At 34.4% G+C, this 72089-nt stretch overlaps 1 protein-coding gene across 1 annotated transcript; it reads left to right on the top strand.

The window, feature by feature from the left end:
• Positions 1 to 36796: 36796 nt before the first annotated feature.
• LOC131076970 (probable pectate lyase 4) lies at positions 36797 to 62918 on the top strand. The gene is made up of 8 exons (XM_058014326.2): positions 36797 to 36861; positions 37701 to 38131; positions 38171 to 38325; positions 38473 to 38576; positions 61581 to 61719; positions 61864 to 62041; positions 62239 to 62311; positions 62846 to 62918. The coding sequence occupies exons 1-8, from the start codon at positions 36797 to 36799 to the stop codon at positions 62916 to 62918; spliced, it is 1218 nt and encodes a 405-aa protein (XP_057870309.2).
• The last annotated feature ends 9171 nt before the right edge of the window (positions 62919 to 72089 follow it).

Here is a 72089-nt window from a genome sequence, read left to right as displayed (position 1 = left end):
AAAATCCCTCCAAACCTTGCAATAACATATATCCATCCTTGGCCAATCATCCCATCCCAACAACCAACCTCAGCAAGATTACACTCCACTTGAACCTATTGAGGTGGTTTTCTAGAATCTTGTCAAGGCTGGTGTCATGGTCTTTCCTATGACCCATCCATATGAACCAAACCAACCCAAACCTCAATGGTATAATGAAAATGAATATTGCGAATACCATCATGTGTAAAGTCATGATACAAGGAAATACATGAAACTTAAGAATTATATTCAAGACCTTATTGACACCATCCTATTGTCAATTATTTTAAACTTCATTGACATTCAAAAGAAGCCTATTGTAAAATATAAGAAACCAATATTCCAGCAACGAGGCCCACTTGATGATGAAAGCCTTGAAACTGATGTGACCTCTTGGCTCTACAGAGAAGAGAATGAAGCACTTGCAGACATCCCCAAAGAGATGTATCCAAAAGAATCCATTATGGTGGAGAAGGTGGGTTATAAAGGACACGGTCTAGGACCTAAAGATCAAAGAAGAAAAGTGCCCATTTCACTAGCTTCATACAAGCACAACAACGGCCCAGGGGTTACTCCCTAGTACCTAAGGTTACCATGGCTGGTGTTCTGAGAAATCCTTCTTCTAATGTTGACGACTCCAATGAAGAGGAATTCTATGAAGTTCCTTTTGAATACGTTGATGACCTTTTCAATGATGCCTACGTATACACTATCGCTCCCTCTACTCTATCTGATGTCCCACTTGTATACCTTGAAATTATTGATTGGGACCAACAAGGGCCACATACTCTTGACATCTATGCTGCTGATAATGCCCATTTGGCACTTTTAAACATGCACAACCTTGAAGATCACATGATAGTTAATGGTATTCAACTTAATGGGGAGGCATACTTTGTTAGTCAAGTCAACTCCCTTAGTCACAAAAGTGAAAATAAAAATAAAAATTCCCCTGGTGAAAACCTCAATGTGGCACCATCGGACATGGAAAATGTAAAAAGGAAGGATGTATCCACTAGTGAAAACATGGATCGGCCATTAGAGGATGAGGGAATTGACTTGCCTACTATGGTTCCCCCATTACATGAGAGATCCTCCCTACTGATAGAAGAAACTAAAATAGTCAACATGGGAACAAAAGAGAATCCAACGAATGTATTTGTTGTTAAGTCTCGCACTGACCAGGAAATGAAAAATCAACTTCTCTTGGTTATATGCTAACATGCCAGGCTAGGATCTTGATTTAGTGGTGCATCACCTTGTAGTACATCCTAATGCAAAACCTGTCAAGAAAAAACTCTGAAAGATGCATCCTCAGATTGCTTTGTTGGTCAAAGTAGAGCTACAAAATATGTTAGGCATTTGATTCATCCAACCCATTGACTATCTAGAGTGGGTCTAAAACTTAGTACCTATTGGAAAAACTTCTAGGGGCATACACATCTGCATGGTATTCAAAGATATTAACAAGGCATTCCCTAAAGATGACCTCCCCCTGCCTAATAATGACATCATAGTGGACCTGATTGTTGAAAATGAGATGCTCTCCTTAATGGATGGTTTCTCAAGATATAATCAGATCAAAAATCAATACTGAAGATCAATATAAGATGGCTTTCACTACTCCATAGGGAAATTTTTTCTATCAAGTCATGCCCTTTGGATTAAAGAATGTCGGAGCCACTTATCAATGAGATACAACCACAATCTCTCATGATTTTCTTCATGACATTATGGAAGACTATGTGGATGACCTCCTAGGGAAATCAAAGACATGAGAAGGCCACATTGACATCCTAACAATAATATTTGAACATAAGTTGAAACTTAGTCCTAAGAAATGTGTCTTCGGGGTGCCTTCCAACAAACTCCTGGGTTTCATTGTGTCATTAAGAGGAATTGAAGTGGATCCAGCTAACGTGAAATCTATCATGGACATGCCATCACCAAGGACTCTCAAGAAGCTTCGTAGCCTCCAAGGAAAGTTGTAGTACATCCGCAGATTCATTTCTCAGCTTACAGATAAGTGTCCTCCATTTGCTCATCTTCTGCAAAACAATACTATGTTTTAGTGGGACTGTTTGTGTCAAAAGACATTTGATAAAATCAACTTGAATACTTAGCTTATCCATCGATATTGAGGCCTTCTATTCCTAGACAACCCCTCCTCATGTATATTTTAGCTACATCAGTGACCCTAGGGGCATTACTGGAACAAGTTGATGAGCAAGGGAAAGAGCATACAATATACTACATCAATTGCACACTAGTAGGATATGAGCTTAACTATACACCTATTGAATGAGCATGCCTTGCAGTGGTTTTCAACACTTAGAAACTCTACCATTACATGCTTAATCACAAAAATAAGCTCATTGCAAAGATCAACCCTCTCAAGTACCTACTTTCAAAAGCCGCTCTTACAGGAAGCACTGCTAAATGGGTCATGTTGCTCAATGAATTTCACATTGAGTATGTAGATCAAAAGGATATTAAAAGACAAGTCATCACTGATCAACTAGTTGATGCCCCTCTACAAGGAGAACACCCCTTGATTGCCGAGCTCCCAGATGATGCCATTATGACAATCACACAATCCTAAGTTATAAAAGATAGCCTTCTCATGTACAGACAACATTGAAAAGTATGAAGCTCTCATCATCAGTCTCTACCTAGCTATTAAATGGAAAATCACTAATCTGCATGTGTATGATAATTCACAACTAATCATTAAGTAGGTAAATGATGAATATCAAACAAAAGATGACAAGTTGCTCCCCTACCATCACAAGGTGGAAGGCTTCAAACAACACTTCTCCTTTATTTAGTTTGAACAGATTCCCCGAGCAAACAACAGAGTTGTTGATGCCATGGCTACTATTGGTTCCCTCTTATAGATGCCTGATAATAGTCCTTGTTGTGAATTCTTAGTTGAGCATCATCTAGTTCCAGCATATGATGTCCCTGAATTTGGAATGGTATGTGCCCTTCTTGGTCCTGATTCCCCGCGGTATCAAGACACCTACGCCTACCTTAACAACAACATCATCCTGCCCCACCTTACCAAAAACCAACAACAAACTTTCATTCACCGATCTACTCAATACACTATTCTTAGAGATACCCTATTTCAAAGGCACTTCAATGGAACCCTCTTGCGGTGTTTAGACAAAGAAGAGGCTAAACGAGCACTACATGAGGTACATGAAGGTATCTGTGCGACACACTCAAGTGATCTCACTCTGGTTAATAATTTGCTCCGCGTAGGCTATTATTGGCCTACAATAGAACATGATGCATATCACTATATAAAGAAATGTCTACCTTGTCAAAAACATGGTGATAAGATTCACATGCCATCACAAGAGTTGCAGCCACTTGTTACACCTTGGCCCTTCTCATAGTGGGGGCTCGATCCCATCAGTAAAATCCATCCCACCTCTTCCAATGGTCATAAGTTCTTCATTAGCGCCATTGAATACTTCACCAAGTGGGTGGAAGCCATACCACTCATCTTTACCATTGGCAAACAGATTGAAAAGTTTATCTTGAATTATCTGATCCATCATTATGGAATCCAAAAAGTCATCATCACAGACAACGAAAGACCTTTCAAAAATCAGGATGTAAAAGGATTATGCCAAAAAAATTCCATCCAACACTGCTTTTCCACCCCGTATTACCCATAAGGTAATTGTCAAGTTGAGGCTTCAAATAAAACCCTTATCAAAATCCTAGAAAAAACAGCCAATGAAGTTGGCCATGATTGACACTTGCAACTCCATCTTGGCCTTTGGGCCTACGGCACAAGAATTCACACACCTACATGAGCCACACCGTATTCCCTCATCTTCGATTTCGAAGCAGCCCTCCTCCTCAAGATTGAGCTCAATTCACTACAAATGTCCCTATAGAACATTCTGCATGATGAAGAATACAAAGTGGCTAGATTGCAAGAGCTTAAACTATTGGATGAATGATGCCTCAAGACCTTGAATCATCTCTGATTTTATTAGAATCGTCTTTGCCTTATCTACAACAAGAAGGTTTGAACCTAGGAAATTGATATTGGTGATCTTGTCCTTATGGAAAATTAGAATAATCTTCAAGAGTGAAAAGAAGGGAAAATTTGATCCTAATTGGTTGGGAGCCTATGTCATCACTGCAAAATATGGCTTTGGAGTCTATCTGTTGGCTACCCCTAAAGGAAAACCATTGGATGAGCTCATGAACATCATCCATCTGAAGAAATTTTATGCCTAGACGTTAAAGAATCCCACCTTTGAAAAAGGAAAAAAACCAAAAATAAATAAATCAAAAAAGCAAAAAATAAAAAATAAAAAAAAAATGAGAAAAGTAAAGAATTTTTTTTCTTCATCCATTAGTGAAAACCACTCTATGGCACTATGGGCATGTACCTTGGTGAAAACCTATTCTCAGGTGCCAAGGTAAATAAGTTGGATGGACCATCTATTTGGATGCTTATAGCCCCTACCCACCATCCTCTTCCGCATCCATATTTTTTTAGTGACATAAGCCATTAATTCTCCATCCAGCCTCATTACCTATATCACCCCCCTCTGCATTCATATTTCTTTAGCGATGTATGCATTTGATTTTCTCCTCCATCTCCCATCTATGCAGGCACTCTTTGCATTGGTCATGCCCTCTTATCTCCCATCACTTTCTTATCATTATCTTCCCATCCTGACTGAAATGATGAGCTATGTCCAATTGTCATGAATAAGGATTATCCCATCACACTAAGCTTTATCCCCTAAGATTGAGCTTCATCCCATTACATTGAGCTTTTCCCAACCATATGTTCTTATCTTGACTTGTGCATAGACTGAACAGTCATCCACAACATGCTAATTAAATCTGAGCGAAACTCCTCTCATTTGAAGACCCCACATAACCAATTCATCTTTGGCCACCCATAGGTCTATCCATCATCCATGACCATTGGGATCCATCCTTTCCATGCCTAGCAGTCCATTCAAATCTACATCCTACTCTTGGCAAGAGATGTTCACTAGCCATGCAAGTCATTTGCATGTTTGATCTTTTCACTTTGATTTTCATTTTGTATCCCATGCCTATACCTCCTTAGAGATGCCTTGATCATCTTATATCTTGGTATGTCATGGTTGGTGTATGTTGGGGCATCATTTTTGTGGTATGACTTGTTTGATGGTTTCTCTTGCATGATCCAACAAGTCTCGCATATATTCCATCACAGTAATCTACGAACTTGTGTGCCTGGAGATAACCTATTATTTGAGAGTCTAGTCCATGCATCAGATATTTATAACATCCTGACTTTTATAGTCAGTGGTGTAGATAATCTGTTGCAATATCAAAACCTCAGAATTCTCTCCACATATTACACAACAATCAAATCCATTCCCCCCATTCATCCTTTCATACTGTTGAGACCCCAATTTATTCATCCTTCCCCTCTTCTTCTTCCTCTATTCGCCTATTTCATTGTACTATGGTTGGCACATCCCAAACACACACATTTTTGTTTGCATCTTCACCTCATCCTACATACTTACATTGCATTCAATAGGTTGTATTCTATTAGATTTCCTTCATTTGAATAGATTGTATTTGTTTAGCTTGCATTTATTTAGGGTGCATCTGTTCATTTGCATTATATACATGTTAGTTTGCATTCATTAAAGTTCCCTTGGTATTCCTTAATTAGTGCATTCTTTTTCATCTATAGGATTCATTTCATCTTAGGGTTCATTTCATTTTTAGTTTAGCATTCATCTTATGGCATTACATATCATTTTAATTTTTCATCATTCATTTCATATTATTCTCATTTTAGATCATATCAGCGCATTTTAGGGTTTATTTGCTTTTATTTTCATTTACGTTTCATATTATTTTAGGATCCATTTCATTTTGTTTATCATTTCACATATCTTATTTCCATTTCATATAATTTTAGGATTTCTTTCATAGCATACTTCATTGCCCTTTTTGAATTCACTTCACTATTATTTTCATCATTTCATACACATACACCATACATTGCATTATTCATATACCAATTATAAATGTGCATCACCATAACATTACATCCATATGCATCATCCTATATCATAATTATCCAACATCACAATCACACTACATAGACATCATGCAATCAACTCATCCTACATCCATCACAATTGTCAAGATATCATATAAGCATCACCACATACAACATATAATCTATCTTGCATCCAACATGTGTTAGGTACATTCTGCATATGCATACATTTGTCATGATCATAATAAAAGTATAATGCCATCACACACGTGCATATCATATCATCATAACACACATCATATAGGCACTTATATACATCCATTCATCTTGTACCTCACACACATGAGCATCATAATCATCATCATAAATCCATTGTACGGTCCATCATAATCCATAATAAATGTCCATCATAGTCTAAGACCAATAAATGAATTGCTGCCAAAATAATAGTCATCTGATATATATAAAAAATAAGGATGTGTCTGATCCTAGTGTAATAAAATAACCCCAAAGGGTCATAAAAAACGGCTGAGTCCGTGAGCTACCTAGTGCTTTTCTTGTCTACAATAGATGGATCGGCTTATTCTCCCGAGGGAAGTGGTGGTGGGGGCCGCGATGCTGTCGTCCCTACTGATCCTCCTGATGTATGGGACCCGGTGTCCCTAGATCGTGTGCTCTCAATAGAAGAGGGTTCTCTTTGATCCGTTGACACTATTTGCTCATACAATGAGCAGTAATATTGGGCCTCTCGAGCCACCCACTTTGCATGTGTCCACGCTGCCATAGCATCTATAAACATGTGTCATCCCTACAGGTCCACGCATATGCCTTGTCATGCCCTGCTCTCCCCTCAGTTGGGTAACATCTACCTGGCTCTGTGTCAGCTGAGCCCTCAACCCCTCTAGCTTTGTCTCGAGCTCCTCTATCCTGGTGACAATCTCGCCACTCTGAGTTATCTGTAGGGCCTAATCTATCACCTCCGCCTCCATCCGATAGGCCTCCCTCTTTGTAGTCACCGTATCTAGAGACACCCATAGTGTGTCCTGCTCGGCCTATAGGCTCTCGGCTCGAACCTGGGCAATGTTTGCCCTGCCTCTCTCCCTCATCACCTCATTCTCTAAGCTTGTTGCTCGAGCTCTCTTCATGTCTCTCTTAGCCATCACCTGATCCAGGATGCCCTGGGTGATCTATGGTTGTGGCTGCAGTGGTGGTGGTACTACTGGTGCCTGTACCTATGGCACTACTACAAATACCCTTGTGCCTGCTATCCCTATCCCTATACTGGGGCCGCCTGTCCCTGTATCCGAGGAGCCTGTCCTCTCCTCCCCCATCCTCTCCTGGGCACTCTGCGTGCCCCTTGCCCTCTATCTCCTCCTGCTCCCGCCTCCTCCATGGGAACGTCTTGGTCCCCTCCCTCATCCCCCTTTCCTCCCACAACCTAGACACTGGGGATGGTGAGTCGCACTGGCCGATGATACTTCCACCATGCTGCATATACGCCTATGGTTCCTACATCTATAATGTTGGCCCTAGGATCCCAATCCATTGGAATCATCCTAGTAAAATTGTTCTATGCTACAAAAGGCCCTATGACATCTCCCCATGTCCTTGTCTCACGGGTCACCTGCGGATGTATGTGCTCCTCTCCAACTATGTCCTACTGGAGTCCAAACCGTCTCATAATGAGATGTGGGAGATACTAGTCAATCACGTGTACTGTGTCCCAAAGCTAGCATTGAGTCTGCACGTATGCCAAGTAATAATGGTCCTCAACCTATCTCTCGCACGTCATGTAGGTCCTCCACATAAAATCCTATTTCGCATTAATGCAGCGATACCCATAACCCATGCAACCCATGTGGACGTAGTGTAGTAGTCCACTATACTTGTAGACTACATATATGGAAAATCAGGCTGACAGTCCCGCACTCCTAGGGAATGACAGATAGCTATGTGCTCAAACGTCTAGATTTGTAGATGTGTCACTCCTATCCCCAAGCTCTTGTACCCAGGATACGCACACATGTGAAAATCGAGGTAGATTTGGCCTAACATCATGTACTCCCAGACATACTGAACACCATCCTCCAATATATGGTAAATGCATCTGGCCCATACGTAGGAAAACCATGCCCACTAAGGTCGAGCATCGTCCGTCCACTGATCAAGCTACAAAGATATAACACTAGCCTCAGAATCTGTTGATGTCACTCCATGGCTGGCTCTAGTTTCATCCGGGTTTGATCCATGGGTAGGTCATATGTTTGACATATATGTCTTAGATAGTGGTCCCCATGCTCTAACCTGTACTCCAGGATCACTCCTCGAATGGGTAATGTAAGGATCCGCCACATGTCCTCCAGAGTAATAGAAGCCTCTCCAAGGTAGATGGAAAGAGAAGGTGTTGTTGTGCCATCTCTCTATGAGTTTTGTCATCATGGCGTTGTGTACACGCACACCCGACCACTCATGCACCCACTATAGTTCGAGTTGTAGTAGCACCATCCACTCAACGCTCCGCAACCTTTGGCGATAGTGCATTGTCGGTGGCCAACACTCGCGCGACTCTATCAGGCCCAATGTTTCTTGCACTCTAACACCATTGCGTGTCAGTCACTTTCCTCTAAGCCTAGCCTAGCACTTTTCCCTCGGAATAGCGTGGGGCATTTCCATTGTGTGCTTTGTCTAGCTTGCCAGTCCCTTTTCTGCCCACTGTCCCCCCCGGTGGAGACGATGTTTACTTATTGGAGATGCCAAAACCGTAGTGTATGCGTCGTTTTACAGGCACATACACCATTTTCCTTTTTCCCTTCCCTTTCCCTCTCGTGCAGATGTCGATTGCCTGATCGAAGCCTGCACATGTGAGCTATCGCCCACGCTGGCAAGTTAGTGCCTGTGCTTGCAATGTTTCCGGGTGGAGACACCGCTCTATGGGTGCAAATGTCGAAACAACAACCAGCATCTGCGCCCGGCAAAATTTCCCCCTATTAATGAGCATTAAATACCCCTACCTACTAAAAACAAAGTTCGTTTCGGGTACCTACCAGAGGCTCGTACTCGGGCGGCCGCTGGTGTAGCCGGCCTCGCTCGTCACGCTGCTCATGACGGGGAATTCACACCATCGTTGCTCACTCAGCTGTTGTGGTCTCCATCTCGTTTCTAGAACTGGGTGTGTGACAATGACCCTTCCATGGGCTTTGTGTGACCTATAGGTCCTTCCTTCACAATTCTAAGGCCCGTTCCTCTCTCCATATTTCTTCTTCTCCGTCCCCTTCTTCCATATTTCCTTCCTCTCCTCTTTTTCCTCTCTTTTCTTTTCTCTTTTTTTTTTTTTCGAATTTTGCGGGAAAATTCAATTTTTTTGATTAAATTTCTGAGGGGGCGTCCCTTAGACACATCCAATCTATGGTGCTTCATTTTATGTGTTGGGGCATCTTTTTCTTCTTTTACCTATCACCAATTTATTGTCGGTATGTAAATGAGGGGCAAAATGTAAACATCTAAAATTAATTAAATTAATATTTAATTAATTTATCCTTTCTCACTAATTAATTGTATTAATTGTGCTAGTCTTTCTTCTTCTTCAGATTAATTAAACTATATTTAATTAATTTTACCCCCTTATCCATATAATCAATTAATTATATAAATCCCCATTCTTCTGAAAATCCACTAACCTTAGCCAACCCCTTCAATAATTCTTCTAATCCCAATTAGTTAATTTATAATCAATTAATTAACTAATATCCCGATTCTACAAATTCCCCTCTTAATCCTTGTCATTAAGCATAATTAATCTAGGCCTATTCATTATCATTTTCTGCAATTTAAAATCCCCCACTCATTCTCTCTCCTCATGTCACATCCTCCTAACTTGCCCACTTTCTCTCTTAACCCCTCACTATCTAACCTAATCACCCTCACTAATCATTTGCACATTCCTAATCTAATGATTCAACCACATGCCATAAATGGCTTTCTCATCTCACCTCCCAACCTTAAATGCCACCCACTTTTGTCTATCCAAGGAATTTTGGATTCCCCGAATCTCCCCATGCCCCCTCTTCCCAAGGAATTTTTAATTCTTTTTCTCTTTTATTCTTCCCGTGTTCCTCCTTCCAGGGAATTTTAAATTTCTTGTCCCTCTTCCCAATGTACTTGGGATCTCTACGCCATGTCCTTGAGGGGTGGGGAGAAAAGAATATCTTTATGGAAAAATCTCTTGGATGTCTCACTTGTCCTCTCCCAATCCACATCACTTTCCTTCAATCTTGGCCCTCCATTCTCCTACAATCTCAATTGTCCATTTTGAGCCCCTTAAGTCTATAAATTGGAGTCTTCTCCCTTAACAAATCATCCACTTCACTTGTATTGACATGTTATCAATTTGAGTCTACAATTCATCCATAGCATCCATATTATGCTTAATTTTAGTATCATCTCATAATTCATCACCCACATTGTTATGTACTTGGAGAGCATTCCACATTCACTCAACAAAGGAGCGAATCAAGCGGAGCATTGGGCACATTCCACTTCTAATCTCAATGTGAGGGTCTTCGAAAAGGTATAAGTTAGTTGTTTAGATGTTTTTCATTGTTTGAGACCAACACTGAACCCCAACCATCAAAACCATGTCACCATAAAGAGGTAAGGAGAGCTCAATATCCACCAGAAAATGAGAAGAATGAATACCCCATGTAGGAAGTGGAATCATTGATGAGCTTTCGAAAACTAGTTGATAGAGTTTCTAATAGTTTCAAAAAAAGAATTCTCCTAAAACTGAAGGGGGAGATTAGGGGGTTGCACGCACATTGGATGTACATTAAATGGTTTAATAAGAAGGTTGAAACAACAAGTCCAAGGCTCAAAGGAGAGAGAGATCTCCCCCACAAGCATAACTTTCCTAAGATCTAATCCCTATCCTCCATAGAAGAAATAGATGCAATAAAGAAACCTTTAAAAATAGGAGAAAATTTCTCTCTTAGGATTTGAAAGGGAAGGCCAAAAACCTAAAAAATCTACAAACTAAAGTCGTTTGACTTTAAAAATATTCTTTCTCCTTAACATCAACATCATAAACCACCATAGGGGATTAGAACAACCGATGGGATGAGAAGCCCTATAGGGAGGAGGAAGAATAGCAAGCCCAGCCCTAGTAACCTAGACAAAACTCTAAGTAGCCCCTGCCATAAAGGAGGCTCAATAGATTGAGGAAGACATGAGCCTAGAATAGTGGATGTAATAGGGACAAAAAAAACCTTGACAAAGCACATCAAAAGAGCCCAACTGCTAGGCAGAGGGTGAGGTCCTCAAGCACCAAAGGCCGACACCTTCCCAACACCTCCAAGAAGAACCCCGAGGCACGAGGCAGTCATAGAGCCCACAACCCATGAATGGGACACAATATCAATAGTAGGCACAAGCAAATGGACCCCAGGCGGTAGTGAGACAACATCACACACCATCAAATGGACATCCCCTTCTAGCAACAACACAAAAAGAGAAGAATTTGAACACACCATATTTATTAAACAATGCAAGAGTAATTTTTAAGCTAACATTTCTTGCAAAAGTGGCAATAACATATGTGGTGGGCATTGGTGATAGTAATGACGTGATAACATTCATTAATGATGTCTAGAAGGCATCGTATACATTATTTTTCATATGAAATATGACAAGCACATTGGTAATTAAAAAGATAGTTTTGTTTCAAGGAATTGTTATATGTTGTGGTTGATGATGGTCTTTTAGTGTAATTTTTTAGTGAGAGGATAATATAATTTGATATTGTATGCATGTTTTCGAAGTGAAAAATAATCATTTATAGATGAGATCAATTATTAAATAAAAAGATATACATGATTAACTTATTAGAAAATGTGTACGACATTAAAGATTAAAATAAATAAATTATTTATTATTGCACCTAGTAAATTAAAGGATAACTAGATAATCTATGATATATTTTATGTTTAAGAGAATTTGGCATTTATTACTTTTTAAAATGATATTATTTTCTAACATACTAGAATTGGAAACATTGACTTTGAGAGTATTACTTTTTTTAAGAGCTTTAATATGGTGCATGATGTTGCATTTGTCCTTAATCCAAGAATGGTTATAAAGAGTCCATATAAGGAAAGCATAGTAGTGAACCCTTTGATAAGAACATCTTAAGATCATTAGAGTAACTCTGGTACATAGTTATTTAAAGGGTTCACAACAAGTATATGCATATTGCATAATATATTTTAGTTTTAGTTGATAGATATATTAAAAAGGTAAAAAAATTAAGGATGAGGTGCTTTTTAGAATTACTCTCAAGTGAAAGACAATTTTGTACATAAGAAAATCAAGAAGTTGTAGATAGATCAATTGGCCAATATTGTTGTTGGTCTCCAACAGGGGGATCGGGTCTTCTCATTTGTTGACTTTATCATACATCCACAAGTCTCTAATCATCTAAGTAGTTCATCAAAACCCTAGCTTGCAGAGGAATTGGTAATGGCTAAATTAGCTAACTTAATAGAGGCTAAGTAGCTTTTTAATATATAACATTTTATGTTTTACAGGTATTCATTTGTCAAAAGTTCCTTTATTCACTTTTGGTGATCCTACATTCAATTGAAAAGGCTTGCCATGTCTACCTAGGTCATATAATTCCTCAATGATAGAGGATCTGTAGCTCTTATGTGTGTGTGGTGGTTGACATCATCCCACTTTAAATTGGGGTGATATATTTCATGAGAACAAGCATAGGCATTATGGAGTTCGCAAGAATTTTGCATGCTTTATGATGAGATTGTTAATTATATTGTAGCATGTTTGCGGAGATTTTGAAATATTGAAAAATATTTTCATATTTTTTTCTAGTTTTTTCTACATGTTAGCAATTGGGAATTTTTAAGGCCTTCGGGGCATTTTCAGCCCTTAAAACTTTGCTCAGTCATTTAGAGCGTTGTAGGACTTTGCCTTCAACTCTTGGAGACCTTTCCAACGAGTTAGACGACTCGCAATTTCGAGCCCTCAATAGAAAGTTAGGTCTAGTCAAAGTTAGGACAAAATTTGATATAGTTTTTTGAAAATTTCGTAGTTTTTGATTTTATTATGTAATAAACAAATATGACTGTTGAGTTTCGATTCTCAAGGGTTTTGGTGACCCTTGGAATCTAATGAATTGTTATATGTTGGATTTTCAAATAGAATGAACCATTTTTTGGCTTGCTTCAATTTTGTGTTCACCTTGTTTGTGTAAGCAAATCCACAATACTGCAGGTTCTCACTTAGATGTTGTCATCCGAATCCATAATTCGAATCATAGCTAATGACATAGCTTATAAAAAAAAAATTGAGTCTGTAAAAAGTGGGAAGGATATGGCATACAGGCCCATGAATTTTCATATCCATATGCCCATTTAGGAATGGGAGAAACCAGTTTCAGTACCGTTCACAGTGAGTCACATGAAGCAAATCTTCATGTGGGACTGCTGGAAGTTTGATAACACATAACTGAAACAATAGAATTCTAATATTAGATCATGATTAAAAAAAATCTAAGAAAAATATTATAAAAGAACAATAGTTATAAACAACAATTATATATAATCATATAAAATAAAGTATATTATCATTATTTAACTATTACATGTGTACTATGAAACCCCATTTATTAATCACACCATTGACCATCTATTAACCATCCTATCTTATTTTTTGGTTCACTTCCTCTTCTATCTTTTAGGCAAAAATGTCTCTCTTTTATCTTTCGTACAATCTCCTTTAGAATCAACCATTACTATAAATTTCGAACTAATAATAAATAAAATGTAGCAATACAACACCAAAAAGTACAAGGAAAATAGTTTTATTTTCTATATTTTTTTCTTTGATTAATTTTAATATTTATTTTTGGAAAAAAAATTATTCAAACATAAAAAAAAATTGTGGTTTAAATTGAAGGGCTTTTGAATAAATGCAAATATTTTTAAAATATAAAACAAATCAATAATTTTTATCTAATCTTTTTTTGTTGGGAATATAAAATTTATTTTACCCATGACCATAAAATTGTTCAAAATTTCAATCGATTCAATATTTTTCTTTTTTTTGCATAACAAAATTAATATTACATTACCTAGCTAATCATCTATTAACCATCTCTTATGAATATAATGGTAAATTATGTATTTGATTAGTTAATTACAAGGTTTTCAACTGAAATTTCATATTTCTCTATTTCTTTTTCTTTTATATGTACATACTCAATGTGGTCAAAAGTACCCACCTTTAATATTTTTTCTTTTTGATAGTCAACATAATCAAAATAAGAATATGACCATTCCTATGGAAAAACAAGAATTTCATATAGGAATTTTAGTAGCATCTACAGACAAAAGCCAATTTAGATGTACTCCTAAATTTAGTCCAACAATTACTCATTTGTAGATTTAGTTGTGCTCTGGAGTAATATTAGACAACACAATTATAGTCTATCAAACTCATTCTTTGTATTTTATTTTATTTTCATTGAAATCGCTACTGCAAATATGGGACTATATCTAATGAATAAGTAATTCTCATGCTTTATTTGACTTTGAATACCATATAAACTCAAAATTTATGTAACAAAAATACAATAATTTACCAATAGAGTACACATAAATGAACAAGAAGCAATTTCCTTCAACCCATAGGAGATATTCCTAGTAAAGCAAGAACGTTATAATTCAAGAGATATTGAGAGAATAAGAGAAAGAATAAGGTATAGAAGCATACCAAAAGTTATTAAAACCTCCTAAACAAGTTTGACAAGGAAATATTTTAATTCTCTTTAAATATTTCTCAAGAGAAGAAAATATATAAATACTACAAGCAAGAATTGGACCAAATGAACACATGAGGATGTTCTTATAATTTTAATAGACTCTTAATTATTTTTTTCATATTTTTATCATACTTTATTGTGATTAGGATGTGGTACTTAAACATATTTGAGATAATTAGATTGAATTTATGACTTGATTTCTTTTTTGTTCCATCAATTGGCAATTAATGTTGCAAGTGTGTCTCATATTTTGGATCTTAAGAATATTTTTCTAAGAAATTAAATATTCATTTTACAATTTAGAAAAGTATATTTAGACAGTAAGTTTGACATGTTAGCATTTTTGTTCCTCACTTGCCATTTCATTTATAATTAATCATTTGTATTTGATTAATTATATTATTATTTGATCCTATTTATAGGATTTAATCCAACTAATCGTTCTTTTTCTATAGTCCACCTTAGGTAAATAAATCTAAATGCTTATTTACATAAGTCCATCTCAACCCATCTAAAAATTGAATAACTCGTAATGTTAATTTAATTTTCCTATATTATGCACTTCTTATTAACCATATAAGATAAATTAATCAAGTTACCTAGTCATTTATACATGCATAACAATCATTCTTCAAATATTTATGTGCTCAATTCCTCAAGTGGGTACATATGTCAAAAGGAATGGGAGATATTTTCATAGCCCTCCAAAAATTTGCTTCTTAGATCCTCACCATCTACTCTATGCAAGACACATGTTGCTCACCCTTGATTCCCCTTCAATATTGGATATTCCCATAGTTTCTCCATTCCAAGCATGAAACTTGTTCTCTTCTTATGCTGCTTATCTTCTCTAGCCATGATAGCCCTTGATCTCTCCACTCATTTCACACCTTTATTTTCTCATCCAAAAATCAATGCTTGATTCAAACTAAGACATTTGAATATAACTCTTGGTTGTATTATTTTGTTGTCATTGTGAGCACTAAATATTGAGGTGTATCTAATTTAAGTTATTTGACATGGCTATCAAAGGTTGGTGTATAAGAAGACAAGTGAAAATGTTTTGTATGCTTTCATTATATTACTTTCTTTTTGTTGTAATGAAGTTTTGTATATCCATGTGAGTTAATTTTGTTAATTATAGGAACTTTTAAATATCATCATATTTCAAAATTTAAATTGAGATATTTAATAAGTAAGTTTTTCAAGGATGCATATGTCCATGGTATTCTATTATTCATAATGCCATAATAGTTTTGGAACTAAGAGCCTATGCATGTTTAAATTTATGAAATTCCAACATTTGTGGCAAGTACTATTGGATTTTCTAACTATTGATGCTCCAATTGAATCTATATCCATTGATGTGCCAAAGTGAATCTCCACATACATGTGTTCCCGTATCAATGAGGGTTGGAAGCTGATTTTTATCAAGTTTAAACTCAAGTACATACATTAGTGAAAGTCAGTAGGCATCTTAGGTATGTGGAACTCTAAAGATAAATCCTTTAAATTCTAAATCCAATCTTTCAAATAAGTTAGGATTGATAATGTGTTTGTAACTAGGATGAAGAAACCTACCAATTAGTGTAGGCCAATTTTTTGTATTAAACTTAACCCTAAGAAAACATATGTCAAATATTAAAATTAAAAATTGTGTATGTCAGATTTTCTTGAGATTTCATGAATGTGAGAATGTACCAATGATATTTGGCCATGTATCCCATACCAAATTTGATGGCTTAACCCATATTAAATATTTTTTTAAGGCCCAAATCTCGAATGTCACCCTATGTTAAGATAAAATAAGGATTTTTTTAGACCTAGGCCAATGCATGCCTCAAGTTAATGATATTTACAAACATAAGAATCAATGTACGTGGACCCAAAATAATTTTTGGATGACTTTAAATAGGGATTTATTGATCTTGTAAGAATATATTTCTTTATATAGTGTGGGCAAAAACTGAAGAAGTTAAACTAAGTAAACACTACATTTTTCTAACTACATTGGGCTATCTTGTATGGTATCAAAATATGGTTGAAAACTAAGGACCGAATGTTCCATTAAAGATAAAAATCTTCATTTAATTTTGAGACTGATTAGGGATTTCTCATGTAATTACTATAATGATGCAATTATTATAAAATCTAATGTTTGAAAGTTAGTAGATTTTGTAGTGTATCAAAATAGGCAATACTTGTTTATCATTGTGGTTTAATTGGTTTAACTTAAAATACAAGGAAGAAGAAGAGAAAAGAAGCTAGAAGAAGGATAAAAGTGGTTCATAGATGAGTTACTAAGCTCTAAGATGGATGGAAAATAGAAAGGGTGTTGGGAGTAGAGAGAACCCAACAAAATTGAAAAAGTGTTAATCTTGTGGATCATAATTAAAATTTATCTTGTTCTATGTATTATCTATCACTAAATTGTTGTATAAATCTAATTGTCTTCTTTTATGTTGCAAGAGAGGAGGAGCATTTTTATTTCAATGTCCATTCTCACACATTTCATTTGGTATATGTAGTGGGCTGGGTACGGTCAAGCGATGCCTTGACCGGCCATGTCTTTTGGACATGGCCGATCAAGACATCACTTGATCGTGCCCCCTCACGATAATAAATGTTTGAATGAGAGACTTCATTTATCTCTCATTCAATCATTTATCTTACCGAGGCTATCATGCATTAACACTCCCTCTTAGCTAGGTAAGATAAATGTAAAAGGTATTGGGAGAAATATTCATAAATCATATGATGCTTTTCTTGGGACCATAGTTTCAAGATGTGAATTGTCCCTGTCGGCGATTCTATTCACAAACTCTTGAGTGGATTGCCTCTGTCGGCGATTCTATCCATAAGCTCTCATGTGGATTGCCTCAGTTGGCGATTCTATCCACAAGCTCTTGTGTGGATTGCCTCAGTCGACGATTCTATCCACAAGCTCTTATGTGGATTGCCTCAGTCAGCAATTCTATCCATGAGCTCTTACGTGGATTGCCTCAGTCGACGATTCTATCCATGAGCTCTTGTGTGGATTGCCTCAGTCAGCGATTCTATCCACAAGCTCCTACGTGGATTGCCTCAGTCGACGATTCTATCCACAAGCTCTTACGTGGATTGCCTCAGTCAGCAATTCTATCCATGAGCTCTTGTGTGGATTGCCTCTGTCGGCAATTCTATCCACAAGCTTTTACGTGGATTGCCTCAGTCGATGATTCTATCCACAACCTTGAGTTATTGTAAGATCATCACCTTCCAATAACCTCAAAAATACAAGTGGAAATCATTTGAAAGTCATCACTTCCTTATGATTTACACAGGGCCCATATAATAATAATAATCAATATTTACTAATTTTACCTCAGAAGTCCTCAATCTTGATTAGTAAGCTCCTTCTCAATCACAAGGTATCTTGAGTTTCTTCTAGAGAACATATTTTTCTGAACATACGTCTGAATTTCTGCCTTCAGCAAGGGACGCTTGTAGTTTAAGTTTGAGAGGACAAGTTCTTGGAATGTAGCCATATTCGAGACTTTCAAGGAGATAGCAATATGATCTTAATCGGATCTTCCTTCAAGCGGTTAGGCTTTATAGAAGGAAACCTGGCTTTGATACCATGTTAATTTTGTGGATCAGAATTAAAATTTATCTTGTTCTATGTATTATCTATCACTGAATTGTTGTATAAATCTGATTGTCTTCTTTTATGTTGTAGGAGAGGAGGAGCATTTTTATTTCAATGTCCATTCTCACACATTTCATTTGGTATATGTAGTGGGCTGGGTACGATCAAGTGATGCCTTGACTGGCCATGTCTTTTGGACATGGTCGATCAAGACATCACTTGATCATGCCCCCTCATGATAATAAATGTTTGAATGAGAGACTTCATTTATCTCTCATTCAATCATTTATCTTACCGAGGCTATCAAACCCATCAATCGGTATGAAATAAGAGATTGAGTATTTCCAAGGAAAGTAACAAATTTTATAGTTGGATAGCTTGGGAATGAGAAAAAATGGAACCTAAAAGTGTGATGAGATCTAACAAATTTTAAGGAAGCAATAATCTAAATAAATTGTCAAGAACAAATCCATATCTTAAAGATCATTATTCTAGATTCTTTCCAAAAATCTATTTCCTTATCTACATTGAATAGAAAGACATATGCTTATGAGGACATTCCAAATTAGAAAGATGTATGCTTATGATAATAGGCCTTGGACCCAACCGTTGGACTTTGAGAGCCCCCCCTTTCATTGTCCGAGATGCTTCGCTACGAATCATCTTGTTTCCAACTATTTGTTGCCTCGACACAAAGGTGTTGCTACCCGATGGAAAGTGTTATTGTTGAATAGCTGACAGTCAATGCTTTAAACTCTAACTCTATGGGCTCCTCTCAAGAGGTTGATGCCCCCTCTCAGGATGATTTTTCTTCTGACGCGTTAGACCCTCTCACTTATTCGACAATTGCATCCTTCATCCTTGTGACTTCTCTAGATTTGCAGTGTTGTTCTCCTCTAGTTGTTTCTAATCATGATGTTCTGCAACATCATGATGTTGTTTCATCCCCTACTATTGTTGTTGATCAACTTTCTACGAGTCCCTCCCTACCCAACTCTCCTTTTGTTGAGATTAATGTTACCCACAACACATAAGTCTTTGGACATGATAAAATGAATCTCCCATATAAAAGGTAGACATAAATCAAGTACAAGAATACAAATTCTTAAATTAGACATGATTAAAGATTGTAAAGGAACATTAAATTTGGCATATGTAATTTATTCTTCACTACCATTCACTAAGCATGCATATAATGCAAAAGTACCCAATTCTTATTTTACCCCTTTCTCCTATAGACAAAGACATATTGGGTAAACAAAGATCCTAAAGTTCATTACAATAATAAAATATTATTGTAGCTAGGTTCATGAATTAAGAGATCTAATATTCATTATCTTTATTACAACTAGAGTGATTTAATTAATTTAAAGAATGTAAGAACATGTGTTACATATTTATTATTAAAGTACAAACTACTTTTATTGGAGACTAGCCCAAGGCCAAAACACATATAATTCCTACTTCTCATAGCCACCATTAAAATGAGGTATTCAACTTCATAAGGGTATTTTTAAGGTGTGTGACCATTCAAAAGTTTTCTACCCATTTTATTATTGCATGGCTTTTACCATCTAAGAAATTTTGTTGCTGATTACAAGAACCAATCTAATAAACCAAAGAATCGACCAATTAGCTAATCTCTAGGGAAACTATGGTATCTACCACTCAACCAATCTAGAATTCAGTATCACTAGATAAACCAATTGAAACATGCACAAACATGCATACATATAGACACACACAAGTCTCTAAGCATTTGAATCACAAATGCATTCAATATAATTTGGGGGGCTACAACCACTTCAATGGACCCTACCACATGATGACAAGAAAGTGCATTGATCACAATGTAACACCTTTCTATACCAAAGCAACTGTATCCAACTTTAAACTAAGATAGAATCATCTTAAGAATGCCTTGATAAACAATGCAACACTAGATTGCGGCAAGAAAATATGATATTGTAGCAATCATCCTAAGAATATGCTTTGATAATCATCTTAAAAAGATATTGTTGATGGGATAAGTATTTGATAATGATGCAACTTAACAATAACCCTTTGACACAATGTTAAAATAAATAGAAAAAAATAATTTTAAACTTAAAAAGAGGTTCTTAAGTTTTTTATGAAGAAGGAAACCATTGTAAGTCAATCATAACGTTTGCAAACACTTTCAAGAATAAGGCTAAAATTCCACTCTTTTAAATAGATTTCCTTGGGCCCTCCAAGAAAAAATTGACTGTTTCAAACTTTAAGGGTCTTAGAAAGGAAATATTAAAATTAGTAAGTAGACACATTTTTTCCTGTTACTAATGCTTTGTCTTTTATAGCATAAATATATTTTTTTTAAACATGGTTTATCCCGATGCTTCTTATGAGGATGGGTTTCAGTTGAAGGAGGTATGGTGTATGTGACGGTAACAAAGTTGAAATATAGCTTCCAACTAAAAGAGATTTTACTATCTAAGATTTTGATTATTAGCTAAATATTTGTATTGGGTTGACTATAAAAGTGGTGAATGGGAGGCGGTAATATTGTTTTAAGGGCTTGTAGTATTCTTAAAATATTTAAGGGCTTGCAGTATCGCTCATCTTGTACCGGATGTCCATACCCCATCCCAAGTTCTCCTCCAGTTGCAGGGCATATTGATAATTGTCACAAATTTGAGAGAGAGTTGGTGGTTTTTGCCCACATGCTTACTCCTCCAGTTTTCAGGGCATATTACCCTGGTTTTCTTTGTCGTGCATTGCCTGCTACTTCATCAGCCTAACATTAAACCAACGCTCCCTGTGCCATCCAAGAATGATCTCCCAGAGGGACCGAATGTGACAGAAGAATTGGCTATGGGTTCTTCCATACTTCAAGAAGAGAAAATGAAAGCGGTGCTTGTAGGGAAAATGGTGGCTGGGGGCTCCTCTCATCTTCAGGGTGGCAAGATGAAAGCGATGCTAATAGAATAAACAGCGGACTCCTCCCGTATCTCTTAATGGGATTCCCTCTTGCTAATATATGGTCTCTTTGTCTGTAAATGCAGTAATTTCTGGTTTCAAATCTGGATGATAGGATGGGTGTTTGATAGATTTCAAGCTAGTTAACTGGCCTTTTGCTCATTGCCAGTTCTATATTGTCTTTTTCTGTTTGTGAGCCGGATGTTTTCTGCGTAGCCAGGTACTTTTAGGTTTTTCTCTGCAATTGGGGACTTGATAAAATCAGATGTACATATTTATATTTCCTAATATATTCAAGCTTTCACCTTTTACCTTTAAAAATATAAAAAATGGTAGATAGATAGTGATATTGAATATATAAACAACACATGTTTTTAATCTTTAGAACAACTACTTAAAATGCTTCATTTCATAGTTGTTTTTTAAATTTATTTTTTTCCTTGTCATAAATATTTATAGTTTATTTGAAAAACCTTTTCTAATGCAATTAAATTTATATTTTTTAATTCAATGATAATACTCTCAAAAAGTTATTTACCATAGATATATTGGACAAAGGTTGAGATTTATTCACTATTATCTAGACTACTTAGTGCATTTAATTCATAACCACGATCTAATACTCAATGAAATAAGTACATCTATTCACCATTCATATTTTCTTTTTGTATGTAAAACCCAAGGAAGTACATATTAGTGTTTTAGGCACATGTCTAAAATAATTTTGATCTTTCAACATTTAATATAATTGATAAGGTCTATTATGCTAGTTTTAAATCTAATGTTTGATAAAGATTAGCATGGTATTGTTGAAAATTTAATATTATGTTTTTAACTGGTTTTAGAATTATGAAAATGCATTTAGAAATTTATTTGATATTTATATCATTTTGAATATTCATTTGATTGTGTTTAACCTTTATTTACATGAATATCCATGTTGCACCTAAAATGTAAAGTCAACAACATAGTTATCTAAGCAATTATATAATTAAAACTTGAAATAATCTAAAATGAAAATTGAAAAAGTTTTTAAATATCACAACATTACTAATCTATAGTTTATCAAATGAATAAAATTAATTGATTATTGTAATGTCTATCATATTCTAGTGCAAAATATGAGTTTATCTTTATAAGATCTATTAATATATATATTTTTTATAAAACCAATATTCGAAAAGGGTTACCAAATTTCTAATGCAAGATTACCTTATTCATTCAAATGAATAGAAGAAAATTGGCCGAGTTAATGGAAAACATTGTCATTCAAATAGAAAGATATTTGGGAATAGCATAAATAGTGATTGGGCTTCTGACACTATGAATTTCATCTCTCCATGTTAAGGCACTTGAAAGTAACTTGTTGGTAAGGATGGGTCCACCTTCAATTGTGACACTGAATGATAACTTTTGGTTTAAAGATGAAAATGATAATGTGTCTGGTTCAACTATCACACTTATTCCAAAGGGTGTAGATACAATAGCCTTGTATGTACTTTTTGCAACTCCTACATTGGTAACTATTTTAGGAAATTTGACTTGAATAGGTTCTCCTACGATAGAAACAACCATTATTGAAGGAGTTTAGTTCTATTGCTCCATTTTTAGATGACTTTTTAAAATTACAACTATCAAAGTCTCCTATAATCAAACACAAAGTGGTATCATTGTAGCCTTCCTTACAAAGAAAATTAACATAATCTTCTACACCTATGTCATACACAAGCCCTGGATCAATGGCCTTCATAGGATTTATTTGCCTTGCCCCATATCCAAATTTAGCATCTCCATTTCCAACTAGTGTTGGATCCATTACCAACGCTACATAACAAGTTAAATTATTAAATACAGTATAATGCTTTTCCTTTTAGTTTAAAGTATAGTTATAATTTACCCCTTCTTTTTTTTTTTGATCGGTAATGTTGTGATTTTTATTTATTAAGAACACTTTTAACTGGAGCTAGGAACCAGTGGGGGTCACAATGGGAGACCCCCTCCCCGAGGGATTACATGATGAGTTATTGACACCTCCTCAATGATATGAATGCCACACTTACATATATTTGGTATATCTATCTCTCCTTATCACTCCATACGCCTTATCTCTCTAAACATCTCCTTATCTCTCTAACATGGGATTTGTCGCTCCTTAAACTGGCAGGAGGGCATCATTAATCATCGATAATTTTTGGCATGAGAGGGACCATAGCACAACGATTTTTGTGTTGCGTGGACGGTGAAAGAAGAGGCATCAACATCGACGAAGCCATGAGAGGACCACAACACGAGGATTTGTGTTGTGTGGATAGCGAAAGAAGAGGTATCAACACCAACCACAACGTGGGTACCAATCGCCAAGGGGGACCATTGAAAGTACCGAAACAAGCGGGCATCATTCAGTGTGCACAGTACCTGCAAGGGTTCAAACATGAAACCTCCCTATCAATAGGGATCACAACATACCGTTGCGCTACGGGGACATCCCCATATAATTTACCCTTTCTTGTTAACATTTTCTAGTGATAAAAAAGTTGATAAAGATAGATTCACCTTATAAAATTACAAAGGATTAAATTTTCTTTATGTACTTGAAGAAGGCATTTAAATTTAAGATTTTATAAAATAATTAATCCAATAGCAATATTTAGAAATATATGGACAAGAATAATAAGTTTATAAAGAGAAGTGAATAATAGAGTACCTGTAGTCATTAGAGCTGATTTGATAGGACCAGGAGACCAATTGTTATGGTAGGACATGGAGGTTCCTGATACTATATTGATGTTAGAGAACCTTGTGTCCCCTATATTCTCAGAAAGTGAGGTATTTCGAGCCCAAGATGCAAGAATGTCGATGCCTGGTAAAATTCATAAATTATATTTCAAGCCAACACTATAAAAAGGCTTACCTTGAGAATGCCAAATGTGATTGGATTGTAACCTTGAGGTGAGAAAGAAGCTACAATGGGTACCGGTTCTTTGGGAGTGGTTGTTTTTAGAATTCGTGCAATTTGAGAGCTAGTAGAAAGCAATCAATAATAATAAATGACAACTTACCATAATTAAATATACTAAGTTAATTATTAGAAATAATTTATTACAAATTATCCTTGCTTAGTTGATAGCATTGTTGTAGGAATTTGCCATACAAGAGCCATGTCATTAAATTGATCCGTCATTATAATAAGACCAGTACCATGACCAAGATAAATTGTATAATCCAAGGAAACATTAAAATTATCGCAAAGAACTATCTTTCCTTCCATTTGAATATGATTCGAAGGATTTAAGTCACAACTGTTGAAAAATTAATATATAAAATAATATGTTTTAGATTTCTTATACATTTGTAAATCATTTAAAAGATAAATATTTTAAGACATTCATTTGGTCTACACTATCTTTTTAATTTAATACATTATTCAAAATTTACACTCTTTATTCAGATCTTAATAATAACATTGAACAAGTCCAAGGGGTTGAGCTTAACTGGCTAAAACACTGGGTTCTCATTGTGGAGACCCAAGTTCAATTCCCAATAGGGACATCTAAAGTGGAATTCTAAGTTGTGACTCTTAGACTTCCATAGGATGTGGAAGGTCTTGGGGTCAATCTAATCAAACATAATAATAATAATAATAATAATTCAAAGATATGTAATGGGGATGGGGCCCCCTACTATGTCCCCACTGGTTCATAGCTCCAGTCAAAAGCTATTCAGGCAATTCCCTATAAAGATCAGAAGAGTGAGGAAGCTATATTTTGTTATGGGAAAGAAAAACCTTAAAATATGGTGGATATCAGATAATTACCTCTATAGATTTGTTGTTTCCTAGAAGAAGTTTTGATTCCATTTTACGATCAATGGTGCTTGCAGCCACAGTTAAAGACTGTTGCCATGGTAGGTCCAATATTTCCAGCTCCATTTGATACAAATAAATATTCCCCTCTTCATGGCATGAAATGAACCAATGGCAATGCCATCTTCAAAATAGTTGAAAGATCCTTTAAATCCAAGCGATCCTGAAATAACATCCACACCATCATAATATCTGCTTCTGTGCAAACATCAATCCAACAAACTTTGTACATTGCAAGCCTTGCACCAAGGCCCCCACCTCGTGCGCTTCCTTGAGCAATACTATAAACACTAGCATTGTCTATATGATTTCCATATGATTTCCAGCAGCAGTAGAGGAAGTATGTGTTCCATGGCCCCGTGCATCTCTTGGAGATAGAAACCCCCTTAATGGTAATGTATCATTTGTAGAACTACGATAATGTTTGCCCCTACAAGTTTCCTGCCAACGTAGCCACACTTTCAGCTACGTAATAAAGAGAAGTTTACTTGTAACTTTAGAAATTTAGCCTATCTTGGTTAGTTGTCTATTCAGGTAAGGCCATATTTATTAATTAAAACAACTGCTCTGTATTCTTTTGCAGTGCATCACTATCTAATTTCATTCTAATGGAGAAAAAAAGAGATTATAATAGGTAATATATAACATAAAACACTGCAGGAATGGAACTGAGGAATGAAACTGACTTGTTGCAAGTGGGAAAATCAGATGTTGTGTGACATCCGCTCCTCCATTTGGATGGCACTGGACCAAACCCTACCTCATTGAAACTTTCTGATTCTGGCCATATTCCTACAACGCCATATAATCTGAAAATTAATACCTTAAATATTATGACATTAGTCATTTCAATTTTTAAAAAAATTAAAAAAACAATTTTAGATTTCAAGAACATTAACAAGAATATTTTTGGATTTGATTGGGTCAATTTTTTCATCAACGTGACAAAGAATGCATTTGGATTTGATTGTGTGAATTTTTTATCAACTTGACAAAGAATGTTTTTGGATTTGATTGTGTGGACTTTTTTATCAATGTTTGACATCATGTCCAATGATCCATCATCAAGATGAAAAACGTAGACAGTATTAGTAGAAAAAATGAATATAATCCGAAATGTTGATAAAAAAATTTACTCAATTAAATCCAAAAACATTTCAAACTAATCTATAACATATTATAAAACAGAAGATTAAACCCTTTTGTCTTGACAATTTTACCTGTGTCAATGACACCAATGATGATGTCGCTTTGATGAGCCAAATTAGTGTTTTGAGCAGATGTAAGAAAGCCGATAAAATCCCATGACCTTGTGGTTAAAAGTTGCAGTTGCTTGCTATCAAACACAGAAACCACACCAACCATATCTATACTTGAAAAACAAAATGCATTAGAGCCTGTTATTGCATGCACCTTTCCCAACCATGTCCAAAAAAGAGAAAAAAGAGAAGAAATATTATCAAATTATTTTTACTTATTTTTACTTGAGAGTTGTTGAACATGAGATGGAGAAAGCATAGCTGCAAATCCGCCAAAGCTCTTCCCATAACTATACTTCAAAGATTCCTGGGCTGCCTCCCGGCTTCAAATTCAACATAAGAATTATGTAGGGTCATGTTAGAATTGCTATCTAACAAATTCCAATCACCTCTATTAACAGTTCTTTTAAATTAGAAAACTTCTGACCCAACAAAAAGATTATCATAGGTAAGATATAAAATAACCTTCCATGCACAGATTCAAGCATATCATGGTGCAATGACACAGCTTCTGTGTGAGAATCTCCATTAGCTTGTGATGGAAGGTTGCCCATGTAGACCACATAAAGCTTATTGCCACAAAACATTAGAATTCCACTCTCACAGTCAGAAAACATTACTGTCATGATTCTAACTAAGGTTTAGAATCATGAGAAGAGTGAAAAAATACCTTTGTATCTTCCCCTGCAGATAACAATATGAAAATGCACAAGATTGAGAAAATAAGATAGATTCTTGGAGAGGCCATTGCAGCTATAGTTTTTACCATTACAAATAACTGTCATACGAAAACATGATGAAATGAGTAGTTATTTATAGAGGGCAATCACGATAACTCCGCTCTCTATTTATGTTGATCACTGTGAGAAAAATATAAAAAAAAATGGAAAGAATTAAGGAAAACCACCAGTGTCGAGGGAGTGATGAGGCTTTCCTCAGATAACTCGCCACGGAAAACATTATCAATAAGATGAGCATTTTAATCATCAATCCCCCCCCCCTTTTTTTTTTTCTTATTTACGCAATATTATCTTTGTATTTATTCACAACGGATTATATATTTTGTGCATTCAGACATACGATTGTATATAGATTCCAAATATAAGAAATGAAGTGTAAACATTTTTTAATTTAATTATTGTTGGGTTTCAAGACATTACAAAACCTAGATGGAGATGGATTGGTTATGAAATTTTTATTTAAAAATGTTTAATATTTTCTGTTATTTTAAATATCTTAATAGTTTTTTTTTAATAAAATATTGAAATAATGAAGATCTACTAATAAGATTTAAAGATTTTAATTATTAAAAATATGATGTTAGGAATATAATTCTAAATATTCATAACAGTTAGATTATTATAATATTATTAAGTTTTTTACTTAAAAAAGGGGTAAAAATTTATTCAAACACAAATGAAATACAAAGCACAAGCATTAAACAACCCTACAAGTCTCGATCAAGTGGTCCAATCTTTGAGACAGATCCGGGGGTATTTAATTAAAGATTGAGTTATATGTCTAATTTGCTAATTTATGATCAAAATTGGAATCCTATTATTCTAAGAAACTAGCACTTGCACCAAAAGGAGGTGTAATGGTTATGCTAATAGTATGATATATGTTAACTAATACTAACCCAAACCTAAGCTTTATCTAAGAATTGGAAACCTCAATTTTATTTTTCAACCTAATGCCAATGACAGGGCACACCTTGGTTGTGTGTATGATAGAAAACTATCATGTACCCATATACATCCAAACATGAAGGAAAAAAAATAGACGGTCAAAGAATCTAATATGTTTGGTATCCTCCCAAAGCTTAGGCCATACATTCAATATTTTGTCAATACCCTGTGAAACAATAGTTGACCTAAATTTTTTCCTTTATGCACCTTTCAAAATCAAGGAATGATGTTTCAATTCTAGCAAGTAACATCACAAGTAATGAGTAACGTGAACATAAAGGACTAGTATAAATATGGCCTTACCTGAATAGACAACTAACCAAGATATTAAAGGACTAGGGGAGCATATTTCAACCTCTTCATATGTGTAGACCCTTGTTAGCAAGAAAATGGGATCAACATAGTTATGAGCCCCAAGTAATGTACCTATGTTGTATTTATACCTCAAATTTAATTATACAAAATAAGCAAGGAGTTGACTCAAACTATACCTTAACTAGTTAACATAATGCAAAAGACATATAACTTATAAACCATAACACAAATTATATATCAAACTTAAATGTATGTATATATTATCATTGATTATTTAGGTACAAATATACAAGGCTTTGTTGGGAAAATAAACAAGTTCAATACCATAGATTGTGAAGATCAATATCTATCTAATAAACTAATCAATGGATGAGATTCAAGGCTTAGATAGCAGCAACATGACAATTTGAAACTCATATGAAAATCTGAAAATTGACTTGCCTTAATTGTGGAAAACCCACGATTAGATCCTTCTTCTTTATGATGTCAAAAAACAACCTGTTAACCATGCTTATTAAAGCTATCTTATGTGAACTTATAACACCAACAATTAACATAAGCATAAGATAATAGTAATAAGGTATAAATTAATAACATAAAATCAACACATAACACAGGATTTATGTGGAGAAATCTTTGCAAGAAAAAACTCCACCAAGAAGAGAGGACAAGCTTGTATTAACAACAATGACAGTGCTTACAATATAATCACTTCCATTCTAATCTTTGCCTCCCCCATAGAAGCACCTATGCACATGTGAACAACCTCCTTATGACTCTCATCCACCCTTTATTCCTACCCAAAAAACTACATTCAACTATTCCACACAATTCTATACTCAAAAGGTTATATTTATAGAATGGCAAGAGCTCCAAAACCACCACTAAAGGTTCCCAAAGAAGAATATTTATTAGTCATGACCAAAACCCTTGGAATTCCTCCACACAGCTTGAAAAGACATCAGTTTAGCTTCCAATAGCTTCCCTCCAACATGGACACTTATACTTGCAAGATAAACATCACATTAAATGTAATAAATGACAACAAACCAAGAGACACATGTTGCTTCTTCCATACTCCCACTTGGAGAAGCTCATATGTCACTCTCTTTCTACATTCTTAAGTCATTAAAAAATCATATTCTAGACATCCATAAGTGGAGAAAACAATATTGAATATTTGTGTTCACAATCCACTTTTACCACTGCTAGTGTAACCCATCAATGGCATTGATCTAGAATAGCTTGGAGCTGATATTTTAGTCATGTCATGACTTTTCTCACCTTCTCTCTATCAACTGATGGTGGTCCAAAAACTTTCTTGCTTCATCTAGTTTATCTAATTTTGTGAACCTCTTTTTAATTGAATTTTCATCTATTAGCCTCAATTTAAGTTTCATGTAGAGATTGTAGTTAATGAAATTGATAGGTAGGTTAGTCTCTAGCCCATAAACTAGCTCCAAGGGAGTAAACTTGGTATACTTCTTATAGGTGGTGCAGTAAGCCCAAACTACCATTCTATCATAATCTCTCAATTTATTCTATTAGTATCACACATCTTTGTTCACATACACGTGATGGTTTTATTTGGTACCTCATTGGTCTGATTGGCTTGTGGGTGATATGGTGTACTTCAATTATGGGTTATCATGAAAATTTCCAAATATTTTTTAATACAATTATTCACAAAATTCCTACCTTCATCACTTGTTATACTCAATAGGCAACCAAATCTAGTCATTATTGAATACACCATAGGAATGAGGGTTTGGGGGGGGGGGGGGGGGGGGGGCAAAGGCGGTGAATCAGTTTATCCCTTAAACTAGTTTATCTTTAAGCTCTTAAGCCTCAAACCACAATTGTCTTATCTCTAAAATAATGAAACATGAAACCATAAAACAAAATACACAAGAGAACACCAGATTTATGTGGAAATCACTAATTAGGGGAAAAAACAAGGTGAGAGTCATACTCACAATATGAATAATTGATTACAATGTTTTCTCAAGGACAAGGTGACTCATTACTCCTAATTCGGATGTACAAAACTAAGATGCACAACATTAGGGAAACATACATTGGATTTGCATTATTGAGATCCACAATCCTAAAGAAAATTAAAATGGACTTACATTACTCAAGCTCACTACCTCAGGGAAAGATACAAATCTACACAGGATGGAAAAATGACACACTATCTTCTGGTAGACACAAGGAAATGCTAAATTGAAAAGAACAAAATCTCATGATCATGAAACTATCCTTGAAATATTGTCTAAACGGTTGTTGACTTGTTTGGTCAAGTCTTATCTTTTATTGATTTATCTTAGATTACGTTCCTATGCTACTTAAGGATATCTACAAGTGATTAGAGGAGTGAGCATGGATCATAATTTTTATCTTTGATTGTTATTTATAGTTTGTCTTGATAATATTGTTAGGGAAACTAAGATCCTTATGTGTGATTTGTTTTCCACCTGGCATTGTTAGAACATCCTATGCAATTAAAATGTCATCTAACTCTTTCTTGCATTAGGATTAACATGCTTTTGTGGTTATTTCCTCACATATTTCAATAGGGATCTATTGTCACTAGTATGAATTGGGGTATTCCTTGTCTTCAACATGTCTATCTATGCAAAGGGATGGTCATCACCTTGGTGCAATACATCCATTTTCCACATAATAAAGCTCTATGATGATAAAAGTGCACTAATTAAAGCTCAAAATCATTACACTAATCAATCTTCACTTCTCACTAATCTTTCTTCTAGCAATCAATCAACTTATGTCAATCAATCAATCTACAAATGACCTCATGCTATCTATTCTATCTAATCAATTGAGGATATTTATATCTGATATTGATAACCCTTATCAACCATCAACTAACATTCTTCAATTCTTTCTAGTCTATTCTTCTCTTTCATCATATTTCCTCTTTCACCTAATATGCTTCTTCTTCATTCAAGAGATCAATCAATCCTTTCATACATAAACAATCTCTCGATGTGGCATCCTACCTCCACCCCTTAGGCTGTTGAGGCATGATCTTTCAATTTTTCTTTGAGACAATACTCGAAATAGCATTATCTCAAAGAGGAGCAAAATGTAAACACCGAAAATTGTCCAAGCCTACAGTGACATTTTTATTAATCTTCCCCTCATCTAATTAAGTAATTTTATTATTTAATTAGAAGTAATCTAAGTCTTGTATATTTCTCTATGATTAAATAATTTATTATTATTTAATTACTATTTATTCTTGTATTTAATTAAATAAAATTATATTACTTAATTAAATTTTATTATTCCTCCTTAATTGAAAAATCTTAATTCATTAATCTCACATCAACTAATTATTCTTCAATGATTAAATAATTATTCTAATTATTTAATCCCTAGCTAATTTTTCTCTTTGATTAAATAATTATTTTAATCATTTAATCTTTAACTACTCACTCCTCTAGATTAAATAATTATTTAATATTTTTCAAAACCCCTCTAATTAAATAAATTTGATATTTATTTAATTATCTCCGACAAGTGGGTGAAAATAAATAAATTTATTTATTTATTTACAATTTACCTTATTATCTTGTCTCTTAAACTTGCTAATTTCTTCTCCTCCTCCAATTTGCAGGTTTCTAATTTCTTCTTCATTTCCACTCTCAACTTGCTAAATGTAGTCTTATGTATTTATCCCCCAAATGGTAACTTTCAGTTTCAGTTGATCCTCTCCATTTATTTATATATTGTCAAATCAACCTCAACCATTCAAACAACTCTAAATTTCTATTTAAACTTCTTCTCTTTTCTCATTTTAGTTAGTTCAAATCAAAGTAGAAATCACAAACCACTTCTTCAATATTTTCTCACCATCATAATCTTGAGCTTTCAATTTTGATTTGTGCATACAAAATTTGAGAGCATTTGTGAGAGGATTGAAAAGGACAATGGAGGATTTTTGAATCAATGCAGCCACAATTTGATTGTTGTTTTTCATTGTTGCAGACTGAATTTATTTCTCTATTGATGGATTAGGATCTTTGCAAGCAATATCAACTTTTAGTGGTTACTCTTATATTCTTTGCAAGTTGATGATTTTTCCTAGGTTATAGTAACAATATACATACACAATTTGGGAAAAGGGTTGAAAAAATGGGTCTACTAATGGGAAAATATTTAAAACCAACTCAAATACCAAAAGGGAGCATGGATGAGTTGGTTATTCCTAGATATATTATGCAACAAAGTTACACCATTTACACCCACAACTCTAAATTTTTTTATCCAAATGCTATATAATAATTTGGATGAAGTGGCTATTGGGAAGCTCACAAAAGCTTTTCAAGAGATTGTTAATTATATTGGGAATAAGAGAGAAGGTCTCAATCATTCAAAAATTTGCAAGATTAGATCACATGGATATTATTTTTTTCTACAAGATATTGTCACAAAGACATTTGAGGCTTCATATTTGCATAGAATTCCTTGGCCAATGATGCAAAATTCCAAAGGAATGAAATCAAGACTTAATACACAATTTAACATGATTGTTCAATATGTTAACAAAATATTGGAGCCACATGATTGCAATTATTTGAAGACAAGCAATTTTGAGAAGGGGGGACTTGTCATGTCCCTTTTTCTAAAAATATAACTTACTAAAAATAGTAACTTCCCACTATTGAGAAACAGTAAGTCATAGGTAATGGGACACATTGGAAAATATTATTTATTTAATATTTATATGGTCCTAGCATAATTTACATCCTCTAAGAAAATAAATATTAAATTATTAGAAAATATTATTTATTTAATATTTATATGGTCCTAGTATAATTTACATCCCTTAATAAAATAAATATTAAATTAAATAATATAAATTAGTGGATCTTAATGACTACGAGAGTTATGGCATATTCTATGATAGGTTGTCAAAGTGGAAGATATTTTCTAATTTTGATCAAGATTCTTGTATGGACTATTTTGGAAAGAGTTTTAGGATTTTTTTTTAAAAAATTTAAGAGGGGGTTGTTTAGGTTTTCTCCTCTATATATTTGGGTAAAATTTCTCATTTGCGGATCATTCTTATTTGCATATTTTGATTTAGCTTTGGCTTGTTTCCTCAGTGTCTGATAAAATAGTGGAGAAGGAGACTCTCTAAGTGGGATGCTCATTCTTTTCAGGGCATCTTAGGTTGAGAGGATGAGGCTTGCTAAGAGTAATCCCATTTAGAGGTTACCATTCATCAATTTTCAGAGTATGAGCTTGTAAGTGTGATTTTTGCAATTCTTAGTGCTAGTTTTAGTCTTTGGTTTGCAAAAGTTATTTTTGGGTGTGTGTACATGGGTTTTCTATTATTTGGTTGTTTATAACCTCTTCCCAAATTCTAAGATCATATAGCGCAAATTTGGGGAGTTTTTTATGAATTTGATAGGTTGCAAGTGAGGGTTTGAAGATATAGTTTGGGTTCATGAGTGTATTGTTTGTTTTAGAACTCTATGACAACCTTGATTCCATGGGTTTTCTGTATTTTACGTGTATTTTTCTCTTATTATCCAAGTTCAAATCATTTGTGGAGTTTGTAGAAGTTTATTGAGTACTAGTATAGACAATAGTATAACTTGGTTTCAGTTTGGCTCTCTATTTTGCATGAAGTTGTAATAGATATAATATTGTTGTTTGCAGCAATTTATGACAGCAAATAAACTATTTTTTTCTTGCTATAACTTTGTACTTTATATTTATGCTTTCCATTGCATAATAGTTTCAATAGTATTTGTTGAACTTCTTGCATGCTGAAAATTCATTTTTTTAAATTAGTTTGCTTATTCAACAAATTTAAATGAAAGAATTTTATAAGATTTTTGATTTGATAAAATTATTTTTATTTAAATGATATTATGGAAACCAATATTATCTCTAAAACCATCCCCTCTTAGGTTGAGATTTATGCCTACAAATTCAACCCTATATATTTTTTGCATGTGGAGTTAACCCCTAAAGTTCTAAATTTAAATTTAATCATTGGCCGGAGCAATTTGTATTTACCTAGTCACTGTGTGTCAATTCCCATGCCAAAATATTTAAATTGTGTTTAATTCAAGTATAAAATACATCACCCATTAGGTCATTTGAATCCATCTAGGATCTAGATTCCAACAACCATCTATGACGAAGACTCGGAAGAAAATTCATATCTAGCTGAATTTCTCTCATAATTACCCAAGCTCCCCATCATATAGCATTATGTTACATCAACATATTCTAATTATATCACCTCTTTGTCAAATTATTTTTGATAACTTAATTACACAATAGGTCTTTGCATCACCCTTTTGCATTTGTTCCAAGTTTCAAGTTGTTGCTATCAAGGAAATAGCTAAAACTTTAATTGCATGTTATCTTGCTTGTATAAAAAATTGAATCAACTCTAAGGCTCTGTCATAAAAATAAGAATCCATCTTAGCAAGATCCCAAGGTGTTTGCCAATGCTACCAATCTTTTATTGGAGCTCTAAGCATCATGGAGAATCTTTGTTTGCATGTATAAGAGGTATATAGGTCACAACTTCACTTCAAACCAATCAAAGTTCATTTTTGTTCAAAGACCAAATTAGAGCATACAAATTTGATATAATAGTTTTTGTACCCATATATTTGAAGCTTGTTAAATTAAAAAAATTATGCAATCCAAATTTTGTTATTCAACTTTTAATGAATCTTGGATTAAGTGATCTTATGTTGTGATTCAAAAGATAACTATATATGAGTCATCAAAATGAAATAATATTTTCATTCCATCTAATTTCTTAATTTTTACACTCGAAATAAAGTTAATTATATTATATTGCTTATCATATTCAATAAACCTAATTTTTAGTAAAAGAAACATGTTTATTTCTTTATAAGTATCAACATATCTCCTTTCGTAAAATTTAACATTGTTATTGATGTCATCAAGATTCAAACACCCACTTAATTAAAAAAGCTCACAAATTTACTTAAGTTAAATGTACGAAGTGTAATTCTTCCAATGCGAACCAACTTAAACATTATAAAAATTTATCAATATAATATTATTCAAAATATTTATACATTTAAATATTATTTCACTTGTTTAAATAAGAATAAATAAGTTATATAAATACAAAATATTGAATATCTACTATTTACAAACTTAAATCTAAAATTATATGGATACAGAAAAAATGGCTCAATCTTGGGTGTCATAGGACAAAGGAACACTCTCAAACTTGAAGTATCATCCATCCCCCTTACCATGAGGTAAAAGCAACTACGTAGCACCTATTGAGTCTTTGAGTGCCTTTAATTTGTTTCGTTGAAAACATCTTCCAAAGAGCCTTTATGTCGAAGTACCATCATACAATGAATGGTGGACCATTCAGACCGTAGAAAAACAGCATATGAACAAACTGTAATGGCGATCACATCAAACTCCATAATTAGAAATGATTTTGAAGTCCAACTAAACCAATTAGTTGTCGAGTCCAACTTGTGATTGACAGAGTATATTTGTTCATCTTATTTGAATGGATTGAATGCAAGCACCTTATATTATATAACAATTCAAAGCTTCAAGCCTAAATTCCACAACACAAAGCTTTTGCTTATGCTTATAAACTTATTTAATCTCGCTTGTGTCCCTAGATTGAATTCTTGGTAAAGCAAAAGTTGGTGATGGATAAATTTACCATTAGCAAAGACGAAATGTTTATTAAAATCGGTATGGATTAGTCATATAGCTAACTATCCATTTCACAGCAGAGTGACAACATAGAGAGGCATGTTTTTTATCTTGCTGCTCTCCTTTTAAAGAAATCTTATCTTGCCGTCTAATACAGCCTACAAGTAAGCTTAAGTCCCGATAAAACCAATTGAAGGCAACAAGCATTCATCATGGTCCTCTTCACAAACACACTCCCACAATGGAGGTATACTTTATATAGACACTATTACCAATTGAAAGCTCACGCCATATTAAAATTTCTTTTGTTTTCCAACATGCTGGAATTGAAATATATTGCAGCAGTTACCCAACTCTATGTCATCACAATAGCAGCTGTGCTAACGATTCATTCAAATTGCAGCCCATTGCAATCTCCAAGAAGTTGGAAGGATGATTTTGTCAGCGGAGTTGCTCAATATTCATCGCCAATTCCAATGGGTGCCAATTATTGGGATATTATGGAGATGGGGATTAATAGTTCTACAAGCTTAGATCAGAGGTACACAATTATTGGTCTAGAATCGGAATATCTTGTGTTGCAATATCATTCTAATTTTATTTGAAATTGATTTGTAATTCAATGTGATCCATCGAATGGAGTTTATATATTTGTTTTATGAATTCTTATGCTGCTATTTTCCTAGCACAGCAATATTCGACTTCTTGAACATAACTTCAGTGGAATATCCTTAGCTAGTCCACTCAAATATCTTAGCTTTAGCCATGGCCTTTAGCCATATGGAATATGGCATTTGCAGATGGTAGAACTTTAACAGTCAGCAAGTCAGATTTTGGCCTTCATTAAAACAAAAGTGTTGGTTGTTGAACAATATACATGTGTGAGTCAATAGTAGACTTAGTATTTGGTAATGCAGACATGAATATTCTTTAAATTAATGGATGATCAACATTTTTAATGGATCGGATTTGAACGATAAACATTATGAGTCTTGATTTGTTTAGATGATTCATCTGATATCGCACTCCTCCTTCAGTAAGACCCACCTATTATTGTAATTTAAATCAAACCATCTATTGTTTAAACCAAAATTTTGATGTACTACAACAACTTAATTATTCTCTTTCAGCTCTATTTTTTGTACCTTAACCCGTTAGAGCCTAACAGTTATTTTTAATCTTGTACTACTACTTTTATAGCTCACTAGAGACCCAGTGAGGCCATCTCTTATATAGAGTAAGCTAGCTAACTGTAATTAAAAGTCCCAGGTCATTTCTGGAGACATTAATTCTATTTCTTTCTGAACTTGCCTTAGTTTTTGCTTATGATAATTAATCAGTTGTATTTTATGCACATAATTCTATTATTATATCTCTCAGATATAACTCTACCACAAGTGTAGAGTCTTCTCAGCACTTCAATGCCATTGATAATTGTTGGAGGAGAAGAAACCCTAGATGGGCAGAAAACAGAATGGCACTAGCAGACTGTGCTATTGGGTATGGAGCTTATGCTCAGGGTGGTAAAGGAGGAAAAATATACACAGTCGTAAGCTCTGAGGATGATGCAGTTAATCCAAAGCCTGGCACTTTACGTTATGGAGTAGCTCTTCCTGGACGTGTTTGGATTGTGTTTGGAAGAAATATGAACATTGTATTGAAAATGCCTCTTGTTGTAGGAAGCTATAAGACAATAGATGGACGAGGAGCTCAGGTTCACATATCCGGAGGTGCTTGTATACTTATCCATGAAGTGCAAAATGTAATCATCCATGGGTTGAATATCCATCTCTGTAAGCCTACAGACCCTGGTTATGTAATGTGGTCAGACTCAACAATTCGACATCTAGGAAGAGCTGAGGGCGATGGGATTTCTATTAGGTCATCAAGGCATGTTTGGATTGATCACAATACTCTATCCATCTGTCATGATGGGCTTATTGATGTAACGTTGGAGTCCACTTATGTTACTCTTTCAAACAATTGGCTTAAACACCATCACACAGTATGTACTTGGCTTCCTAATGCTATTTCCCTGACCTGATTTTCTTGGATTTTTTTCCCAGTACTTGCACAACATTTAGGAAATGTGTTCCACAACAAACAAATTTCATGTTTTACTGTTTAACTTAGATTTCACCGGTATTTGCAGGTTATGCTTCTGGGTCACAGTGACCATTTTTCAGAGGATAAGTTGATGCGAGTTACTGTGGCTTATAACCAATTTGGGCCTGGTTGTGGTCAGCGTATGCCCAGGTGAACGTGATATTCTTTCCAAATTTCATCGAGATTATAATGATTTTAGATGTTAAAGGCTTTCTGCAAATGTTTCTGTATATAAATTAACTGCTTAAGCTTAAAATGTTTTCCTCATGGTTGGCAATAGGGAAATATGCACGTTCAAGACGATTGTTATGGTAGAATATATACATACAATTTGTAATTATTCCTTGCAGGTTTTGGAAAATGGGGGTCATTTCCTTCCATAAATAAAAACTCTTTCATTAGAAATATAACATTTACAGCCAACCTACCATGCAAATAAGTATAGTATACTTATTAATTATGTCAACATTTACAGCCAACCAACTATGCAAATAAGTATATTATTATCAATTATGTCAACAAGCATGCTTCTAAAGGTATGATCCACCAGTCGGAAAAGCAAGATCATAATTAATACAACTGTAGTCAAAGGATGTTTCAATTTTTCTTAATAATTTAAATTTAATGCTGGATAGGTAGATTATTTTTACATATTACTTCATGTAGTCTTTAGATAGTTTTACAGATTTATATTTAAAATATTTTTTTTATTTTTAAAAATAAACATAAAGATTTTGAAACGGCCCAAACTCTTTTACATGAAGTCAAAAAGAACGAGCCAAATGACAATAAGAATCAAACAGAAAACAGCAACAAGGTTGTAATCTAGCAGAACAGCATCTCACATAGGGGTAATCTAACAGCAAACTGACAGCATCTCACAAGGTGGACCAAAACCAGTAGACACAGGGGAAACCATCCACCAACAATGAACAAAAACCAGCAAGCTTAAGGCAGTTTGAAGTTAAAATGCTTCAGGGTACTCTAAACATGCAAAACATCCCGTCCCCCCAATAACACTTTTCTTCTTTCTTGATAAAACTCTCAAATTTTAAAACCAAACTTGAATCAAAAGGATATAAGGGGGATTAGAAGAGTCTTACCTAATAGATTCTGGTTGGCTCCTTTTCTTTCTTTGAAAAACTAGGTGGTAAGAACCCAAAAAAATCCCTTCTCTGCTCAAACCTGATTTATGCTAGAAATCTAACGACAGACAAGAAAATATTACCCCTCAACACTCTACACTATTTATCCTGGGGTTGAATCCAACCTTCCAGTACTTCAGAGACAAAATAATCCTCCTCGCATACTCAGCATCCATTGCTAAAAACAGATTCTCTAAACCAGGTCTTAATGTCCAGCGGAGACGGTCATCTTTATCCACCTTATACTTTTCCCGGGGTCCCTAAATTTGACTTCTCAGCTTGAGTTCCTTCAAGACATGCCAAAGGAGATCCGCTGAAAGTATTCTAAACTCTTGAAGTTCAAGTCACATTAACAAGCAAAAAAAGTCCAAGTCACATAAACAAGCAAAAAAGTCCAAGTCACTTAAACAAGCAATTAGGGTTTCTGGAATATGCAGATATGCCTAGCCTCACTTACACTCAAGGTGATGGTTATGAATCTATGATAGAGGAGAAAATTCTTAATTATTCGTAGAGAAAAATAAGTCTCATAAATTTATTCTTATTACATTAAAATGCAACTCTTTGTAATACAATGAGAAACTCTTTTTTCATCTAACTACATGTGGATATTAATATGTATATTGAAAGTAATTTTACAAATTGTATGATTCATAAAAATGAATACTATAAACATGAGTAAAACTATAGAAAAAAGGGAGAATAGCACCTAAAAACATTAATTAGTCCCTTCTCCACTATTAAACATGAAAAATAACTACTGGTCATTTGATCACTTTGTGCCAAAGGTTTTCCATCTAAGGTTTAAAGCATGTAGATCCATAGCCCCTTATAAATACAAATTTCCCAAACATAGTCTGGGGCACATTTCTTTTTTTATAAACACATAGAATGGCTAAAGTGGTGCCTATTCCCTTCTATAAACATATACAATGGATAAAGTGGCACATATTCCATACCATAATTTTTTAGTCTTCTAGAACAAAAGCTTTTATCATTTCCAAATGGGATATGTAATCAACTTACAAGAGAAATAAGACAATATACATAAAAAATCTATAAAACATAGAGAGACATAGTGATTTATATTATCTTTGTAATGCCATGTCAAGGGGGAAATGACCCAAAAGACCTTACACTCTAGTTACAACTATCCAAGTCACCTTCCACATGGAAAGTTAAAACAATATAAAAGTTTAACTAGAGATGAAAAATTACTCCCACAAGTGTGTGATAAATATGTTAATATAACTATCTTGTAGAATGATTTACAAAGCATATATATCACAAATTTATTTACTAATATCTTGGGTGACTTACAAAGCATATTCACTCAACGAATACTAGTTAATATTAGTTACATTTAACATAATAGAGTTTGAAATATTGCCCCTCCCCCCTATGAAACTTTGTCCTCGAAACTCAAAATGAGAAAACTTAAAGAGAATGTTGTTTGGTTCCTATGTTGCATCTTCAGCATGTAAAATGTTCCATTGAACTAAAATATTATCAGTAGAATAATAGGTGCAAAGGTATTTGGTTCATTTATCCAAAATATTATATGGCTCAAAAAATATGGATTCTTTGCCATTCAATGTTGGTAGCTCTATGGGTATTCAAGCAATAATCCTAATAACTTTCTTGAGGTAAGATACATAAGAAATTAGGTTGATCTTCTAATATGGAAAGAATACAATTTGAACTACACCACTTGGCAATGGCCATAAAATTTTGGACCCACCTTATGATCACACATATCTTGCAATAGCATCTTCTTGTAGAAATGGAGATGTGAAAAGACCTAAACACCAATGAAAAAGGTGCCTTCTATCATATATTGATCCACCTATTATTCATTTTTCACTAGCACCAAATTATTCTTAAGGATCAATGAAATTTTCTCTTTCTTAGCCAATGTATTATTACAACTAAGAACTTGAAATATAAGTACCAAAAAAATGTGGGGAGGTACCATAAAGAACCTCAAAAAGGTGTCATCTTGGAAGCACGATGATAAGTGGTAGTATACCACCACTCAACTATTTGTATGTGAATTTAGTTTTATTTATCCAACATTTATTAAACAATTGATGATGAAGTTTCAAGTGAATCATATGCATTGGGCACATTGAAGGTAAAAAGTTTAGGTCGAAGACTTGAATAGCCAAAGGGGTTGTATGGTTTTCGGTGTAACCCCCTGTAATGCCAAAGTTGGTTTAACATACAATTAGATTGAGTTGAATAATCAGTTTTGGGCTTACTATTTTTTTCTATAAGACATGTTTATCTTGCAATTGATTAAGTCATACTTTCTATTTTTAGAAAGTCTTCTTCAAAGAGGATTTGAAAATTTGGATCTTATGGGACTTCGTCGTGTTTCTTTGTTATGAATTACAAATTATTTTAACAAAAATATTTTCCTGATGAATTAAAAATATTGTGACCCTTTCCCATAGTTTTTTCCTAGTATACTGTGAGTTTTTCCATGTAATTTTGTGTGTTCTTCGTATATTACATTTCATTGTTTTTTTCTCTTTATTATAAAATGTCTCTACATCAACAAGAGATAAGAACTTGACCTACTATCCCTACTAGTCAAACACAAAATTACAAAAGTAAATTCGAGACATTTATCGTCATCCTCAATTTGATCATTAGTTTCAAGAAGATAAACCAAAATCATGTTCAAGTTAGTGACCTATAACAAATAATTTGTATCCAATTTCTAGTAAATGTAGGATCATAATCCTTGATAATAGAGACATGCATCCCATGAAATTTGAAGATGGAATCTAATCTTTGATCAACTAGAAAATATTTTTGTAAGAGTGAGGAAATGCACCAAAATAAGCATATTTGTCAATTGATTACCAATAACCGAAATTGTATGTTTATTGAAACACCTATAATGAAATATATAGAAATATCATTCTAAGACTTATTAGGGACATAAAATGGCCACCAAAATCCTACAAGGCCTTGATGGTTTCTTTATTACAATACTAACAAACTACACTCAACTGCAAATGCTTTGGTGTCCTTATTCAATTCATCCTAATAAAATCCTTTTTTACACTATACAAGTCTTCAAAAATATTGAGTAATCTATCATTTAGGTTCAATTAATAAAATTTCAATAGGATTTGACACTTGATGTGAGAGTTGGGAACTAACTAATTGAGCCCTTGATAGATGATAGGTTCTTTGAACAATTGGAACCTATGTATAGATTGAGGGTCATGTTTCAATTAATCAATATTCTTAGAACTATTCAATTAACTACTCATTCCTATTGAATATCATCCATCCAAGTAGGTATTGTAACTAAAATAGAAAATAGTGTACCATACTCTTCATATTGACATGAGAGTTCATCCACGACAATATTTTGATTTCCCTTCAAGTGTCGATAATATCATAATCATAACTCCACATTTTAGTCATCCTTTTTATTATTCAAGGGAGGACACCCTTTTCTACAAGAAATATTTCAATTTATGATCTATTTTGATCTAGAACTTCATGCTTAAGATCTAATTTGGATGAAATTGTTTATTATAATGGATGATATATAACATTTATATTTCATAGGTAGATTCAACTAAATTACATTATGAGTTTTTTGTGAGTGAAGATAAGTGGCCTATATTTTTTATTAACATTACACAAATGGATAATACCAAAAACATTACATTCAAGAATGAAGGGTTTAGAAAAATTGGGTGTGACTAAAACTAGAGTGGAACACATGGTATTCTTGAGAACAATAAATATTCAATTAATTATGCTAGTCTAGATGAAGTAATTTTTAGCAAGACAATATTTCATATGTAAATTTAGCTAGCTTGCACCCTATTATTTTCTTGTGAGTGAATCCTACCCTTTTGTATTAAGATAAAATGAAATCTAGTGTCAAAAACATCACATTCAAGAATGAATTGGGTTTAAAAAATTCATACATGAACAAAAATAGAGCAAAAATACATGGTAGTTTGAGAGTAATTAATGTTCAATTAGCTACATTAGTCTAGATGGAGTTATTTTTCAGCAAGAAAATTGAGGGATATCAATATTACCATAGTTATGAACAAACTTCTAATTTAATGCCTTATCAATCCTAATAAAACTTGTAAGAATTTGATGGATAGGTTTTGGTCACCCTACATCACCACAATTTTCCTGGGATCAACATTTCCTACTTCATATTAAATAATTTGGTACAAATACTCACTTGTTAAACTTCAAATGCATTCTTAAAGTGATTAGCAAAAAGTGGGTGCAATTGTAGATGATATACCCAATTGCAATTATAGATGAGAATGTCACCAAAAGACCAAGATGAATTTACATGCGTAGCTTTAAATAATTTTTCATTAGTTTAAATTACTATTTTGGGAATATTTACCTATTTGGCATGAAATTAGTGATAGTTATACAAGTAAGATCAAATTTTGTTAAAAACATGGACCCTAAAAATGCCATCCATCCAATCATCAATAACTAGAATATTGAACTTATCATTGATAACTAATTTTACAAGTTGACAAAATTTAAGGTATATCCCCAAACCACCATCTTACTTGGGACTCATAACTATAGGAGAGAAGTAAAGACTAGTTCTAGAGTGAATAACACCCACTTCTTGGAGCTCTTTATCTATCTTCTCAATTTCATTCTTTTTTTTTAAATAGGATATCTAAGCACCAATTTTTTGGAGTATGACTGCTAGGAATGAATGGAATGACATGATTATGGAGTCATGTGGGATGGTATCTGTATGACTAAATGTTTGAAGAATGATTTCTAAGTATGAAGAGAATGACATGATCATGGGATCATAAGGAAGGCAACTCTTGGGGTTCTTAAATACTTGGTGATACTTATCTAGGAGGCCTCGCAAATCCAATAGAGTAGAATAATTGGAAGGAGGTTGAGCTTCCATAAAATAGAATTGGGAAAGAATATTAGAATGAAGATTTTAACATTTTTTTCATACGATGATAACTAACCATTAAAACATTATTAGCCTTTAAACCTTGTAATATATATTGTTCTATTATGATTAATCTTGATCCACAACTTAGAGCCATTGCAAATCTATGTCTCACTTTTTGGCATAAATAGGACACTTAAAATTAATGTTTTTTTAGCATATTTTAATTTGTGTCAATTATACTGAAAAACTAGTAAAAAATGTAAGGATGATGTAGAATAATAAGTTGTAGCACTTTCTATGTAGATTCAAGTTGTAAGTTTTTGGAAAAATAATTTTATCATATCTATTTTGTTAAAAAAAAAATTAGTTTTTTACTATTAGTTTTGAATGAGTAAGATATTTTATATCACATAACTTTTAAAAAATAAAATTCCACTATCTTTAATAATTATATAATTAATTCCAATATATATTTTTTGTAATTTTCTAATTTAAGATTTAATTTATTATTGTTTGAATTAGTACTAAAAATAATTAATATTTTTATTTTCATTGAAACGAGTACATCTATATGGAGTGCAATGCATTATTCAAAGATTTTCTAATGTTCTTTTTTATTTTTTTCAATGCCTTCAGTAGAGGTCATTATTATTTTGCAATAGATCATTCATTATAAAATTTTTAAATGTATAATATTAAAAAATATAGTACATATTATAATTTTTGAAAATTGAATATTAAATTCTATATATTTTTAAAATGACAAAAATAAAATGGTTTCATTTGACCCCAAAAAAGGTGAAGAAAAAATATTTTTTGCCAATATTTTGATAGATGCAAAAGATACTACATTGAGTTTATAATTTAATCATAGGGGATTGTATTGAAGTTGGTTTGTTTTAAACCCCTTAAATCAAACACCCGGGTTAACTAGAACCCCTCTAAGGTTAATTCATGTACTTTTCTAAAAATTATGTCATTTAAATCAAAACTTTGGATGTCTCATAAGTGGGACACACTATTAAAGGATTACCTAACTAGAACTAGTCACAAGTGAGTGGACCTAATGCTTGTAGTCCTTAGCAGGGAAAACTTTAAGAACCCCCCCCCCCCCCCCCCCTTGGACAAGGTGTAAAAACCTGACGAAAGTTGTATAATTCTGAGGAAAATTTTAATTTTACTAGCAAATTTTTGCGGTTTACGGAGAAAAATAATAATCTCCATTGGCGAATTAGCCGTGATCGCTCAAAGTTTGTGAAAAATCCTGGCGAATTGTACTATTTTTAAAACCCAAAAAATAATTGCATGGGCGAATGGTAATGTGTTTAAAACCAAAAAAATATTTGGATTGGCAATTTCAACCTATTTTCAAACCATAAAAATAAAATATTGGCGATTTCATGCTATTTTCAAACCATAAAAATAAAATATTGGCGATTTCAAGCTATTTTCAAACCATAAAAATAAAATATTGGCGATTTCAAGCTATTTTCAAACCATAAAAATTAAATTTTGGTGATTTTAAGATATTAACTTTAAGTAATTAAAACACGTAGCACACAGTCATTAACTCTCTGCCTCTCACAGTCGTCAACTCTCTCTATCTCCAACTCACGAGCTGAAAATGCTAAGCCTTCTTAACCTCAAGATCTAGCGACTGAGGGAAACTGAACTGGGACTCGCCAATTCTCGACCACAAATATTAAGTCCGTGTCACCGCAGCGACTTGGAGATAGTGGTAACTTTAGCCCTTGTCACGTACTCACCAACATAAAACTGTTTATCTCAGACCAACTCGAGACCTCGCGACCAAAGCAATTTCACTAACAATCTCCAGCTCGGTAACATAAAACGCTAACACCCAAAAAGCTAGAGACCTCGCGATGTAAACCCAAACCAACTTGTTGCCAACTCATGGCTTGATCACATCTTCAGACATTTTACCTTGCGAGCTGGCAATAACCATAAAACTTAACCACAAACTATCTGGTCGCTAGCTCGCAACCTAGAATTTTTAAGGCTTGGATGTTGACTCGTTCCTGAGGGACTAGTTTGAAGGTTTCTCTTGAGTCGAGGTTGATTAGACAAGCGAGGACGATGGTTTCAGAGGCATAAAAGGATTTGATAGCTTCTGAGTTAGAGATGGGAGATCACGGATTTCTTTGAGAAATAAGAGCTCAGGTTGCTTGTTGTCAGGGATTTTGAAGCAGAATTTGTCCAATCAAAGAGGAATAAAATCATAACAAAATCATTCACAATAGATGAGCCTTAGCAGGATGCAGTGGATTTGATAGGCATGATGATGACTTCTAGGAATCTAGAGTCTACAGTCATGTTGAAACCCACCAAAAATGATAATTTTTCACGTGAATGCAGAATGAGAATCACCAAATGAAGTGTGAAAATGTTAAAAATACAATGGAGTGGTGAGTTAATTGGTAGAAGAGAAAATAAACCTTTTTCATTTTTTGAGAGTGGTTTTTTTCCTCAGAAAGGAAGATGATGTTTGAGCAGGATCGTGCATGGAGTTGTACTTATTGTGTGCTCTGTGATACCGGATGGGTGTTTTTTTGTTTTCTTTTGTGTGAGTTTGTTTATTGTCAGAGGGGTTATGAAAGTGAGAAGGATTGCCAGAGGGGGTGTGAAAGCCTTTTTTGTCAAGAAGGGCCAAGCATGGCACATCCTCTGCTTCTACTCTACCATAAGATGGCAAGGGGTTTGAAGAAGGAGCCCGTAGAGGAATGAAAGAAGGATTTCTTTGGGTGGGGAGTGGCAGCCAGTCATCTTTGTGACGACATGGAAGCTGCAACCCCCCCAATAGATTACATTTACCCTAAAGCTCTTGTTTCCACTTTCCCTGATCGTGGGCATGAAGGCTCAAGTTCCTCTTTCCATTTTCTCTGTTCCTGGGCATGAAGGATTCCTCCTCTATTTGGAAACGATTTGTTGGACTTGGACAGAACGTAACATCTCACATTCCATCCAAAATGAAGGCATCAGGGTGATAATGGCATGGCTCAAGCAGTTTTACAAGTTGTATAGTCATTGGGGTTCCTTTTCTGTTTCCAATAGTGATTCTAGACTCTAGGTGAAGGGAGAAAGTTGTATACTGTATAGTCATTTACAGAGAAAATGAAAAGCATTTAGTGTCAAGCTTTGTCTGTGCAGGTTCTTGAAGGAGTTATATCTAAATTTATTTTGTGTATAATTCTATCTCTTTCAAATGATCAGAATCATGAGATTTAATTTTTTTCATTTGTTGCATTGTTATGGTGTATGTAATTTTTCATTTAATGCTTCCTAATCCTATTATGCCCAAGAATGCAAAATTTCTGTTAGTCTAGAATCATATTAAATAATTAAGGATTCACCTCATTGTAATTGGTGGGTGGATTATAGACAGTCATAGAACACCTCTATATATATTACATAAACATCAATAGCATATAAAATCATAAGAGTATTAAGAATGAAAGTATTAAACACCACAATAGATTATTAGATAGGAATGCAATTATACAACATAATTAGTAAAACATCAAGACAACAAACCAGTGCCTTATCCTAGGGCATAGAGTCACTTACAATTCAAGACAACCTGATAATAAACTTCAATAAGATTCATTTGCAGATAAATAGGAATGAAATTATGAATAATGCCATTACATACAGTTACACAACCCAGATTCATATGTAAACTAAAAAATCCTTGACCATTCAATTCATAGTGAAAACATAAATTCAACACAAAGACAATTATGTGAAGATCACATTGCTTAAACTGTAAATGATATTGATATTATATTCATAATGATATCAGAAAGTAAATTCACAAAGCGATTCAACTATGCACGTATCAAATTCTTGAACAGTTGAGCTATTATAACTATATTAATATAAGAGTTTTCAAGTTCAACATCATTGATCAATAAAAGTGGCAACCTCAACCTGAGGATTCAACAAGCTTAGGATTATTATGAGGAATCTTGGGTAGCAACCTCAACTTGAGATTTCTTCTTTGGCTTTAGCATGGCTTGCCACCTGTCCACCTCTTTGTCTATTGGCCAACTAAATGCCTTTACCTCTTCCAACTTTGCAACTGAATCTGTCCATCTGGCATCTATAACTGCCCTGGACTCAACAATAAACTTTGCATGGTCAACCTCAACCTTGAACAGTGAATCAAGCAGACCGTTAAGGAAATCAGCATCAACCTGTTCATTTACATGCTTGATTATTTCTTCTTGCTCCAGAATCAAATCAAATTCGCTGGTCCAATCAGAAACTGATTTCAAATCTCCATTACTACCATAAATTGAAGGCACCAATTTATTATAACCTTCCCCAAATGTCTGCAATTTTTCATTTATAAGCACATCCTTCCCTGTGAAAAATGCATAAGCTGCATTCATTACCTCCACCATGTCTTTAGTGTCACTGATCTTGGGAGGGAACTTGTCACTATACATCATTTTTGTATCTATATTATCCATTAATCTACTTCTTCCTGACCAAACATTGAACAAAGGTCCAAGAAAAGCGACAGCCTCAGAGGATGTTTTGCTTGCCTCTTTCAAAGAAATGTGCAAATCATGCACAACCATCAATTTGTCTTTCAATACACTAATCCTGTGTTTCAGAATTCCTGACACAATAGAGATAGCCTTGACATTTTGTTCCTTTTCAAGCTTTTCAATTTTCCCTGTGTATTCCTCCATTTTTGCTGTCACATCAGCTGGTATTTCTTGTACTTGTTCTGTAATCTATATTGGAGGGGGCTCATTTGCAATTTTTTCTTTCAACTCCACTAAATCTTCCTCCAGAGCACCCTTCTTCATCAGTGTCTCTTCATATTTTTTAGACAACGCAATCAATTGGGTATATGTTTCTGTGTATCTTCTTGACAAATCCTCTATTTTTGATAAATTCATGAAAGAAACTTGAGTCAAAAATGAGGCAATCTCCGTGTCAGTTGTGTTCTGCAAGTTCCAGATCATTCTATCAACTTTCTTTTCTACTTAGATATTTAGAAGGTGGGGCTTTTGAGTGCAAGGGGCCAAAGACCAAGCAACAAGTGTCTTTGACTTAGGATTAAATCCTGATCCTCTTATTACATCTTCAATTTCAAATTCAGTTCTAAACATTGGGTCCTCTTGCTTCCTAATCTGATCAATAATAAAAATAGATTGGCTATCCCAGTTAGGCATCATAATCATACCAATACTCTTTATCAATTGTCTTGCCTGTTCCACAGATATTTTCTCCCTGTCAGGATCATATTCCTGCAGTGCCTCGATGATCTCCTCTTTCTTTTCTTCATTTGCTTCCTCTATGATCAAATTTTGTTTTAATTGATTTTGTTTCAACCTTGTCAAAAAACTTTTAAATTCATTTGACTTAATAAAGTCATCATCTTTCATGAACTCATTTGACAACATCACATGCTCATCAAAGCCTTGAGCAAGGGCTTCGTTTGTTTCTCCCTATTCTTCATTCTGCCCTGCTTCTCTGAGATGTGTCCCTGTTCTGTAACAACTGCTCTAGCAGGTTCTCTCCTCACAATTGTACCGACCTCGATGGTTTTTTGTTTCTTTGCAGCTGGCACTCAGGTAGATTGAACTTCATCCCCATTCTCTACATTATCAGCAGACACACTAAGTGGCCTCTTGCCATGTGAAGAATGTCCATCTTGGGGGTCTTGCTGCTGAGCAATCACTTCTAGAATTTGAGGCATTTGTTCCATCAGAGTTTCATATAAACTCAACATTTTTTTAATCCTCTCCAGGTATGGGCTATCAGGGCAAAAACCTGAGAAACTAGGGTCAGCAGCCAATAGTTTTGCTTCAACTCTCATCAATTTTTTCCATTTTCTTCTCCTTTCTTGTACTTCATCTTTTCTTAGCAAATTTATAACCACATCTTCATCATCCAATGGTTCATGGTCCTTTATTGTGGCCCAAGGTGTCATTTTTGGCATTGCAACTTTAATAAATTGTTCTGGATCACATAATCTAGACACAACATTAACCAACCTATACTGTTTAAGTAAATTGTTTGCTTCATCAAAGGAACTCCTACCAATGTTAAAATCAGACGCAACCCAAATCCTAGGAAGAAAAGAACCCTTCCTATGTTTATCAAGGTATTCTTTTTCAACTAGGGTCAATTGCTAGATAAACTCCATAAAAGCAATCCTAATTGGAACAAATTTTGGTAAAATATGGGGAGGCTGAGGACACCCATAGACTCTCATCACAGTAAAGTTATCAAAAAAAAAAAAGTCCCCCCAGTTATGTGAAATAGGCCAATTTGGAACATACTGGTAAGGTCTCAAAACTCTCCTAACATTAATTGACAATCGTTCCCTATTTATTCCTAGCATTTCCATAATTGGCGAAACAATCCAATTTTCAAAGAAAAGGAAAGAAGAATGGGGAGAAATGTTGTCCCAAACCTGGGTCCATCTTTGTATTGGCATTAAGACACCGAATTCTTCTTTCAAAAGATCCAATTCTTTATCCACGAACTCAACATTATAGAACAAGATTAAATTCATTGCCAATGAATAATGCTTGAATGTAAGGCTGGGTGCACCACTCTGAATTTCAACTAGAGCATTACAAATGTGTTCAACCACATAGCCCACATAATCATAATCTTTGTTAACATCTGGGTGTTGAATGTCCATAGCCATCATCAGTAATTCAGTTGACACTATTGAATCTCCATCAAAACCCCCAAGACTCTGTATAATCCATAGATTGTACAATGCACATAATGGTGGAAAGGTGTGATGTCAAATGGTGGTTCGATACTCTCTAGAACTATAACCGGCTTCTTATTCACCCTAGGCATGTATCTAGGCATTGCATGCTTCTTGATAACACCTTTGTATTTGTCATAATCCTCTGCAATCCACTCCAAATCTATATCTGTACATGCAGCACCAATAATCTGGAAAGCTTCAACAAAGCTAGCTCTGATAATTGAAACTAGGACAGACTGGTTCTTTCTTTTGATTACCCTAGATACTGGGCAATAGTGTTTGGCCAACTCTTTGATCAAATCCACATCAACATACACATCTGGCACAATTAACTTTGCCATATTTAAATCCCAAGGGTTTGACATCGGGACACCCTTAACCCTATTTTTCCAGAAATAATGAAACAGAGCAGAACCAGTCATATTAAGCGTGGTAGGGTTTCTGCATTGGCTCCATAAATCTCTCCATGCCAAATGATTTGTATTCAAAGCAACGGAAGTCCCTGGCATCAAATCTACAAATTCATCTTTGTATTTATTAACCATCGTTTCCTCAGTGGCACTAGCCTTGGAACCTCCAGGTCCTCCTGCTCCACTTGTCGTGGCCTTGGGCTTGGGCTTGGGCTTGGAACCTCCAGTACCACTCGTGGCCTGGCTCATTTTAGCTGCAGGAGAAAAACTTAACCAATTTTCTGAAATTTTCTCACACCCAACACTCTGAATTCTCCAACGTTGTTGCAGAGCTCAATTCACTGGATTACCTCAAAGATAGAATGCATTAATGCAATTATACAAAACCTCGGCTCGATCATGCAATTTATGGTATTTACTATTTGAATTTTGGGCGCCGTCACTTCTCTCAAGTCTCAAGTCTCATTAATTGCCACACTTGCATGAACTAGCTACTGTGGCATAATGACATTAATTCAAACTTCAAACTGAAGTACTCGAGCGAAATTTGAATTCATGCCCTTCTATTTGATTGGCGATAGGCATTCAAAAATTTTACAGAACCCAGCAAACAAGTCCAAGTGTTAGCGAGTTAGCGACAATGCTACCAAATCCTCTTAACCGCAAGCTCGCAACCCCTTTTACGAATCCTCAAAGAATCTCGCGAGTGAGCGACAACCGTTGATCTAACAAAACAACTTATTTCATCGCAAGCTCGCAACTAGAAACTTAACTTGACTTAAACCCTTGCGATCCCACGACAACAAGACACTTAACCACCTTCGCATGCTCGCAACACTTTTTGACTTAAGACTTACAAACCCGCAAGTATGCAATGACCACAAAATCAGACCAAAACTTACCTGTCGCCAGATCGCAACTTAAAATGCTAAACAACTTCAAAACCTGCGAGCAAGTGACTTATCCGCATCGCATGATCATAAATTAAAATGACTTAACTGCGAACACCTCGTGACCTTGCGATAACATAAAATCACACCCAGTCGCAACCTCACAACATAAAATGGTATTTGGGTGCCGTCACTTATCTCAAGTCTCATTAACTGCCACACTTGCATGAACTAGCTAGTGTGGCATTAATTCAATTAAACTGATAGAATGCATTAATGCAATTGTACAAATGTCAAAATCTCAGCTCGATCGTGTCAAAACTTTTACAGAACCCAACAAACAAGTCCACATGTCAATCCTCATCTTTAATCGCACACTCTCAGCCGATTATAACAATCAGGAAAGGAACTGGCGAGTTAGCAACAATGCTACCAAATCCTCTTAATCGCAAGCTCGCAACCCCTTTTACGAATCCTCATAGAATCTCGCGAGTGAGTGACAGCCGTTGATCTAAAAAAATAACTTATTTCATCACAACCTCGCAACTCGAAACTTAACTTGACTTAAACCCTTGCGATCACACGATAACAAGGCACTTAACCGCCATCGCATGCTCGCAACACTTTTTGACTTAAGACTTACAAACCTGCGAGCATGCGAACACCACAAAATCAGACCAAAACTTACCTGTCGCCAGATCGCAACTTGAAATGCTAAACAACTTCAAAACCTACGAGCAAGCGACGAAACCAACTAAGCTGCGATACCAACTACATCGCATGATCGCAAATTAAAATGACTTAACCATGACAACCTCGCAACCGTGCGACAACATAAAATCACACCCAGTCGCAACCTCGCAACATAAAATGGTCAAGTGCAAAACATCTTGCGAGCTAGCGACAACTAAAATCTCCCAGTACTCGCAAGCTCACGACTTAAACTGACTTGATGATAAAGGACCTGCGAGCTAGCGATAACCATTAAACATGTCTGGCCGACCGTTTGACCATACTTGATGTTGACATGGACAAATAAATAGAGGACAACTCAGATTTTCAACACACGACAACTTCGGTTTACTAGCCAACTAAGACAAAAAACAAACACAAAACCCTAATCGCCATGAACATTATTTTAAGCATTTAATGTAGAATAGTAGAAAGGTTCTAGCAGTAACAATTATGCAATATGAATAATTTCATGGATCTTGTGACACAAATTTGTTGCATTTCATGTTCAACATGTTACATAATGTGGAACCAAATACCAATTTACTAATAATTCAATTGTTTAGTAATAATTCAAATTCACAATTAAAAATATGAAATAAGTATCCATACTACTTCTGATTGACAAATTCAAGGAATACAATATCAAAAATCATCAATGACAACTATAGTATTGCAATTTTGCAAATTGAAATTGTAATATGACTCAAGAATTGTAGTATAATTATAAATACCTATAAACTGACTGCTAATTCACTTCAATGATTCAGTCCGACTGTCCGAGGCTTCTATATCCCAAATGGACTCAAGATCTGGAAACTGACTAGTACTAACAGGTTCATCTTCATTCTGAGTCAGGTATTCAAAAATTTCTTCATCTTCATGTTGACTCTGAGTCTGCGATCCATCATATTCATTTGTCTCAGCACTAGCACTAGCAGTAGCACCACCAGCTTTTAAAGTGTTGCACACCCCTCATCTATCACACATGGAATTCCAGATTGCTAGTGCCCTATCATATGGAAAATCTCTAACATTATACTGGGTTACAAACAACCTCAAGCAAGTTTCCAAATTCTTGTCTAATTTGTTTCTGATCTTTGATTTCAAAAGCCCTAATGCACTGAAAACTCTCTCATCTTCCACCGACCCCAATATCATTGTTTGACATAAATCAGCAAGTTTCAAATATTCTGGTATTGCAATACGCAATGCTTCGCTTTGATCTATCCTTTTCCAAAGCCTTGTGATTGATCCAGGTTCAAATGGATTCTCCAAGTTAACCAACTATTGTTTTATAACCAATGCAAATTGTTTACATTATTTTCTAAGATGATTTGAATTTAAAATTTCTTCTATTGGCTGTCCATTGCAATATGTATCTTTTGAAAATGTCAATATCAATTCCTCTAGTTTTTTATGATACATCTTTGCGTCATTTGGATTATCTCCAATTGAATGCCAAAATTGAGGATACACACAACCCATGCCTTCAAGTATTTCTTCTCGAGGGAATATTTCACGAATCTCAGTTGAAAGTTCATATGCAATAGACTTCAAATTATCACTAACAGATTTAACAATCCTGTCAAAATCTTCCGTTTTAACTGGTAGTGCTCTGCCTCGCTTGCCCGTCTTAGATTGGTGCATTGGTATCTGAAATCCTTTTACAAAGACACATAACTCATTTTTTGTATTGAAATGTAAAAAAATTTCAACATGATTCAAATCTGTAATTATCTGCCACCTAAAAAAATTTGGGCTTCGCCCTGTTAGATCTGAATATAGACCATCCAAGCTCAAGCATGTCATTTTACGTAGAGTGCTATACTCATTGATATACATAGTTCTATCATGGGCTTTCTTAACAAGTTTGTTCATTGAATCCAGCATGGGGAGAAGACTAGCTAAAGTTAACAGAGTCTCTATATCACTTAACTTATGTAAGAAATCAGGAGCTTTGTCTACTATGAGGTGTTGCTCATACATTAGTCTGATCAAGGATTGATATTCTGTTAGAACTCGTTCCTTTGGTCCATGCAAGGAGATCCATCTGGTCTCAACATCCCTGAGAAGCTTGTTTCCTCCTGCTACTCCCTCAGCAAAAATCTGAAATTCTGCAAAATGTTTAGGACTTCGGCAAGAGAATGAGTGGAGCTCGTGGACCAAATCTTCAACTTTTGACACTGTAGGGAAATTGCTTATAATTCTATATGCTAAATTCATTCGATGGGATGCAGTGAATGCCTACCATGTATGGTGCAATACTAGTTTGTAATCTGGTGCAAAGACCGGTCCTTTGACCTTGCATTACTTTAGCTTCATTAGCTCCAACACACACCAACTTCTTGGCAATTGTCAAGTCATCCATACTAGCAATTTCATTCAAAGCTTTCTTAACTTCCAAATATAAATTTTCTGTTGTTGAATTGCCCCTCATTTTACAAACATAGAGTAGATGAGCTCGGCAGACGTGTTCTTTTACAATATACACATGCATACAAACCCAAGCAGTGTTATCTACTGCAGTAACTTCATCTATGGATAATGAAATGAAATTTGACTCTTTTACACTCTCTTGTAAATTTTCCTTTTCCACCTCAGCGAGACAATTTGCCATTTCCCATCAAGTGTTTACTGACCAATGTGACATAGGATAGTGAGGAACATTCAAAAAAGATAATAAATTACTAAATTCTGGGAAATCTTTCATAGGATGCCCTCTCGACATAATATGAAAAACAACACTCATCTGAACAGTCTTTGCTAGGTTTGCATCTTTCGATGCATGTTCAAGCCCAGCCTTGATTGTATTTCCAAATCCACTAAATTACGAATCAGTGTCGTTTTGTGCTTATGCTCTTCCTATTCCACGACATACTTAACATGAAGACATTCTTCCTTTGATTTCCATCTTACTAATCGTGTTTCCTTTCCGTCTATGATCTATTTTTCATAAATCTTACCAATACGCTTTTCTATGGTGTCAAGCTTTAGCTGCATCTTCTTCTCTCTTTTAGTTTTCCAACTACAAATCTTACACCTGCATTTTGTTGGTTGTTCATCATTGTTTGGGACCGGTTCAATGAATCGGTACTTTGCTACCCAATCAATCTTAAAACTCCTTGTCATCTCCCACTCTCGCCCCAGTTTTACTTTCCTTTTTCTTTTCTTCCTACCAACATCATCTTCAGTACTAGCATTTGCATTCACCAATGGTATCTCATTGTGTGTATCCCTTAGAACATCTTCTGTCATGTCGGTATTATCATCCTCATTTGATGTATTTAACTCAATGACAATCCCACCTTGTGGTGGTGGTGAGGTACTGTGAATGGGTTCTGCAACTGCAGAGGTTGATGGACTAGAAACTTTGCCAATTCCAAAAAAAGACTTTATGGCACTATCTTTAAGTTTAAGTTTTGGGCGTTTTGATGGCCTCTCAATCCCTTCAATTTCACTACCCTAAGCAGTCTTACCCTTGTCTGACATCTCAATCCCTTCACCACCCTGAGGAGTCTCACCCATGTCTGACTGTGACATCTTGTGTCTTGACCTCTCACTACGAATTAAAAGTTAAAACTAATACTATCAAGTATGAAGAAATGATTACTCACCTTTATGCCTTCTCAATTCTCTGAATCAGGAATCAGGAATGAATGCATGGGCCTGTGTTGCAGGATTGTAACTCTAGCCCTCCGCCCTACAATGAACTTTGACTTTCCAACTTAATTTGCGGAATGCGAATCAAGACTCGAGACTCTGAGAGCTCCCAATTTACTAATTAGACACGAACAAATTGTAAGAAAGAGTGTAAGAAATAGTGTATTTATAGCAATCCATGATTGCATTTTTGGTGAATTGCGTGGGGCCCGGGCATCGCAATTGCCAATAAACATTTAATTTAATTGCATTTTTGGTGAATTGCGCAGGCGTGCAATGAACATTTAATTTAAGTGGGGCAAAATGGGTCCTCGAATGCTTATAATTTTTTATTTGATATTGGCAAATTTGGCCGACGCATGTAATGAACATTTAATTTACCATTGGCGAATTAGGTCCTAGGTACGTGGTCGTTTTAGTATTGCTGGAAAATAACGGAGGTGATCTAATACCCACGTCCGAGTGATTCCAGGCGAATATTACAAGCATGCACATTGACGGTGTGTGGTCAATTGCGAAGCCAGATTCTACAGTGTACCGTTTACCCCAAAATTCTGGGCGATTTGACCACGATGTTGCCCCAAACTATTCGCGTGGAATTTGCCAATTGGCAAAGATTCGCCACTAAAAAACTCTCTGGTCCTTAGACTGCCCAAACCACATTTGTGCCTCCCAAGGAAAGACAAAACATATTATCGATTTTTTGATAGTCCCATTGAGTAAGTTTTACATTACAAAACACCCCCAAAAAATATTTTATGACTATTGGCAACCACAATCTAATTTTGTTTTTAGTGTAGACTTAATAATGGAGCTAGTCAACAAGCCTTTTGCTAATGAAGTTATGTGTATTTCCTCCATTGTTAGGAAAAAGGTCTCTCAAACTTATAATTGCATAAGGTTATTGTTGATAGTTGAGTGCATGCATATGTGCAGGGGGTGGGGTGAGTGGGGGTATTGACCTTATGGGGTCTGAGGAGACCATTCCCCTAGCATGAGATCTAGGTGGCATGCACTCTAATAGGGGTTCAAGGGTAGTACCCATGAAAACCATATTTTATTATGTAAATCTGGATCACGCATCATTAGGTCTCATATCTAATAGTAGAGATTATGTTGGCTTGTCTTTCCCTAAGGGGAAACCTTATTTTATGAGGGTATTTAATTATGGATGTGAATTGTGATGTAGTTTGAGAGACTGGTAGTTGATATTTTATCTTTGGATCTCTATTTGGTTATACTCTTATGAGAATCTTGTTATGCGAGTATATCATAATCATGTTGATTTTTAATAATATATTAGGTGGATTTTAAAGTGTGGTGTTTTTCTCTCAAAAGGGCTTTCTCCATATAACTCATTGTGTTATGGTATAATGATATTTATATTTACTTATGTTTAACTTAGATGCAACTCTCATAAATATCTAAAAAAAATTGCATAACACTCCTTTCAAGATTAGCGTAGGAAGTTTCTCTATTACCTTAACTTCCTTACACCCATTAATCTAGGATACTACCTTTTGGTGTTTCCTATAGCCAATGAATTTGAATGTTCAAGGGGAACAAAGTCTACTAAGAGAATGATTAAAAATATGAGCATCAAGAGGAATTATTTTCTTGTGAAACCTATAGTTCTTCCTCATTTAAAGATTATCTAAATCATTAGGCAGCCATACAAAATCAATGAGAAAAAATCATTATTTCAAATATTTTAAAACTTTTTACCAATTTTGATTACAATTAAAACATGTCATATTGATCTTTTTATTAGCTAACTCTTCTCTTTCCTATGAATAGTGATAGGTTAGTACCCTAATCATTCACATCTATTTGGGCTTGAAAGAGGACCATAGACAATTAATTTTAGGCTACACCATTGTAGAGTTGATTAAAAGAAAAATCGTTACAAAATGTGACTAATTTAAAATTGAGAACCTCTACCCAAATATATTCTTCGAAATCACTTATAAAACAACTTTTAAAAATTGTTCATGGTTGCCATATTTTTTATTCTCTAATTTCTCAAACTTTGTTTGACTTCCCTCACTAAATGTGTCTAGCATATTTTTGGCATGGCTCATGTAATGTCTTCATGTACACAAGATAAAAATGTTGTTGTAACTAGGACATTACCTAATTAATTATACTTTTAGGTCCTTTATTGCTTTATTCGCTTAGGCTAAACTTAGGTATTTTTTTATATTTTATTAGTTTGAACTTATTTGGCACATGTTGGACCTTATTAATTACGATGTGGAAACTTGTAAAGCTCTTTTAAAATTATTGTCTAGGGTTTAGTCTAGGGTTTCATTCATCATTTCTATAAGGATTCATTGTATTCAATTGTATCATTAATCTTTTGTTTATCAATACAATTCTTAGGTTGTTGACAAAATCTATCTTTCTTGGTCTCCATTTGTGATAGGCATTTTGCTTGTAGGTGGTTCATGGTCTTATGGAGTTGAACAAATAACTCCAACAATAAATTTATTGAAACTTTAAAAAACCCTCTCCAAAAGAAGGAAAAAGCAATGAAAAGGTACATGTGACTAAGCATGAAGGACTCAAGATGTCCCCCTTTGGCACCAAAAAGAAAGAAAAGGAAATAAAAAGTACATGTGACTAAGCATGAAGGACTAAATATGTTCCCTTAAAAGCTAAATTTGTGGCATAAGTACAATCAATATCTCCCCCATAGGAGAGAAAGGAAGAAATGATGCATCCCTGCATAATGAAGAAGCTCCAATGCTAAAGGTGAAAGCTCGAAGACAAATGCTACTGGAGATCCAAGATCAGAAAACCATATTCCTCTCCTTAGGGAGAAACAAATCCAATGATCAGGGTAGAAGCAACTCTATGAAAGGATATGGAAGGAAAATAGTCTCATGATATGTGTCATGGAAGACTACTCAATTGTCCACATGTCTGAATCAAGATATGCCAAATCAATTGAAGAAAATCTAAATATCCATGAAGATACTTGATGAACAACCTCATAAGACATTAATGAAGATGAGATGATAGAAATATTGAAGCTGCCATCAAAGAGGAATGAAATATCCTCAAACATGTCCCCAATTTCTAGGATTTGTGATGTAACAAATAATTCAAACAACAAAGTCATTGAAGGTTTTGTTATGGAAGTTAGCATATGTGATTGTTGAGTTCTACCAAGCCATTGAAATCTTGAATGGCTTCCTTTTCTAGGTAGAAAGAATATATATAGAGATTTTGATTGTTTAAAATTTGGATGATTGCAAAATATTGGTTTGTTATATATAACCAATTGTTAGAATTAGTACCATAAAATTTAATAAATTTTAGTTTTTAAGGGGGGTTTTTGGAGTTGATGTTTACAATGTTTACTATTGAGGAAGTGAACCCATCTATAGCATTAGAGGACTCATCCTTGGCATCTTTGAAACAATCAAGCACAACAAGCCTATTAATGACCATAGTATGGAAGGCCCTCATCTTTCTCAATTATGCTAATATTTGGATAGTTGATCTTTGTAGACATCTATCCTTGCAATTGGTCAATTTTATCATTGACAAATTCTAAAAGGCATCTTTGGTGGGTCCAAAGAGTGACAATCACCAACCATGATAATTTGGAGTAGTAGAAATGTTTGTCAAAATTATGTGAAAAAATGATCAAGATGCAAATATGATGAATGAGTAGGTGCTTGAACGAGGGAAATAGGGGCTTGGACTTAAAAATGATCCAAAATTATAAATCAAATTGATTGGTTTGAAAAGATGAGAACAATAGGACAATCCACTGAAAGGGGTAAAAGTTGGCCCAAATGTATTGTACTATTTAGATACCATATGGAATGATTTAGAATCAAAACAAATAAATTCTAGTTCAATTGATAAAATTTTCTTACAAAGTTTTAGATATGAGAGTACTATTGGAGATTTAACCATTAGAACACAAATTGCAAACTATAAATTATCTTATGGTTGTAACAAATCACCAAGTTGTTAAAGCATAGATTGTCAAGGCCTACATATGATGACACAAAGTAAGGATAGGATGGAAGGCTCTATAAGATATGTCTACTATATAAGCCCATGAGTAGATTGGTCCTACTCATAAATAGTGTTGACCCAATGTTTCAAAACACTAACTATACAGGATTAAGATTATACCTATACTCCACTATTTCATCCCAAGGTATGAGATGAGTAACTTCTTAGGGATAATTGCTTGCTAGTGCAATGCAAAATTCAAACTGATGAAGGTTGCTTACGGTGAGGTTGAAAAAAAATTATGAGATTTTACAATAGTGAAGGGTACATGAAAGATCACAACCATATAGAGAAATTGTTTGAGAGGTAGTTTTTTGGACTCAAAATATTCCCCACTTTACTGGACACTCTACGGGGAATCTGGCTAAATCAATAATGATAACTCTTATAAAGATATTTGAAAACTATTGGCACAACGTTTTTAACTTAAAAGTATATTAAAAACTACTTGCAAGGGTAGATGTTCTCAAATCAACTCTATGTAGATAAATTATATCAAATTCTGCTAATGTATTAGATCAAATGCTGCTTGTAATTGCATTGAAGTTTAACTGCTCCGTGTTTGCTATATGAGTAGGATAAGATTTGGATACGTACACATTGTGAATAACAACTATGAGCCTTGGGGAGATTATGCCATTGGTGGGTCAGCACACCCTACGATAAGAAGTGAAGGAAACAGGTTTCTTGCCCCCGCTGATAAGTCCATAAAACAGGTAGCTACTGGCTAACATCAAATTTCAGTTCATGTACTTAATTACTGACATAAATTACAACTCTCTCATCCTAAGTACTACTTTTGGGTATTTCTTTCATTTGAACCAAGCAACAGGTTACCAGACATATTTGCACTGAAGCAGCATGCAAACCTGAATTATGGAGATGGAAGTCAGTGCATGATGAATTCCTCAATGGAGCTTATTTTGATGAATCAGGCAGAGGCAGGGAAGATCCAAAATATGTTGGGAGACAAAAAATTTAAAGCTAAGAAAGGAAAAATGGTTCCATATTTGACTGCATATGCAGGCAGCTTAAGATGTTTTGTTGGAAGACAATGCTAATTATATAAGATGTTCATTCTTAATTTTTCATATTATATGAAACCCCATGAGATTCAAATGTTCTATATACACAATTTTTTAATAAAAAGTTCAAATTTATTTACAAGGAAGAGCTCGTGTAACATGAAACTTTTAAGTTTTATTTTCTTGTAAGATGCAAACTTTCACTAACAGTCCTGTCCACTGGCTATGGTCTAGCAGCAAATTACAGTTGTTCAGTAAATAACCCAAGTTTGAACCTCAGCAGGTGAGATAACCCCTTACAGAAGCGTCTTTTATCATTGAATTGATGAATTTATTGTCATGGATCAGAAAATTTCCTGCATATGGATATGTACGAACCATTGCAAGTGCTATGCACTATAGGCTTGTGTTTTTTTAACAAGGACAAATAGTCCAGTTCCAATGCAAGGCCTAGCTTCTCTTGTGGTGGAAACTAATTTATTCTTTAACATCATTCAGTTCAAATATTTTGTTGATGTGGAACTCATGTTAGTGTTTAGGTTTTGGAGATTACATGAATTAGAGAAGACTTTGTAAAGTAAGTTTCCAGAAAATAAAGAAGATATTTGGTGTGAAACATTTTGGATTTTTAAGTACTGTGTTAAGCTTCCTCTTAGTCACTCTCGTGAATTGCTGGAGCATAAATTATCTCTGTATACCTCTTTCTCTGCAGTAAGTTTTTCTTGTCATAGACCTTTTTCTCTGCTGTAAGCTTTTCTTGTCATATACCTTTTTCTCTATTGTATATTTTTTATCTGTACGATGCAAATGGGTGCAGGTCTGAGAATAAGGAGTGTCTGTCTCATTTTGGTTTTAGAGCAAACAACGATGGCCGAGAGGGTAGTACATAAGAACGAGGACAGAAGTGGCAGGAAACATGCTGTTTTGCAGGGGGGAAAAAAGAAAGATAGAAAAAGATCATGGTACATTTGTACAAAGAGAGGTATCCTCAAGGTGCCTAAGAAAATCGAGCCAAAATCTGAAAAGAATAAACGACAATGCTTATGTAATTGATCTTCCCGAGTACTTGGATATCACTCCTATCTTTACTGTTTGAAACTTCACTCACACTCTCGTACAACAAGTAATGATGAGATGAATGATGAATAGCATGGCCAGAATATAATTATATTAAGCACTTAGTTTTCTATAAAAAAAATGTTGGAAAAAAGATGAGCTGTTAGAAATAAGTCACATCTAGATCAGTGGTGGGCCGGTCAAAGAGGGGTCAATAGTTTATTCATATGAGTGATAGTTTCACAACTGATATCAGAATTCTAGATTTTAGATTAAATTGGACAATAGTTTTTAAGGTTTAAAGATTTATTTGAATTTCAAACATGATTGAAGAAGACAACATGAATTGGCACCACCCACCATTGTTTAATGGACAAAACTATGACATATGAACAAAGAACTAAAAATCATAATGGTAGCAAATGACTTGTGAGACCTAGTGGTCACTGGTTTTGCTGATCTAGTAGAACCAATACTGTATGTAGCTCTCACAAATGTCCCTAAGACTCAGTTGAAGGAGATAAGAAGAAAGGATGCAAAAGCCCTCAGTTTGATAGAGGTAGTCTTGACAAAGGCAAAAGAGTCTTGAGAAATATTTAAAACAAGTTATTAGGGGACTAATAAGGTAAGATTGGTTAAAATCTAGGTCCTCCAGAGAGATTTTGAAACTCTCAAAATGAAGGACACTAAGTCTATTTCAGAATTTCATAAGAGTTTATACTTGATAAACCAGTTTTGGACAAATGGTGAGACCATAGAAGGGCAGGGATTCCGGAGAAAATCCTTAAGAGTGTACCCTCAAAGTTATTATAAAAGCAATGTGCAATGATATCATTGTCACAAATATGGTCATTATGCAAGTGAATGCTGAAAAACGCAACGTGACCAATTAAAACAAAGTGCAAATGTGGCTGATGGAAAAGTCTAGTTAAAGTTGACTAATTAAAAGCCTTCATAGTGTGCAACATTGGTGAGTAGGGCAGCATTTAAATTTGGTATTTGGATAGTGGATGCAATAGTCACATGAGTGGTAATGAGAATTTATTTGCATTTATTAACAAGAATGTTAAGTTTGAGATTAAAATGGAGAACATTGAAACTGTTTAGGTGTGGGCAAAGGCTCTATTATGATCCACATAAGTATAGTGACAAAAAACGAGATTGAGAATGTTTATTTTTTACTAGGAATAAAGTGCAACCTCTTAAATATTGGATAATTGGTCTAAATAGGTTACAAGGTGCTAATGGAAAAAGGAGTGTGTTATATTTGACAAGAATGAGAACAAGAATGTGGTAGTAACAATGCAAATGACAAAGAAAAGAATTTTTTTTTTCTATAAATACAAACAATTTTATCATCTCAATTTGTAGTTGCTCGTCCCAAGCATGAGAAATGTACAACAGTATAGTGTGACAATCAATCTTCAAGATAGTCATCAAGGATCCCTTAAAGTTATGGCATCTAAGGTGTGCACATTTAAGTTATTCTAGACTAAATGTTTTGTTTGAGAAGGATATGGTTAGGAGTTTACCAACCATTGTAGAGCCAAATGGTAGATGTGAAGTTTGCATCTAGAGAAACAATCTAGGCAGCCCTTTCAATTAGGGAAGTCTAGAAGGGAATGAGCACTATTGTAGCTGGTCCACACAAATTTGTGTGGGCCAATGAAAATTTTGACAATAAGAAAGAGTCAATAATTTAATGACGAATTTAAACGAACTTCATCCATTTTTTAAATATTTGCCGAATTTGAAACTTCAACCATGAAATTCGGCAAACCCGATGACTTAACAATAGGTATAGAGTCTCACCTTAAACAAACAGAACAGCTCTGGAATTCATAGACAACAGTTACACAGTCCTTCAGATAGCTCTGGAGACCTGCATAGTTTGCAGTTCCAGAAGCTAGAAAGCTCCACAGATTTTTTACATAGTCATGTTGTAGTAGCAATAGAGTTAGTTTTTTTCATGAAAAAAAGGAATGTTGCAGTAGTCTCAACCTCGTTTTTTCCTAATATTTGTATTTTATTATGCAGAGAGGCATTCTATAGTCACAGAATGGGGTTTAAAATTAAAAAAATAAAGTGGGTCTGGAAATCTGAAGTTTTGACTTTTCTCTTGTTCTGTGGCTATTGAACCTGAGTCTGAACAGTGAGTTGGGTAATGGAATTTTTTTGCTTTAATTATTGTATTTCCATTATTAGCGTTAACAAGTGGATTTTCCTGACTTTACATCAGCAAGTCTAGTTGAGGATGAAATTACATCAGCTTTTAGTAATATGTATCCATTGTTAGCGTTAATAACAAGTGGATTATTCAGGACTGACATCACATAGAACCAGACACGTTGGAACAGATTAAGTCAATTTTTTTAATGACCTTATCCAAAAGAATATGTTTGTTTATGAAGGAGCTGACTAGACTTTTTGGAAGCATTGTTTTTTCTTGTATGATATTGGACGGCACCTGTACCTCTCAATTGCTTCTACAGAATGATTGTGATATCTGAAGTTTCAGTATCATTCTTCTTGTTGCTTGTTGTCTGTTTATGCTTTATTTGTGTCTGTTTATTTCTAAAGTTTGATCTTTGCATAGGAAATTATGTTCACTTCTAGGAAAGGAAACTTTGGACTAAAGGAATCCTTTCTAAAAGAAATTCTTTGTTCCACTACCGAAGCAAATTTCAAGTAATTTGAAAGAAAATAAAACATGTGAGGACAATGTAATCCACTATACAATCAAATTCAACAAATCTTGCAACTATTTGTCATGTATGTGGTTTCACTCTCAATGCCATTAACATTGATGAAAGCATGGAAATAAATGGTAGATGAATACTGTGAGTTTATTTAAGTTGAATCATTTTGAACAATGGCATTGTTCTTTTAGACAAAAAGTAATTAAATATAAAAGGGGATTCAGGTAAAAGAGTGAATAATTTGTTTTTGTATAATTGAATTATATCATTTGATTTTTAATTTAATTGATTAAATTTGATAGTGTTAATGCATTTATTTTGTTTAGATTAACCTCGACTAATAATGTGTTGGTGGACTTGTGCGAGGTTTGTCATTGGTTGCAACTATCAGGGTGCAATATGAAACTGATTTTGTGTTTTCATTGTGTCGAGATCTTTAGTTAACCCTTGCGATAACTTAGATTTGCACAATCCAATTGAATTGAACTTGAATTATTTAATAAATTCCTTAGGAGGATAAGTGAGTCTAGCAAGAATTGTTTTGAGCTACCATTCAATAAATTCCTTAGGAGGATATTTTTTGAATTGAACTTGCAATATTTAATAAATTTCATAGGAGGATAAGAGTCTAGGGGGAATTATTTTGAGGTAATGCTAACATGGCTGATGACACTCCTTGATGTATGGATTATCAATTGCCACATTACTAATGCAATGTATGGTTGCCTAGTCATTCCAAGCTACTTTCAACCCTCCTGATGAATGTAATAATTATCTTTTTAATGAAGTTAATGAGATTAATATGTTGTCTACTAGCTTGGGTCAGATGGTGGTGATTATTCTTCTTTAGAGGAGAATGGTGCAAATATAGATATAAATGATATAAGGAAGTTGTTTCTAACAGTTGTTCTTTGATGATGAAGATAATGTTTTTTCTATGTATAGTTTTGATTCTTACAATTTCTATGTGAGATTGAGAAGACTTTCTAATGAAGAAATCAGAGTCTTGACAACTATTGCAATTTCTTAGCTTTAGAGCACTTGTAATCTAAGTAGCAAGACCCAAAATGATGACCAAGTGAGACCTGATAGCTTATTTATGAAGCAAGCCTAGAATTCTGTCAAAGCACAAAATTCCACTAAACCCATAGAAGAAAATGATAAAAATCCTAAAACTTAGAAAATGCATGTACAAATAGTGATCAATAAGAAACAAAAATTTCTTCAGCAAATAATAGCAATTCCACAAATAATGCTAATGGAAAAACAACTCAAAATCATGAAAAGGGTAAGAGTAATTATTCAAGTACAAATCAATTCATTGTTCCTCTACAAAAGTATATTTTTTTTACATGAAACAAGTTTTGTTTCATATAAGGTTTCAATTCCATTATTAGAAATGATGAGAGTAGAAGAACACAAGGATACGACACTAGTCTTGATAAGAGGTACTGCAATTCATCTGTCAATCAAGAAAACTGATTATCATATTGATAAAAGTAAGTACAAGTATATGATTGGAAGAATAATTAAATGTTGAAATTATAGAGGTCTATTTGAGAACAACTTTAACCAAGTGTCCATAGAAGTGCTTGTGATAGGGATTATAAGGGATGTGGAGTTCAAACTTGTTGCTTTTCTTGAGAAGAATAGTACGTGAAAGTCACCATGGTGGATGTTCCACCTCAATATAGGGATTTTATGTTTAGAAAGTGGTATACAACAATGGGTGGTTGTATGAAATTGGATTTTTCTTATTCAATGATCCCCATAAATGGTAAAGTTGTTAGGTTGGATAGAGAAAACATGTCACCTACCTTGATTGAGGATGCAGAACCTATAGAACATGTATGTTTTGTTGATATAAACTATGACAGTTATAAATTTTCTCCATCTAGAAAATATAGTTATTAAAGAACATATGGTTTAATAAATTTAGGAATCTAAGAAAGATAGTGTTTTATGGTCAATGTGTTTTGATGTTGCTTGTTCAAAAGAAGATTCTAGTGCAGGAGTTATTTTTGTTGCACCTAATGGAAAAAAATTCAAATTCTCTTTTCTTCTAAAGTTTGAATGTACAAACAATATAACAGAATATGAAGCACTTCTGTTAGGATTAAATGTTGTTGTAAAACATGGGAATAAGTTGCTAAGAGTTTTAGGTGATTTAGAGTTGGTAGTTGCACAAGTAAGGAGAAAATATATGCATCAAATAATAGTATATTAAAGTAGTACAAATCAACAGTATGGGACATTGTTGAGTTATTTGATGCATTTTCTATTGATTGGGTTAAAAGGTGTATAAATGTAATTGCAAATTCTTTTGCAAATGTTTTCATAATGCTAGATGATGTGACATTGGTTGATATATCTAAAGTAGAGATCAAAATAAAGCCTTCAATTCTAGAAAATATTTGTAATTGGTAGGTTTTTAATGATGACAAAGATCAGGTTAAATTTTTGTAATACATAGATGAGTATCAAGGTCAATTAAGGACTTTTTGAAGTAGTGGATGGAAAAGAAATATTATTTGAAAGTGAGATCATTCAATTCAAATAAAAAAATATTTCAAAGGGATTGATTACTCTAGAGAGAGTATTTGATAACAAGGACAGTCAAGTGGAAAAAGCTTCACCTACTAATGACCAAGATTTAGAGAAAATTAACCTTGGTAATAAAAACACTCCAAAGAAGCTTTATATTGGAAAGAAGTCGACCCCCAAAGTGAGAAATTTTTAGATAGCCTACTTAGAAAATGTATGCATGTTTTTGCACAATCTTATGATGTTTTAAAGCTTATATGGAAGATTTCTTTCAACATGAAATTCTTTTAAAACTAGGACCTAAGCCTTTCAAACAAAAAAAATAGGCCAATAAATCATACTTTACCTCCCAAGATGCAAGAAGAGGTCATGAAACTCAGAGGTGGGGGAATTGTTAAACCAATTTGAATCTCTACTTGGGTTTCCAACATGGTACCAGTGAGAAAAAATAATGGTGATACCATATTGTGTTGATTTCACACTTAAATGCATCTTCATTAAAGAACAACTATCCATTGCAAAAACATGGAAGCAATATTGCTGAAAGTAACAAGTTGTGAGTTATTATCCATCATGGATGGATTTTTAGGATAGAACCAAGTGGAAGTGGAGGAATCAAAACAATACAAGATAAATTTCACTACACTGTGGGGTACATATGTTTATTTAAGAATTCCATTCGCTTTGACAAATGTTGGAGCAACATTTCAAAGAGAAATGAATGTTTATGTAAGAATGCTATTTGCTTTGACAAATGTGTGCCCTAATGTGTGACTGGCTAGTTGATTATTTGATTGATTGAGGCTTTGTATCTATCAATTAATCTATCTCATGAGGGATTATTGATTCCATGTTCTATAGGATGTTGATTAAGTCATCATGGGTTGCAAATTGAAGTGGTGTGCTAAAATTTTATTTCAACTCTTCCGTTCAAGAGAGAACATGATCATAGGATAATTTCTATTATTTTTTATAAGGGAAACTATATCCCCTTATATGATCATCATGGTGATCTTGTCACATGATATGATTAAATATTTCACTTGTTTTGTCATGATTTGTGTATTGATATTACATACCTTGAATTTTGTTGTGTTTGATTATAATATTTGAAGTGTGTAGACATATAGTGCATGACTTATTAATGTTGCATTTACTTCATACAAAAAATTGTTTGTCTTTTTATATCCTAAATGAAATCTTGGGACATTGTGAGGAAAAAATAAAAACCACATTTTAACTCTAATTTGACTACCTTTTCTCTAATTTTTATAAATACATATTTAAAAAAATAGTTGACAGTTTTTTTCTTAGAAATATGCAAATCCACTAATTATGCATCTTCATAAAGAAAACCAATATATAATCATTTTTTCAAAATTAAAACTCATTACATTTGCATCTTGTTGTCATCTCATGAAGATGGTTGTATCTAAACAAGACAATCTCTTTATGAGGAGTATTTATCAATTCTTTAACGCATCCTCCTAACATTCTCTTAGAGATTATTTAATTTTTGTATTCCTCAAGTTCTCTTTAGTGTTTCTTAATTATTGTTTAATGTGTTTTGAAATGAAAATATACATATTATGCAAATTTATCTTCTGTTGATAGGTTAATCTCTTCTTGGGAAGTATGGAATTTTTGTGCATCTCCTTCTTCAGGCGGTCTTGCGATCCTTTGGAAAGATTCTAGTGTACATTTTTCATTAATTGCTTTCTCATCCAATTGGATGCTTGGTTTGGTCAAGAGTAAGATATCTAATTTAAAATTCTAGCTTTTTAATGTTTATGGATTGTCTGGGGTTTTAGAAAAAAGAAACCTTTGGGAATTTTTGATTTCCCTTGCTGCTCTGCTGCATAATGTTTTTCTGATTTTTGGGGGGGATTTTAATGCAATTTCTAGTTTGGATGAAAAGGTTGGGGGAATGATCCCTAACAAACATTCTATGTTAGACTTTTACGACTTTATTCATTCTTTAAATTTGGTCGATTGTAAACCTCTTAATGGGCCATTTACATGGACCAACATGTGGAGAGACTTTTGCCAAATCTCTAAAAGGCTGGATCGCTTTTTGGTTTCAGAAAATTGGTTCAATTCGGGTCAGGATTTTGTTTCCTCGATTCTCCCCTTTACTAGCTCTGATCATTTCCCTATTCTATTTACTATTTTTGAGGATAGGGCACCTAGGAAGTTACCTTTTAAGTTTGAGCCAATGTGGTTTCAGGATCAATCTTTCTTACCTTCATTAAAGCAATGGTGGTGCTCGACCCCATTTTTTCTTGGGTCTCAAATGTTTCAGCTTGTTAAGAAACTAGGCTTGTTAAAGCATAGGATTAGGGATTGGAATGTGACGCATTTTAAGAACATTTTTGGAGAAAAGGCCAGGATTCGGGAAGAAATTGAACAACTTAATAAGAGCATTATGGCTTTAGGCGTGTCCTCTCTATTGTACGATAGGTTAAATTTGTTGAATCTTCAACTGACTGAGAGTTTGGCTAGGGAAGATTCTTATTGGAGGCAGAAGTCTAGGGACCTCTGGCTCTCCGAAGGGGATAGAAATACTAAGTTCTTCCACTCCTCTTCTAAGCTCAAGAGGCTTCGTAGTCAAATTTCCTGTATTATTGATTCTAATGGTAATAGTTCGGTTGATGAGGATGATATTGCTTCCAAAGCCGTTAGGTTCTTTAAGTCACTTCTTACAGTGGATCCAGTTGCAGTAGACAATGAGATTGTGAATTTGATCCCCTCATTAGTATCTCAAGAAGATAATAAGATGCTTATGGCTCCCTTTACTTTGGCTGAGTTTAAAGAGATAGTCTTTTCAATGCATCCGGAAAAGGCCCTAGGCCCGGATGGTTTTATGACCCTTTTCTTTCAAAAGTGTTGGGATTTTATAGGAAATGACGTGTTGTTAGCCTTGGAGGAATCCAGAAGAAATAGGTCAATTTTGAGAGAGATTAATACTACTCTTATTGCTATTATTTTGAAAGTGGACAATCCTAGCTCATTTTCAGACTTTCATCCAATTGCCTTGTGTACTATTTTATATAAAAAATTTACTAAGGCAATTTTGGTTAGGGTTTCTAGGCTCCTTCCTCGGATAGTTTCCTTGGAATAGGGTGGCTTTGTGCCTGATCGGGAGACATCTGAAGGTGCGATTGTAGCTCATGAAATTCTACACTCCATATCTCAACAAAAGGTTCCGGCCATGATTCTTAAGCTAGACATGCTTAAGGCTTATGATCATGTTAATTGGCAATCCCTTGTGACTGTTTTGTATCATTTGGGGTTTTCGCGCTATTGGGTCAAGTGGGTGTTTTCATGCATATCTTCTGCTTGTTTCTTAGTTTTGGTTAATGGTTCCCCTTCGAGGTTTTTTTCTTCCTCCCGGGGACTTAGGCAAGGGGTTCCCTTGTCTCCTTTTCTATTTATTCTTTTGGCAGAAGCGTTAAGTAGGGCCATCTTTAATGCTACAACATCTGGATTATGGTCAGGTATTAGAGTGGATGGCTTCCTTTCCCCGCAATCCCATTTCTTGTTTGCTGATGACATGCTTCTGGTTGGGGTAGCCTCCCTAAGGGAGGCTCGAGTTATAAAGAAAATTATCTCTGATTATGCTGCTTTTCCTGGACAAAGAGTTAATAATCACAAGTCCAAAGTCTTTTTCATGATGTCTCCCCTCTAGTTAGGGATAGACTCGTCCGCTTTTGGAGTTTCCAAGTAGGGACTTTTCCTTGTATGTATGTGGGCATTTCTTTC

This window comes from Cryptomeria japonica, chromosome 9 (genome assembly GCF_030272615.1).
Source record: "Cryptomeria japonica chromosome 9, Sugi_1.0, whole genome shotgun sequence".
NCBI classification, from domain to species: Eukaryota; Viridiplantae; Streptophyta; class Pinopsida; order Cupressales; family Cupressaceae; genus Cryptomeria; species Cryptomeria japonica.
Note: the sequence above shows the minus strand (reverse complement) of the source record. Positions and strands in the feature narration are given on the sequence as shown.

Bases quoted from the DNA above. Each gene is read 5' to 3' on its own strand.
- LOC131076970 (XM_058014326.2), top strand. From the start codon at position 36,797: ATGGGTGCCAATTATTGGGATATTATGGAGATGGGGATTAATAGTTCT. The intron at 36,862-37,700 runs GTACACAATTAT...TATATCTCTCAG, and splicing joins TCTACAAGCTTAGATCAGAG to ATATAACTCTACCACAAGTG. The intron at 61,720-61,863 runs GTAGCTACTGGC...GCACTGAAGCAG, and splicing joins CTGATAAGTCCATAAAACAG to CATGCAAACCTGAATTATGG.